Genomic DNA, 52,857 nt, shown 5'->3' with positions numbered 1-52,857 from the left:
TAAAATCTCTTTTAATCTACAAATAAGGAAAGATATCAAATCTTTTCTCAATCTTTTGTAGAAACTAATAAAAGAGAATTATTAATTTTAAACTTTCTTTAAATCATGAACATGGTTAAAAGGAAAGTTTTCTTAAAATTTAAAATCCTCCTTTAATCAACAAATAAGGAAAGATTTCAAATTTTAAACTCTCTTTAAACATGTAGATGATTTACAAATAAGGAAAGTTTTACCAAAATTAAAACCATCCTTTTAATCTACAAATAAGGAAAGAGATTAATCTCTTCTCTTAATCTTTGTAGAAAGTTATAAAAGGAAATTTTAATTTTTAAACTCTCTTTAAAATCATGATATCCACATAAGAAATAATTTTAATAAAAATCCTTTTAATATTCTAGTGGCGGCCACCCAAGCTTGGGACCCAAGCTTTGGCCGACCACCTATAACTCATCCACTTGGTCTTGGCGGCCCTAGCTTGGGTTCCAAGCTAGCTTGGCCCCCATTGGATGGGTAAGAAGGTGGGTATCACGGTGGGTATAAATCTCTATATACTAGAGGCTACGATAGGGACCGAGGAGGAATTGGTTTTGGTCTCCGATGAAATTAAGCATCCCGTGTTCGCCTTAACACACAACTTAATTTCATCAATAATAATTCATTCCACTAAAGAACTATTATTGAACTACCGCACCAATCCCAAATTACATTTTGGGCTCCTTCTTATTATGAGCATGTTAGTCTCCCTGTGTTTAAGATATCGAATGTCCACTAATTAAGTGAGTTACTGACAACTCATTTAATTAATATCTAGGTCCAAGAGTAGTACCACTCAACCTTATCGTCATGTCGGACTAAGTCCACCTGCAGGGTTTAACATGACAATCCTTATGAGCTCCTCTTGGGGACATTATCAACCTAGTATCTCTAGGACACAGTTTCCTTCTATAATCAACAACACACACTATAAGTGATACCATTTCCCAGCTTATCGGGTTTATTGATTCATCGAACTAAATCTCACCCATTGATAAATTAAAGAAATAAATATCAAACATATATGCTTGTTATTATATTAGGATTAAGAGCACACACTTCCATAATAACGGAGGTCTTTGTTTCTTTATAAAGTCAGTATAAAAGAAACGACCTCTAATGGTCCTACTCAATACACTCTAAGTGTACTAGTGTAATTATATAGTTAAGATAAACTAATATCTAATTACACTACGACCTTCCAATGGTTTGTTCCTTTCCATTATGGTCGTGAGCTACTGTTTATAATTTATAAGGTACTGATAACATGATCCTCTGTGTGTGACACCACACACCATGTTATCTACAATATAAATTAATTGAACAACTACATTTATCATAAATGTAGATATTTGACCAATGTGATTCTTATTTCTAGATAAATGTTTATACAAAAAGCTAGGCTTTTAGTATACACTCTAACAGGCGGGCCGCTCGGTCGACGCAGACAAGCAGAAGGAAGAGCTTCAGAATATGAAGGAGGCGCTTACTGCCTCCCAAGCGGCCTTCCAACAATATCAAGAGGCCGAGCCGAGTCGGGTCGCTGCCCTAAGACAGAGCTACATTCGCTCGCCCGAATTCTCGGAGAAAGTCTGCGAGCGGATGTGCAAGGCCTTCGACCTCGCAATGGCCGCCACCACCGCTTATTTGAAGTCTAAGGGTCTTCTTTCGGACTCCACGACTATCCCGGCTGGAGATCAAGTGGCACTTCTGGATGATATTCCCAAGGACCTTTACGATTATTTAGAGTAGGAGTCTACATGTAATTAGGCCGCTCGGCCAAAAGATGATCCTTTTTGTACTTAGGCCGCTCGGCCTAACGTTTTATTTTTAATGCAATGCTTTCCTTCCCTTTACTTTGTCCTTTTGCCAGCCAATGGGTGCGTTGTCCACTAGTCTATTATCACATTTCTGGTATTTGAAAGGGACTTTTACGAAGTATTTGGCGTGATTCTTCTGCTCGGCTAAATATGTAATATTCCGAATACGTAACATTCGGAACGTAGAGATGTTTAAACGATATTGATGGCGAGTTTCTTAGACACTTACAACCCTTTTGTTGGCCTCTTCCGCTCGGAGGGTTTATAGACGCCGGCTCGTCTCTCGATGTTTAACGTCGGAGCTCGACGTTCTTCCGCTCGGAGGGTTTATAGACGCCGGCTTGTCTCTCGATTTTTAACGTCGGAGGTCGACGGTCTTCCGCTCGGAGGGTTTATAAACGCCGGCTCGTCTCTCGATTTTTAACGTCGGAGCTCGACGGTCTTTCGCTCGGAGGGTTTATAGACGCCGGCTCGTCTCTCGATTTTTAACGTTGGAGCTCGACGGTCTTCCGTTCGGAGGGTTTATAGACGCCGGCTCGTCTCTCGATTTTTAACGTCGGAGCTCGACGGTCTTCCGCTCGGAGGGTTTATAGATGCCGGCTCGTCTCTCGATTTTTAACGTCGGAGCTCGACGGTCTTCCGCTCGGCCGGAGGAGTCCGCTCGGTTGGAGTTTCTTTCCTTCGGGCAGCTTGGGCTTCCTCCACATTGATGTATTCGTTGGCCCGATGCAGCATATGATCGTAGTCTCGGGGCGGCTTCCGAACGAGCGAGCGGAAGAAGTCCCCGTCCACGAGGCCTTGTGTAAATGCGTTCATCATTGTCTCTGAGGTGGCTGTTGGAATGTCCATGGCCACATGGTTGAATCGCTGGATATAAGCTCTGAGCGGCTCTCTTGGCTCTTGCTTGATAGCGAACAAGCTGACACTTGTCTTCTGATAACGCCGACTACTGGCAAAGTGGTAGAGGAAGGCCGTACGAAAGTCTTTGAAGCTTGTGATGGATCCGTCCGGCAGCCTCCGAAACCACCATTGAGCCGATCCCGAGAGGGTGGTAACAAAAACTCGACACTTCACCCCATCCATATATTGGTGAAGGGTAGCAGTGTTGTCGAATTTACCCAAATGATCATCCGGATTGGTGGTCCCATTGTATTCACCGATCGCCGGGGGCACGTAGTGCTTTGGCAGAGGGTCCTTCAAGATGGCCTCTGAGAATTGACGATTGACCCGCTCGGGTGAAGCATCCGATCGGGGGCTTTGCCTTTTCTGTTATCCCGCATTGGTACTTCATCTGACGAAGAGCCTCTATCCCGATTAGTTGCTGCAGCTTCAGGAGGAGTGCGGAAGAGAGCTCGATGGAATGGAACTGTGGCTGGGGGTGCTTCCGCTCGGCCACCAGATGCTGATGTGGCTTGCTGCTCAGGCCGCTCGGCTGGTGCCTTCTATTTTTGTTTCACTAGCTTAGCGGCCCTCAACTCGATCAGAGCGTCGAGTTCCTCCGTGGAAAGCGTCACTGTGTGCTGTCATCCAGCCTCATCCATTGTTTCCGTTCGGATGCAGGAGCGTTCCCACAGATGGCGCCAAATTGATCCTGTCCGAATCGTTGAACCAACGGACGCTGGGCACGTGGCGCTCTCCTAGTCGATGACGTAGATCTCCGTCTGGTCGCACGAACCTCCGGCGAACCTGCACAGAAGTCGGGTCGGGAAGGGGTTCCCGGCGACGACCCTCCGACGCTCAAGTCAGGTAAGCGAACAGTGAAGAAGTGGCTCCAAATATTGTAGAACGCGTACCTCCAGTGAAGGATGAGGGCCTTTATATAGGGCTGTGGAGAAACGAGTGCACACATACCGAGGTGTACACGTGTCCTTTTCCATGTCATAGTATGGGCTTGTCAGAGGAGCTTACCTGACACCATACTGCTACAGTTTGAGCACGTCTTTGATGGGACGGTGGATCCTTCTGCTGTAGGATTTTGAGTATGGCCTGAACGTAGAACATGCCTGCTGTCAGAAAAAGATGTCCCTTGTCCTTTTCCCCTTACCCCTTGCCTAACATCCGGCCGGACAGCCTTCGCCTTATGTCCGGCCGACCGGATATTTATGGTGGTTGGGAGATTCTCAGTCACGTGCTTTGTGGATACTGCTAGCAGTATGCTACCTCCTGTCTTCGGCCGAGCGTGCCCTCCGTTCGCCCCTGCGATCTTATCCAATGAGCGCCGGAACCTTGACTTTCGCCAGGGTGCCTTTAACCATCAACTAGACACCGGCCGGCCGGTCGACCCCCCCTCTCCGGCCGGCCACATGCCCTTTGACTTCCACGTGGCGTTGACTCCACAGAACGGGGGTCCCCTGTTCTTACCGCCGGATCAGCTGCCTCAGAGGTTGCCACATACTCAGCTTCCATGGTTGAGTCTGAGACGCATTTCTGCTTAACACTCCTCCATGCAATGACTCCACCTCCTAGAGTAAACACATAGCCCGACGTAGACTTACTATTGTCGCTATCTGATTGAAAGTCCGAATCCGTGTAACCCACAGGGAGCAAATCGTCTTCTTGGTAGACTAGCATATAATCTCTAGTTCTTCTCAGGTACTTCAATATATGTTTTACAGCAGTCCAATGTCCTTGTCCAGGGTTACTCTGATATCTGCTAATCATGCCCACGACAAAATAGATATCAAGTCTCGTACACAGCATTACATACATAAGACTTCCTACAGCCGAAGCATAAGGAACTGCCTTCATATCCTCCATCTCCTTTGATGTCTTCGGAGACATCTCTTTAGATAAGGCTACTCCATGCCTAAAAGGTAAGAAACCTTTCTTAGAGTTCTGCATGCTAAAATGAGCAAGAATCGTATCTATATATAAATCTTGAGATAGACACAACATTCTTTTCTTGCGATCCCTTATGACTTTGATCCCAAGAATGTGTACACATTCTCCTAAGTCCTTCATATCAAATTGTTTGGACAAATATACCCTTACGTCTGATAATACCTTGACATTTTTGCCAATTAACAAAATATCATCTACGTATAGTACAAGAAATACCACCACGTTTCCGTTACACTTCTTGTATACACAAGACTCATCCGGACACTGAATAAATCCATAAGACTGGATTATTTCGTTAAAATGGATGTTCCAAGATCTTGAAGTTTGCTTCAGTCTATAAATGGACCGATTGAGCTTGCACACTAGATGCTCTTTGCCTTTTTCAATGAATCCCTCTGGTTGCTTCATATGGATGTTTTCTTCAAGACTTCCGTTAAGGAATGCTGTCTTGACATCCATTTGCCAATCTCATAATTCATATGAGCGGCAATGGATAAGAGTATCCGGATAGATTTTAGCATAGCTACCGGCGAAAAAGTCTCCTCATAATCGATTCTCTCTTTCTGAGTATACCCTTTCGCAACAAACCTTGCTTTGAAGATTTCTACCTTCCCGTCTGTCCCTCTTTTCCTTTTATAGATTTACTTGCATCCAACGACTTTTACACCATCAGGTGGTTCTACAAGCTCCCAGACCTTATTAGAATAGATAAACTCTATTTTAGAATTCATTGTCTTTTACCAAGATACTGCATCTATATCTTGGAATGCTTCGTCATATGTCCGGAGATCAGGTTCATGTTTGCCCGAGATCAAGTCTGAAGACTCTCCCAAAAACATGAATCTCTCAGGTTACCTTACAACCCTCCCACTACGACGAGGTACTGTCAGTGGTTGTGTATCATGTGTGACACGTGTTGCAGTCTATTGTGGTACTTCATCTTGTACTGTTGGTACTAAAGTAGATGTGTCCTCTCTAAGTTCTTCTAGAACAATTTTGCTACTGGGCTTGTGGTCCATTATATAGTCTTCTTCTAAAAACTGGGCATTGGTGCTAACAATGACCTTCTGGTCTTTAGGACTATAAAATAAACCACCTTTCGTTCCTCTAGGATAATCCACAAACACGCGCACTTCCGTACGAGATTCTAGTTTATCAGCATCAGGATTTAGCACATGTGCTGGACTACCCCAAATTCGAATATGTCTTAGACTGGGCTTTCGTCCATTCCACAATTCTGTGGGAGTAGAAGATACTTATTTAGAAGGTACTAAGTTCAGAATGTGCGCTACCATTTCCAGAGCGTATCCCCAAAATGAATTTGGTAATTTTGAATAACTCATCACCGATCTAACCATCTCCATAAGAGTCCTATTCTTTCATTCTGCCACACCATTCTGTTGGGGTGTACTAGGTGCGGACAATCCCGGCCTCTGATAAGTAATTCCTAAATTCTCCTAAGAGGTATTCGCCACCACGATCAGACCGTAGTGTCTTGATACTTTTACCAAGACGTTTCTCCACATCAGCCTTGTACTCTTTGAATTTATCAAAACACTCAGACTTACGGCGCATCAGGTAAATGTATCCGTATCTTGAATAATCATCTATAAAAGAGACAAAATATTCAAAACCACCTCTTGCCTGGATAGACATAGGACCACACAAATCAAAATGAACCAGTTCTAACGCTTCTTTGGCTCTATACCCCTTGGCCTTAAAAGGTCTCTTGGTCATCCTACCTTCCAAGTAAGATTCACAGGTTGAAAATTTTTCCAACTCCAATGGACCCAAGAGTCCATCAACTATGAGTCTTTGAATCCTACTTAAGTTAATATGACCAAGCCTTAGATGCCAAAGATACGTTTAGTTCATCTTCGAAGGTTCCTTTCTCTTATTGGAATTAGAAGATGTGTTATTAATTTCCATATTTTGCTTTGTAGGAGAAATTGAATTTAAAGTATATAAATTGTCAATCAATGCACCAGAACAGATAATCATCTTATTTCTCTTTATAATGACATTGTTACTAAAGGAAACAGAATATCCATCCAAATACAGTTTAGAAACTGAAATTAAATTCTTTTTAAAACTGGGTATATAAAGACAATTTCTTAAAATCAAACTTCTATTCTTATCAAAAGATAAGTAGACGTCTCCCACTGTAAAAGCCGCCACCTTAGTAGCATTGCCCATGTAGACAGTTATCTCTCCATCAAATAGTCGTCGGGTTTCCTGGAACCCCTGCAAAGAATTGCAGACATGATCAGTGGCTCCCGTATCTACACACCAGGTGCTGGTAGATAACACCGCTAAACATGTTTCAACTACTAGAGTATGAGATATACCTTTATTGTTCTGATTCCTATGAGGACAGTCCGCCTTCCAATGTCCTGACTGCTTGCAGATGAAGCACTTGCCCTTCGGATTCTTCATTCCAGCTTTTTGTCCTTGAGGTTTATTCACTCTCTTTGCTGAAAAGACCTGTTTCTTCTTCTTCTTGTCTTTCGGCTTAGAAGTAGAACCATTTTTAGCATAGTGAATCTGAGAACTTTGACGAAATATACCTTCTGCTGCCTGTAGTTCTGTCAGAAGTTCCGCCAACGTATACTTTCTTTTGTTCATGTTATAGTTCAGGCAGAACTGCTCAAAACTTCTGGGTAGCGTTTGGAGAATTATATCGACCTGGGTTTCCCCATCGATTTCTCCTCCAAGAACTTATATTTTGTTCAAATATGCCATCATTTTGAGGATATGATCCCTTACGGGTGTTCCCTCAGACATGGTGGCTATCATTAATTTTCTCATTGCCTCTTGCCTAGCAGTCCGACTCTGGTGCCCAAAGAGTTCTTTGAGATTGTTCATTATATCATAAGCTGTTGGTAAATCTTGATGCTGATGTTGCGATACATTTGACATTGATGCCAAAATGTAACACCGCACAATCTCATCAGCTTTTACCCATTTATTATGATACTCAATCTCCTCTGGGGTAGAGTCACAGTCAGGTGCATCAGGGCAAGCGTCAGTCAGTACAAAATTATAACTTTCAGCAGTAAGAACAATGTTCAGGTTCCTTTTCCAATCTATATAGTTGTGACCAGTAAGTTTGTTCTCTTTCAGTATAATGGCCAGTGGGTTGAAAGTCATTCTAAGAATCACAAAAATCAACTTTGGTCAAGACTCTAAATTTAGAATAATATTGATTCCTCAAACAATACTATTTTAAATTAACCAACACCTCAAATCACCGTAAATTTTGCATGTCACGATAGTGTGGACGTATACAAAATCAAACATTTGTAAGAGGAGGTTTTACCCATTAATTTTATTCTTGTCAACCTAACTTTATGACAAATAAAATTAATAGTTGGTTTTCCTTCGGCCACACAAATAATAGCAGTGACTCCGATGGGGAGGATACTATTAGACGTGCCTAAGTGTATACCATTACTTGACACTAAGTCCATTAATAAGATTGTGCCCCTTCCGATGGGGAAGATCACCCGCTCTTAATTAATTTCCTATAGTCATCCTAAATGGAAGTTTGATCTAGTGATCCACAAACAAACTCATTCGATATGGAGGAAGGTGTTGGATTGAGACGCGCTAGAGGGGGGGTGAATAACGCTCGTGGCAATTTCGCTTTTCGAATTCATAAAATCGTACGAAAAACTAACAGAGTAATAAACAGCGAAAAATAAGAACAAGCACACAGACACGAAGGAATTTACTTCGTTCAAAGCCTGTGACGACTCCTACTCGAAGGCCCGTGATCCTTGATCGCTTTCCGTGGGCAACAACTATAAGTTCGAATAGAGTACAAATATTACAATTAAGTACAATTAAAAAAGACAGTTATACCGACAACCATATAGTAATATGAAGATTCAGAGCTTCGGGTCGTCGGTGTCAAGTCGCAGCACTTCCGGGTCGTCTTGTTAGCAGCTAGTTGTAAAGGGATCGCTTGGAAATTGTTGATTGAAGGTGCTGCTCGAAACCCCTTTTTAAACAGTGCTTAAGGCACCCTAAAGCTCATCCAAGGCGCCTTAAACAAGCCAAGTCGCCCGCGTGGATCAAGCCTGAACTGGTCGTGACTTATCCCTCCAAGGCGCCTTCTGTGCTCTCCAAGGCGCCTTCATCCACCAGTCCAAGGCGCCTTGAGTTCCCTTCAAGGCGCCCCAAGCTTGCTTCGTGGACAGCTCAGCTTTTGCATCCGAGGCACCTTCAAGCCCCATGGAGGCGCCTCGGACACTGTTCATCCGAGGCTAAGTTGTGCTCCTTTAGTCCTGCAAAAAGTGTTAGTCCCAAACACATACCTTACAAAACAAAGTTAGTACAAAACAATGTAGATATGAAAGTAGAATATGATGACAGTCTCCGGACTGTCCGGGTCTGACTTCGGATTTCCGACCGGAAACCCTAAGTCGACCCGACGCCTATTGTTCCCTCTACGGGGAACGCGTCCTCACCTACTCCACTCAGGAGATTTATCTGTTGCCAGTGCAATCCTCCAGATCGACTGGACTTTTGCTCGGTGCTCGATGCTTTCGGACTTTCTGCTGGACTTTCGCTTCCCGGCTGGTCTAGTCTTTCACCTGGTTCGCGACACCAGGACTTTCCACCTAGGGTTACCCCCTAGGACTTTTTGCCTGAAGCACTCGATCCACCAAGACTTTCCGCATAGGGTTACCACCCCCTATGACCTAGGGTTACCATCCCCTAGGGTTTTCACCTTGCCTAACCACAGTTAGGGCTTTTGCCTAAGTACACTTATGACTTTCTTGCAATCTCATTCAGACTGTTAGATCACCACATACCTTAACTTTGAATCCTTTGCCATTATCAAAACTCAGGTTCGATCGTCGGATGCTTCCCGCACCAACAATCTCCCCTTTTTTGATTATGACAACTGAAATTCAAAGTTAAGTAAAACAAATGCATCAATAAAAAATTTTAAGTGAGCAAGCTTAAGTATATAGATTTCAAATACAAGCACAACTTAAGCTAACACTTAAACTTTGTGAAGCTCCCCTAACACTTAAATTTTGTGAAGCTCCCCCTTAATACAGGGCTTTCTTCTTGAATCAGAATTTTACTTTTGAATTTCCCTACTCTCCCCCTTTGTCATTTATAAAAAAAAATAAGCTAGTTGAAAGCATGTTTTAAGTTTTTTTTTTAGAAAAAAACAGATTTAGGCTTTGAAAGAAGGTAAAAATACGTGTGTAACACTTAGCTTAAAATTAAATTTTACTGAAAAAAATTGTTAGCTAAGGGAGAAAGATGACTTAAAAAGGAATATTTTTCATCTAAGTTTAAAAGGCTAATGTATGGATGACTTCAAAGGATGACTTTAGCCACTTTTGAAACTTAGTTTTAAGGAAAAAATACTTAACTAAATTTTGAAAAAAAAACTTAGCTAAGTTTTAAAAAATAGTTGGCGCCAAATTATTATTTTTTTGTTTGAAAAAAAAATTGAAGTCTGTTAAATTTTGCAAGTAAAGAAATATGCTTTTTAATACTTTTAGCTAAGTATAGAATGAATCTAAGAGATAACTTAGAAAGGTATTTTAGCAAAAAATTTATAAAGGTGGCTAAGTTTGAGAAAGTTAGAAAGTTGATACATGAATCACTTCGCTAAGCCTTTTGCAAACATTGAATTTTGAAAATATAGTTTCAGTTTTAAAAGGTACTTAGCTTAAAAACTTAATTTTGAAAAAAAATAAGAATTTATTAAATTTTAGGACTAAGAGGGAGTAACTAAATATTAGGGTATTTATCCAAATTTAGTTGGTCCTTAAGTCCAAGCATGAATCAAGTTAAATATTTATTCAAATGTTTTGATCAGGTATCAGAGCCCTAAAGTACAAGCATGCTCAATCTTAAAATCTCCATTTCCTTCACCAACTGTCTAACCTTTAGCTACTTGCTGATTGCCTAGAGGGCAGCAGCTTTCACTTGGTTAGTCAAGTTTAGTCATTTGGTCCAATTAGATTTGACTAAGGCTGGAAGACTTAAACTGATTACTGTTAATAAAGTATTTAACGTCCAGACTCATAATGATGCACAGATATAAGCATGCTGGAGTCCAGGCTGTATCCTATGCATCTCACGTCATTCTATGTTTTTCAAACACAAGCAAGGTATACCTAGGTGTTTGTGAGATGCTCTGGCTTAAATCTAGGGGAACATGATTTCTAGGGTAGAGCCTAAACTAAGTCCAAATTTTGAAAATCTAGTAAAACTCGAATTTTAAAAACAATATTTTCCTAGAGTTTTTTAAAACATGAGATGAGCAAATTTAACATGCAGAAAAAGTGGAGATTTGATTTGAAAATCAATGTCTACTCTACCCAGCACATACCTATTTGTCTTCTAAGTGCACTGAACTCAAGTTCAGGTAAGGGTTTTGTAAAAATGTCAGCTAGGTTTGATTTGAATTCAACATAGTTGAGTGCAATTTCACCTTTAGCTACGTGATCCCTTACAAAGTGGTGTTTTACCTCTATGTGTTTAGTCCTAGAGTGGTAAATTGGATTTTTTGTTAGATTAATTGAGCTTATATTATCAATTAAGATTTTTATATTTTTGTATTCTAATTGATAGTCTTTTAAGGTATGCATCATCCACAAAAGTTGAGTTGCACACTCTCCTAGGGCTATGTATTCAGCTTCAGTGGTGGATAGAGCAACACAATGTTACTTTCTGCTTGACCAACTTACTAGGCACTGACCTAGGATTTGACAACTACCACTTGTACTTTTTCTGTCTAATTTGCACCCGGCATAGTCTGAGTCAGAATAGCCAAAAAGGTCAAAGGTGCTAGTTTTAGGGTACCAAAGTCCTATATTTAAGGTTCCCTTAATATACCTAAGTATTCTTTTAACATATGTTAGATATGATTCTTTTGCACAAGATTGGTATCTTGCGCACATATCAACTGCAAATATTATATCTGGTCGACTTGCAGTTATGTAGAGTAGGCTTCCTATTATACTTCTATAGTATTTTGGGTCTACTGGTTATGATCCATAAAGGGTAGTTTCGGTCAGTTCCACTTAGCCAAATGCACCAGGTCGAAGTCATATCTTCCTAGACATGCGATGACTAAGCTTCCCCAATGTACTATCATCCAATACTTCACCAGTACCGTGGGTCAAGTTAAGCCTAGCCCTTTTTATTCTAACCCTATTTATCCTGCCGGGTAGGTAAAGTTCGGTTACCCTGTCGGGTAGATTAAGTGGGTTACCCAGTTGGGTAGTTTAGTTGGGGGTGCCAACTATTTTGGATCCTTCTTCTATTTTTATTTGATTTAAGTTGAATGTTAATTTTGAATTAATTTCGAATTGAATTTTGAATTTTGAGTTTTTAATTTAATTTCCAATTTTAATTGAATTTTTAATTTTTAATTTAATTTCAAAATTTTAATACAATTTTGAATTTTTTAATTAATTTTAAATTTTTAATTGAATTTTGAATTATAAATTATTTAATTATGTTCGTTTTATTAATATCGTTTTTGCTTTTGCTCTCCCTGGATCATAGCCTCGATATGATCTATCGAGGTAGTGCATTTGATCCTTCGGGATTCAATATTGACCAAGTCCAACTTGATTAATCTACATCAAAACTAGATTACTATTGCAACCTGCACCAACATAGGCGTGAGAGCAAGCTCACTTATTACTCAGTCGGTCGACTTGAGAGTTTGGGACATAGGCGTGAGAGAAGCTCACTTATAACTCAGCTGAGCGACACGAGAGTCTGGGACATAGGCGTGAGAGCAAGCTCACTTATAACTGGGCCAGTGGGCTCGAGAGTTTAGGACATAGGCGCAAGAGCATACTCGCTTATAACTCGACTGAGTAACATAAGAATTTGGAACAAATGCGTGAGAGCATGCTCGCTTATAACTCGGCCGAGTGACATGAAAGTCTAGGACATAGGTGCAAGAACACGCTCGCTTATAACTCGGCCGAGCGACGCGAGAGTCTGGGACATAGGCGTGAAAGCAAACTCAGTTATAACTTAGCCAGTCGGCTAAAGAGTCTAAGACATAGGCGCGAGAACATGCTCGCTTACAACTCAATTGAGCGACACGAGAGTATGGGACATAGGTGTGAGAGCAAGTTCACTTATAACTCGGCCGGTTGGCTCAAGTGTCTGGGACATAGGCGCAAGAGCATGCTCGTTTACATCTCGCAATGACTACGAGGGTCTGGATTTTCATATGTCAGAATTTGTTGACTAAGAATTATTGATTGATGCTGATAAAGCTTTTAAACACTGCTAATTGAACTGCTGAACGGTCGATTGAATCTAAGATAATTTTGATAGGAGTTTTTTGGAGTTGGTCAGCGCTATCACTTTCATGGATAATTTGACCTTGCTTATTTTGACTATAATGAGAATCTAGTTGACCGTTGATTTGAAATTTACCTTTTTATGGGTTGAGCAACTATTTAGAAATACCAACTCTGTGATCATTTGGAGATATCGGCCATGTGGCCATTTGGAGATATCGATCGAGTGGCCATTTAGAAATACCGACCGAGTGTCCATTTAGAAATACCCCGTGGCCATTTTGAGATACCTACCGTGAGTCCATTTGGAGATACTGGCCGAGTGGCCATTTAGAAATACCGGTCGAGTAGCTATTTAGAAATACTAACCATGTGGCCATTTGGAGATACTGGTTGTGTGTCCATTTAGAGAGAGCCTCCTACCTGATAAGTATAGGGATATAGTCTAAATTTAAACTCTAAAATTCAAGTTTTAGACTTATTTATCGAGATGATTTGAGCGGATAATCTCAAGCTACCAAGCATGATGAATGAGTTACTTGGGACGATTGAACTGTCATTTAGAGCTTAGATGGATTGCTTAGGTTTAAATTTAATTCCGTGTTTGATGGGGACTTCCAATCATATCAAATTGTATTGTGTTTTAAAATATTTCTCTCGATTCCTCGATTCCCAAATATTCACAGAGTCAGGGAGAGACAAAGAAATTCCAGTTCACCACTCCTGCCTTATAGCGGCTATGCATTTGTCGAAGTCCTCTGGAGTCATAGTGATGTTGATTGCACCGGTTGTGTCCATATTTATGTTCTAGAATAGGCGAAGTTCCCACAAACTGCGCCAAATTTGACCATGCCCGAAAGTTGAGTAGACAAAGGGGCCAGTGAGGTGGATGGAATCTTGACAGAGGAGAGACTTCGAGCTAGGAGTTGCGGACCTGCGCATACCATAGACAAAGCCAATGAGAACGTCAGAGAAAGAACCAAGGAGGGGTACCAAGCATAGGCACTCTGATGCTCGAGTCAAAACAGTAGTCGAGCGAAATAGAGAAGAAGATCAACAGTAGAATAGTATAACAATGGAATTTGAGTGCCTTTAGATGCATTCGCGTACCTTGCCAACGGAAAGGACATCCTTTTTATTTCGCCTTTCATAACCTTCGTAATAATGAGGCGACAAAGAATACTTGATGTCAGAATATGTTGGCTGATAGAGTATGTACAACAGTCCTCCTTTAGGCAAAAGAATGTTCAATTGCGTGTATATTCTAGAATAAGGGAATATTATCTGGTGAGTAGATATTATTCTCTAACAAGTTATTACGATTCTCTAATAATGTTGTCTCCTAGAAGAGATCCGACCGACTCAGTGGTTGAGTAGATGTATGCTGAGAGACTTGCACATGAGAAGTGGAAAACTAAGCCCCGTATATTTGACCGGCTCTAGGGTCAACCAACTGTATGTTGAAAGATTTGTAAAGGAGAAGTGGGGAGCTAAGCTCATATGCTCAACTAGCTCTAGAGCCCGACCGACTATATGCTGAGAGACTTGAACAGAAGAGTGGGAAGCTGAGCCCTGTATACCGGCTAGCTCTAGGGCTCGATCGGTTGTACACTGAGAGACTTGGATAAGAGAGTGGGGAGTTGAGCCCCCGACTATAGGGTCATCCGGGTTTATGGTAAGAACCTTACATTAGAAGAGTGAGGAGCTAGGCCTCGTGAATCCGACCGGCTCTATGACTGCCTGGATTTATGCTGAAAATTCTACTTCTGAGAGGTAATTCGTTCAGATACGTATATTCGGACTTTGACTGTCAACTCAATTTGACTTTGACCACCATATCATTTTAACTATCAATCTCACATTATTTCAGGGCCACTCACAACATGTGGTATCATCTAACACCAAATGGATGCTGCTTGATTTGTTGACTGCAACAGGCCAATTGGTTGACCAAGCATTTGATCGATGAATAGTATAGGCATGATATTGTGATTTGTGATTGCTAGTATCAACATCAATGACTCAATGATTATGTGGATGCGTATTCTAGTGGTATTCATAGAATCTTTCAAGAATGATACTTTGATATATGTTTTGGGCAAACAATGATTCAAGGTATCCTGACTAATCATTTTCCTTCCAGATGCTTTCAGCGAAGAATAGCCTTAGTTCAACATTCAATGTACTTGCATAGAGCTTTGCAGGCCTTGCAATTGACTGCAAACTTTGCTTTGTACTTCGAAAGAGACAACGGCGGCCACGGAACTTCCCTGTATCCATTGAGGTAATCTTTTTGCACTCTTCTATGCTAAAGACTTTAATTTAGTCTACCTGTTCTAAATTTTAGAAAGAAAAAAAAAAGACTAGAGTACAGCTTCATGTTTATGTCAAACATAACTGTTTTTCTTCTACGATCGAAGGGTCCTTTTGACCAGAACCCACAGAGTAAATCAGCAACCAGAAACTAGTGTTTGTATACTTAATTGGTGATCCGAACGTTTGATCTGATTCGACTTAGCATAATGCTCTGCGGACATGGAGAAAGTGGTCTTAATCGCTCTTGTCGTCGCATTTATCCCTTCACGTTATGTGACATGAAGAAGACTCTCAAAATAAACTTATCTTGAATCTATCCACTGCCCAAAGCTAAATATAGGCTATAGCTCTAATTTTTTCTTCAGTTTTTTTTTTTTAAGAAAAAGAATTCAAACTCTACAAAGTCTACAGAAAGGGACGAAATGCTGAATCGATCACGTTTCAAAATATCCACTAATAATTTAAAATTTTAATGAGATCTCCATCCTCACCCACGTCTTCATTCAAAGCTTCTCCCGTGTCACTTTCGCAATCAAACGAAGTTAGTTCTCCTAATTCTTTTACTATTATTTCTTTTGCATTTTAATTTTCTGTTAATATAATCTACAATTACTGACTAATTAAGACATACTTTTGAACTTAGTCCTCGTTCACTCATTTATAGCTACTACCAGTGAGGTCGTTATCAGGTTGGACCTGATGAATTATCCATATCCAAACCGCTTTAATGATGCCATAAAACCACATCGTGATTATCCAATTGCAAAATTAGATTCGTATCTTTGGTCGGTGGTTGAACCGGTCCATTCTCCTACGGGCCTACCTTTTCCGACTGTTTAACGTTGAGATTAGTTGGCCGGCCAGGCAAAGCCAAAGGAAACATAAAGGAGTTAAATAGGAGATGGGCTAGATGGTTGGATGGAGTTTTCGACCGTGTCGGCCTAATTGCCTTCAGATGGAGTAACGGAGAAGCAGATCAACCACCGATTAGGTGAACTTATGTTGTCAATAGGAATGTAATAGGTCTGGGGTGTAAAAAATACTAAAGTTTTTAATATATCATATCAAAATATATATCAAATACTTACCATAAATAGTATGAAATTTAACCATAATTTTATTGTATACCAAATATTTCGATATAATATACTGTATAAGAAATAATTTTCAATAATTTCAATATACCATTCCTAAATAGGTCAGAGATTAAAGAAGAAGCTTTCAATGAGGAATTGCACGGATTGCCCAAGTGACCTTGCCCACCTGAAGTAATTGTTCGAGATAAATTTGTGTTTTAAGAGGTTGATCGAGCCAGTTGGATCAAGTGGGCTGAGTGTAGGTTGGCTAGGATGTGGATTGTTGATCCAAGCAAGCTCATCGCGCTAGGTTGACTAGTTGGGCTAAATCAATAGGGTGAAGACTTGATTACTGTATTTTTTTTAAAAAACAATATTTACTTTATTTTATACAGTTGTGAAGCCAAAACCTAACAAATGCACCCAAATAAGCTGTTTCCTCGATAAGACTTGATTCGTTTTAATCCACTTTGCTTTAATATCTAGACTTCCAAGTTCCCAGCCCGGCCCCACCCCCTTCCACTTAATCATTTTTTTTTAAAAAAAATGAACAGGCTAGCTTGCTCTTCATGGATTCCATTTCTAAAATATTTGGACATGGACATGGACATGGACATATCTTAATTATCACGCATTCAAAGTACACGACGGCACCAACAATTGGCCTGCCTCGCACTACCCTCAGCCTTAAGCCTCAGTGTGGAGCCAAATCGGGTGGGTGACAGCCCCCAATCCACTCCCTTGCCTTCTCTACTTCCACAATCCTACTTTTCCCATCTCATCTAATCTCATCTCATGTTGCGCGGCCAAATCGGGCACGCCAGTTCTTAATTAGATTCCAGAAAAAAAGACTCGCCCAAGGTGTTGCAGCCAGCCAGCCAGCCAGCCAGCCAGCGAAGTGTTCGGCGAAATGGCAAAGCGGGGGGGACCTGTTTTTTGTGATGTTGATCGCACTTCAGCTCCCACTGTCGATGCTAGTGGATGAACCGTCGTCAGTCTATCGGGAGGCATGTTCGCTCCACGTCGGAGCTTAACGCGAGCACCTGGCAGCACCATTGCGCCTCTGCTCGACCACGTCACCTACAGCGACGTCTTATCTACTGCTGCTCTAATTTGACGACTTGGAATTTGGCCAACCAACTTTATCTTCTTCTCCATCATCTTCTTCTTCTTCTTCCTTAAATCTTCATTACTTTACCACACAGGCATAACAACAAACACAAGAAGGACAAAGCGGGATGAGAGGAACAAAAACTTGGTACAGAAACGGGAGAAACGCTAATGAAACAAGCTAAAAGGCATCTCTTATCTTGATCTATTTCTCATTATTGCCGGCGAGGCCGACCGAAGATGGCAGAGATTAACTAACCTTTTTGCACGTATATATGGATGGATGGATGGCGCTACCTTAGTCGCTTGATTAATCCACGTCGGAGCCCTCCGGGCTCGGCTCCTGGTTCAGATCAGGGTTCTTCTGCGGCCTCGGCGGCGGCGGAGGAGGCGGCGGCGACGGCTGCGGCGGCGGCGAAGGCATCAGTCCGGTTTGGAGGGCGTCTACCCTCGCGCCGACCTCGGTCGCCTTCTTCCGAATCGAATCGGCCGAGAGAGCCGCTCCGTCTGCGCCGGCTTCACCGGCGCAATCGTCGAGGATCTGGTCGGGGAAGTTGAGGCGTGCGGAACGGCCGCGGAGGTAGAACACAGCGGTGTCGTAGGCCCGAGCGGCGGCGACCGCGGTGGAGTAAGAACCGAGCCAAATCCGCGACCGCTTGTTCGGCTCGCGAATCTCCGCCACCCACTTTCCCCACTTCCTCATCCTGACGCCTCTATAGGGCCTATCTCTGCCAGCGCCGGCGCCTGCGCTGCTCCCCGTCGATCTCCGCCCCGCCGGCGGCCGCGGAGGCTTCCTTGGTTCCTCGCCGGCGGAGGTAGAGCAGCAGCGCCCCTCCATCGCTTCCCCCTTTTCTCCCTCTCTTCCTGCGATCTCTTGACTACTTGTAGCTGGGAGCAGTTAATGGAAGAGCAAGAGGAGACGAAGCCGATAGGATTATTAGATCAGATGTAATGGAACAGAATAGATCAGAACAAAAGAACCAGCTCTTTTTATCGGCGACGAGGAGATCCGACGGTTCCGATTCGATCAATCCCACCAACGTCACCGGTTCGACTTAGTTAATTAATGTTAATTAACCAGCACTCAATCAACAATCACGATGATGAATGATGATATATGCTAAGCCAACCTGGGCACAATTAACAATAACCACTCGATTAATTAAAATTTTCAATTGGTTCGACCAGTGTATTATTATTTCCGACGGATCGCGTCCGTTGACATTGAGTTCAAGTACCTCACCCGAATTAAACAAAGAGTCAAAACCATGGCGTTAGCGGGCGGGCGGGCGGCGGCTTCGGCAACAGATAAGGCTCGGGTTCGCAGGCGTCGGCAGCTACTGCGACCGCCGCACTGCCTCAGAGACGATGGATCGGGTCGGGTCGGGTCGCGGCGAACCCGTCACCCTCACCGACACGCGCCGCAGTGGCGTTCGACACGTGACGCAGACGTAGACGTCGACGACGTCGACGTTTCCGCCTCGCATACGGAACCCCGCCCATGGCTCGCCTCGCGCGCGTCAGCCGAATTTGGACGCTTCTGGGGCGTAATTTTCCAGGATCCGACGGCTGGCGCTGCGTGAGGAAGGCAATAGAGGCGGCCGGTGAACGGCCGTGGGCTCACCACCACGACCGGTGGCTGTCCTAATCCTAATTCCTAATCGAATTTTATACAAGAACGTGACGTCGAATTATCATTTACTTTAAATTTTTAATTAACAAAGATGCCGTTGGCCATTTGGAGCTTAATCCAATTCCACTACCGACTCTGCCGCCGCCACTATTATAATAATAATAATAATAATAATAGCTGATATTATTATTACAAGTATTGCTTGGTTTGCAATTGCAAACTTGTAGCTAATATTTCAATCCAAGTAATTCGGGCGGTTTAGTACAAAAGTAGCATAATTGCGCAATTAAAATAGATATTAGATTCGACATTATCAAATTTGAAGTAATTAGATTAATGATGAATTAATGGGGGCTTAATTTGCTTTGTTTCTTTTGGATGGTGAATAATAATCGAAAATACAGTGGTCGATGGGGGACAAGATTCTCAGTCTCTGGAGCTCTCTCTTCATCAATAGTGGAATTCTATTAAATAAAAAAAAAAGTAGAATAATTTTTTTGATAAAAATCAAAAGGATACATAAATTAAAGGGCAGTGTACATATCTTATGTAATTCAAAAGTAGAATAATTTATGTAATTCATGAACACAGACAAAACTTAACTTGCCATTAATGCCACAAATTATAGGGGAGAACATAAATTTGCTCATCAATTACTTGATATATTCACAAGCATATACAAATAATTATTTGTCTAAGTGGAAGTTAGCAAAACTAATGACAACTAAATAGCTCATCATGTTAACACAAACGAACCAGGAAAATAAACACACGTACAGATAGATAATCATAAAATACTTGGTACAACTAGAAACACATGGTAAGATGCTAGTTCAAGAGGACCAGAGATTCAATCGACCGAAACAGACCCCAGTTAACAAAAATCAAAACTCAAAATTCACATCACAATCATAAGCAAACCAAGACGACCAGAAGTGTTGGTTGTTCACAATCGCAACTAAACAGTACAACTTGAAAACAAGTCTGAGCATCAAGAGACAAGGCCATCACTCAGCGACAGCGCTGCTAGCTGATCACTGGGAGCATTCCCCTGTTGCTGTTGCGCTACATTTAGCAGGACTTCCATTGCCTCTGCAACTTTTGCTTTCAGAGCTTCTGGCGATTCTAGCAAATGCAGGACTTCAGTTTGGTCCATCTCCAGCAACATTCCTGTAACTTTGGCAGCATGATCTCGCTCATATTGCTCCACAAGTGGGTAAAGATTCTCACCAAGCATCTGGACAGAAGACGAGACATTTACGTGTCATCAAGGGATTCATGGGCTAGAAATTCACATGGTAAAACCAAAAAAATAAATGCACAGAACATCTAGTTAACTAGTTTTTACATAAAGCAATGGATGATCATGTAGCTAATCCCAATAGTTGGGACAACCCTACTCGATGACAATGAAGATACAACTGCAGACTGTACTGGAACAAGTATTGAAAAACAAGACATTGTGAAACATAAAAAACACTCATCTCGAAAGAGAATAGTTGACTTTATGTAATTATAAAAAATTGCTAAAATGTCCACCATTCAAATTGTAGAAGTATTACTAATATTTTTTTGTTTAGAATTGCTACCGTACTGGTGTATTAGTTAGATCGGATAGCATATACTATTATTTGAAGATTAAAAAGCAAAGGCTAGAGATTGCTTCATGAATTCAACAAGAAGAAAAAAATCACAGATCAAGTGGTTGAGAGATTGGTTCTTGGCTTCTTTTATTTCCTGCCAATCCGATGTTGGTGTCATCTTCTTTTCTCAACCATTTTGTGCAAATAAATTGTATAATATTTTACTCCAAAAATATGAATACATATACTTTCCATGATACATCTTAAAAGTGCATAATATTCACTATGTAATAACAGGCACACAGCATGAGAATATAAAAATAATAGACAATTAACAAACACTAACTGCACGAAGTGTGTGTGTGTGTGTGTGTGTGTGTGTAGAGAGAGAGAGAGAGTACCATCCTTTGCTGCTCGAAAGTAGCATTTGCAAGTGCTGAAGCCAGTGTCCCAATGGGAATAGATTGTGACATGCCAATATCTCGGTATCCCAGACCTCCCATATCATATGGAGAGAGCATCCCTCCAACAATACCAGGCATCGGAACGTCAGACATGTTGCGACCAGGAGCATAGCGCTGGACGCGACCCCTTGGAAGCATCTGCTATTGAAATGCAACAATAATCACCATATATCACATTAGTTTGCATTACACAGGTCAGACTATACAGGAGTATCATCTAACAATGGAGAAGAAAACAGAGTTCGCAAGAGATAAATACCCACTTCAAGTAGAAACAATGAAGGGTCAAATGAGATGAAGTACATTTTGACACATCAACACAACAAAGTTTTGAAGTTTTTGAATTTTGGATTTGGTACCAATTTTATTCCCAATTCAGCAAGGTATCAACATACTGTATTCATGCCAACTTATATCCACACACAATACAGGTAGATGCCAGTATGAATTTAGTTCTACACATTGCTATTGTTGTGGACCTACTTTTGTGCGAATTAGACTCTGCACGTTCCTAAATTCAGCTTTCAATCAAATCAACCACACTCAACTCTCTTAAAATGATGATTCTCTCTCTACAATTTGCATGTAAAAAGCTGTCCAGACACTAGATGATCAGTCCACTGCCTAGCACCTAGGGGAAAAGGTATAGTAAATTAAAAATGACTAATATTAATCTATATAACAAATTATATCCTTAATTAATTTACAAATAAAAAATACTTATCATAAGGGAGCACTAAACGTGAGTTAAGTAAAGCATTTCATATTTGACATTGCAACTAAAAAAGAGTTACAAAAAAAAATTCAATCTAGATGTACTAGTGTGCAAAAATTAAATAATGAACAATTAACAATAAATGAGAAAAAAGAGAGAAGAGAAGGAAATTACACCTAGTGAAGAGAAGGAAAAAAAGATGCATCAAGTGCACAAGGGGAGGTGGACATTGTGTGCTCGGATAAGAGACTCAAGTAAAGAGGTTGTCGAATGGGCTAACAAAGAGAATTTTGATTACTCAAATATCAAATAAACTAGGCCAGCATCAGCTTGGGCCACTTTCCAAAAGAACCACCTAACAGGGATCACCTAGCTAGACGAAACAGCCCTTTGCCAAACCCACCTAAGCAACTAAACATTGAGAATTTGCATCCACGAAGGAACTTTTAGACCAAAAAGATTTCAATATAAATCTCACAAAGGTTTCATATAAATTATAAATAAAATACTAAATTTAATTCAGCTTATTAATATTGTCAATAAACTTGTGCTTACTCAATTTTGTAGAAAAGTCATGTGGCTTCTTTATTTTTCATAAATGTTAACCTAAGCAAATATTTGAGATCTTTATAAAAATGTAAGATATAGTTCACATTCAGTCAAAATTCCTATAGCCTAATAGCATGCAAATTATATATTAAAAGGTAAGGATAATAAAAGAGCATCCGAACTAGTCTTATATCTAGCATGCATGTAGTGTGTTAGACAAGATATTGTGCTTCTATTATTGTAATGATACTCTTGCCCTTACTAATCAATATAACAAGAGATTTAAATCAACAGATAATGTCCAAATACCATAGTGCAACACTAGTCCAAACTTAAGCAAGTAAAATCAAGGAAAATGGAATAGATAGAATAATGTGCATACACTTGTATGAGACCCAATATCACAGGCCTAACACAGATAGACAAACATGGAAGATACATGGTGATGCAGCAAATAATTTGGCTTCTCGCATACTGCAAGCATCTATCCTGTATATTCCTTGATCCAGTGACATGCTTAGCCAAACCTTTCTGGTGAGTGGGTTAAAACAAATTAACAAACCATGTTGCATCCAAAGCGATCTGAGAACCTTCGAATATATTACTGTGATTAGCTTGTTTAGGGCTGCTTGTTAAACAAATGAGTTCTAGTAAATCATAACTGACATGATTGATAACTTAAAATACATCATTTCAAACTATTTAAGTGGATGGGCTAATAACTAATCCCAATTTATATAATGGTCATACTGCAATCGCTCATGTGGGACTAATGAGCAAGTGCTTCATAGTTTCAACATGCACCCTTGTGCTCACGACTCAGATGTTTGTGTTCTTTTTGCGACATTGAAAGGATTTGAACTTTGAACTCCTGCTTATGTACCGCCATATTAAAGTTGATTAGCTAATAACATATTCGAAAAGTTTGGGGATTTAATTTATATAATAGACTGCCACACTTGTCTATGTTGGACTAATAGGGACAGAGAATCCAAGCTTCAACATAAACATAATAAAAAATTTTAATTCTTCTGATCTCTTTTGTTCCAATTTTGAACTAGTTGTAATTCTGACAGGACTAAAAATACCATATGCATTCATTAAAATTGAAAAGAAAATAAATGAACTACAAGAAAATATTAAATAAATACCTGTTGCTGGATCAAAGGCATTGGTTGTTGCATTTGTTGCACTGGTCCTCCACTACGTCTACCACTTGGGCGATGCCCCTGCTGACCTTGTTGGACTACAGGCATGAAGAAATTTGGCATAGGTGGCCCACCGGGCCTCATTCCAGGAATAAGCTGTTGCTGAAAGCCAAATCCTGGCTATCAATGAAATGGTGGTGAAACTTAGCAACGATGTTAAGCAATTAAAGTTTGACAAAAAAAAAAAATGTCGGTAATTAAAGGTACCAAAATCAATTCAGTATCAGCAAAGTATAAATATCACTAATTTGCGGGTTGAATTAAACCTACAATCATTAAAATCAAAATTTTGAAATAATTCAAGAATGAGGATGATAGCCTGTGCAGGAAAAGCAAACATTACATCTGCTTATTCTGCAAGGAGAATTTTCTTCCTGAACATGATTCAACCAGTAGAAAAGAGAAAAAAGGACCAATCATCAAGCATGGAAACTTTACTATTTTAAGTCTTCAAAAAAGTATTGATGTAGCTGTGCAACCCTCTCACAATTTGCACATTCAAGGTCAAGTCTGACTCTTCATTTATCCTTATGCACGTAATTGTACAATTCTGACACAATTTGCACTTTCGAGATCTGACTCTTCATTTATCAATCTTGTATCCATGTCAGACATTAATAACCTGACAAAAAAACTCCAATCGAATACCATGCATTTCTATTGCAATATGTAAAATTTTTTAAATCAAAGAACCATAATTCTAGATAAATTTAGCATTCATCTTATTCGGTCTTACTAAACTGGTTGTTTCTTTTCCTATACTCTAGGAGTTGTACCTCATTGCAAATTTCTACGAAGAAAGTCTCACCAGAAAAAAAGAAGAAAAATACCAAGCAAGCAATCAAAGGGTAAAACTAAAATGACAAAAAAAAAAAAGGCCTGACACCTGTTTTATTTTAGCAAAACAGAATATCTAAGAATGTCGGAAGACCAAATGTAACTTTACAATTAACGTAAATGCGATAAAATAAACACATACAAAAGACCATTAAAATAAGAACATCTATTATCCAGTTCCTTTCATTGAAATTCTTAAGGGAAGTTTTACAAATGGAATGTGTGAAAAACAGAAGGAAAGCTTTAACCTCAATCTAAAAACAATAAATGAATTTGGACAAGAGCAACAGTGGGATAAGATCCACATATTCTATGTCCCAGGTGTTTATTCCACATATTCTATTCCCCAGATGGGACTAACACATCTTGGTGACACATATGACTAAGAAAGAAAATTAAGTATACAGTAAATGCAACTATTCCTGACACTAAAATTAAGCAGACTTAGGTCTGTATAATTCCATAAGATGTCTGAGAAACAAAACACCGAAACATAACTATATTGATCTATAATCCAGATCCTCTCATTAAAATTTTAAAGGGCTATGATACAAATGGAATATGTGAAAAACACAAGGAAAGCATTAACCTCATTCTATAAATAATAAATAAATATGGTCAAGAGCAACAGCCGGATAAGATCCACTTATTTTACTCCAAATAAGTGGGGACTAACATAGCTTAATAATACTGATGACTAAAAAAGAAATTAAGTATAAAGTAAATGCAACTAATCTTGACACTAAAATTAAGCAGACCTAGGTCTCTGGAATTCCATAAGATTCTGAGAAAGCAAGTGCAGAAACATAACTATATTTAGTATTTGATGCATCACCTTCAGTAACTTTTCACGATGGAGTGAATGCATACATGAAATGAAACATCACATAAACAAAAAAAAGGCAATAAATTTCTGTACAAATTTGTATCCTTTTATTTCTCAGCTCTTCCATTTTTATCATAAAAATAGGTTCCAAGCCTCATGCACCGCATAAAAGAAACAAAAAACACAAAAAAAAAAAAAAAAAAAAAAAACAATGAGATAGGTACCTGAGGTGGAACAAGCGTAGGAGGCGTTTGGCCATAAAATATTTGTTGCCCCATACCCGGAGCACCAGGGGGGTAGATGGGAACACGTGGACCAACATTAGGTATCATAGTTACTGGTCGTACTTGTGAAAACTGAGCCTGGAAAATGACCGGAATTATTGAAACAATATGTACAGCAACCAACATATGTATATGTGCACCAATATTTTATATGATCTAAAAGAAGACTTAAGAAAAAACATTGGAACAATGAAAGGATAATTTGCCAGCACAGTAGTAAAGTTTTAACTATAGAAAAGGAAAAGAAATCTGATTACACTATAGTGTGAAGCTCCAAAGCTTAATTATCATTATTTTGCAAAACTTAACAAACTAACATAATTGTCTGCTCAAAACCAACAAAATAGATACAATAAAAGAAGATATTCCTGAAGCTATTCTAAACTTGGAGAAAGTACGTTGATCTTCATGATATGATCCTCCCTTATCAGTTTTGAGATCCCCCAAATATCACCAGGAGTAAAAAATAATGTTTTAAAAAATGAAATGCTATGTTAGGTGCAGCTAAATTAATTCTAGTACCTCAGTATTAAATAAAGGGTTTAAAAGGTTTGTTTTGACTGACTAAAAATTCAAATAAGCATGTAAGGGATTGTTTTAACTGACTATTAAAATCAAAATAATTCTAGCACCATTAACATTATGTAGTCTAAAGTAAAGTTTCTACTTTAGCAATCAAAGAAGCATAACTGATACCGAACTCAATCAAATTTCCACACATCACCTAAATCAATTAATTTTCAACCGTGTAACATAATGTGTCCCAAGAATATCAGGACAACATTCTGAACTCAAGAATTAAAACATGATATCTCTTGTTTGGCAAAGGGACCATAAAACAGAGTATCAAGGAAAAAAAAAATCATTCAAGAATGAGAAAGGTTGCCGACAATGTGTCATGTTTTCAGGTGATTTAAGGAAGACATTCTCCCAAATTGCCATATGTTTCCTAAACTGGAGAAAAAACACATGTTAAAGGAAAATTGATTAAAACAGAGCAAGCATGATATGACTAATGAATCAACTTCAATGTTACCCTAAGAAATGGTTCATATAGAATACCTGCAACCTAGCTTTTCTCTCTTCTTTGCGTTGTGCAACTGCAACATAAAGTGGCTTCCCACCAACCATTTTTCCATTCATCTCTGCCAGCTAAAAGAAGACACAAATATGTTCACTTTACCATTTAAGGAAAAAAAAGGCATAAAAATGAGATCTTACAGCTCGAGATGCTTCTTCAGGAGCTGAGAAAGCAACAAATCCAGAGCCTTTACTCATACCATTAGGTTCCCGCATAACCTATCACTCAAATTGGTAAATTAAACACATCCAAACAAAAATAAAATAAAAATGTCAATGTAGAGGAAAAAAACACCTTGCAGGAAGTTATTATCCCAAAGCCAGAAAATAATTCTACCAGCTTATCATCTCCAATACTATCATCTAAGTTCTTCAAATATAAATTGAGTCCATGATACTTATCAATTGTCTCCGTAGCAGTTTGCTCAATCTTTTCCCTAAGTTCTGAATCCCTTTCAGACTTTTTCAATGCCTTTCCGACATACCATTCCTTATCATCAAATTGCTGTCCATTGAGTTCTTGAACTGCTAGAGCAGCAGCATCTGGATCGTCAAAATTAACAAACCCAAAGCACTTTGATTTTCCATCCTCCTCGATCATAACAACTGCACTGGTGATTTTCCCATATTTTCCAAAAATATTTTCTAGGTCCTCCTTTGTAGTTGACTCTGAAAGATTTTTCACAAAGACATTAGTAAATTTTGTCTTGTCTGCGGAGTTTTCCCTTTCCTGCTTGCGGACGAAGGGTCCAACATAAACTGGTTTGTCATTCATAAGTGCACCATTCAGTTTACTAATTGCACTTTGAGCAGCCTCTTCTCGATCAAATTGAACAAAACCATAGCCTTTTGACTGCCCAAATGTATCTGTTACGATTTTGCATGACAGGATACTACCAAATGACGAAAAAATCTCATGTAGTGCTTTGTTGTTTATTGTTTTGTCAAGATTCTGAAAATAAAACAATGAGCAATGACTAAGGAGGCTACTATAAACCAACACAATAACGCACAACAAATAGTTCAATACCTTGATAAAAACATTTGCAGACCCACTTTTTCGGATGCTAGGGTCACGATTTGAATACATAATACGAATAGGCTTGTTGTTAATAAGTGTGAAGTTGAGCACATCCAAAGCCATTGCAGCTGTCAATCAAATGAGAGCCAGAGGAAAAAAGAAACATAAGCTCTTATCCAGAAAAACCACAATAGAAGAGCCAGATCCATTATTGGTATATCATAATAATACCACATTTAATGAATTTAAGCATTATGAAGTATAACTGGAGCAATCAACCTAACCTAAAATTGACCAAAACTATCTAAAAAAAATCTATTTGGTTCAATAAAAACCAACCAAGAGTCTATTTTACAGTTTATTTGTGATAACTTTGAAAAATTCTTATCCAGAAACAAACCTCAATAGAAGAGTCAAATTCATTATTGGCAGTGCATCATAATAGAAGCATCCAACCTAACCTAAAAATTGACCAAATACATCTAAAACCCATCTGTTTGGTTCAATGAAACCAATCCAGAGTTTTTCTTATAATTCGATGACTTTAATTAGAACTAAATTTTAAAAACCTTTATTTCTATAGAGCAAGAATTCCAAACAAAAAGGACCAAGAAGCCAAGATATAGAAATAATTCTTTCTGGTGAGCATAAAGGACAAGATGATTTGCATTTCTACAAGTTAGGTCAATAATGTGAAAAATTAACCACCACGCAATTACAATGGAGAAATAACATTGGTAACTATAATGAGAAAGAATATCATCACAAGAGCATTATTATAATTGCAGAATCAGGGTGAAGGTATTACTTAGGAAGAGTTTAGCTTTGTCATTATAGAATTCACTCAACTGGAGTCAAAAATAAAGATGAGTCACAGTGACCTTAAAAAACAATACCACTCTGAGGTACTACTACCATACTGGCAGCATATTGCCAAGCCAATAGACTCACTACCACTTATCATTGGATGGAATCTATTATCCCATAACATCTAACCCTCCAAACTGTCAGTGTTCTGAATATAATAAATTTAGAATTCAAACAGAAATTGATGAATGTTGAAGCTAGTTGGCCCCATGTCCATTGGTTCCACATAGACAAGTAGGGAGGTCCATTATATAAAGATAAATTAGATCCTCTTCTAAGAGCTTGAACTCTTGGGATTAGTGACTAGCCAATCAATTTCAACAATGAATAATATAATTAACATGGAAAATAATGGATTTGCTGAAATAGGGAGGAACTTTTAAAGTCTTAGCAATGGAAAACACATATTGTAAGTCCAGAGAATGGGGCTGATGTGGCATTATAATTTGAAAGATAATTTCATGAGAGATCCGGATTTCTTTTTAAATGCCTCAACCCCAACCATTGCACACCAAAACTTTGTGACAAACAATCAATTCCTAAGATACACAAAGAAACATGGTAAATAAATAATTTATCCCTAAAACAATTTACTAAACAATAATTAAAATTACCTAACTTGCTCTAACTAACCAAAATAAAATGTTACAACTTTTAAAACACATAAAGTTTAAAACTTGTTAATCTAGAAATGAGGGATAGATCTAAAAGCACAAGTCGATAGTGTATCCTGATGTCTAAAGCACTTTGTCAATGATTATCTTTGTTCCTCTTCAAGAAAATAGGATCGTGAAGTAATCTGGAGTATTTTTCTCATTTGAATTTTATGGAAAATAAGATCCCTACTGTATTTCATATTTCATTAAAATCAAGATAATTCATTAAGCTTGTAAACTACTAAACATCCCTATTTTAGCCTTTGAAATTAAACCAATGTAAAGCCATCACTGATATTATCCATGAAATGTTGCATTCTACCATAAATGGTAATTTCAATTGATTAACCTCATTCCAATTGAGCAACCAAACAAACAATGCGTAAATCCGAATGCATCACAGCCAGAAAAGAAGAAACTAGAAACCGGCACAAAGAGGAGGTTGAAGCTAACAATCCAAATTTCCAAGGCCAACATAACATGCAATCCAGTACCCCAAAAAGGTGGAATTTTACTTAAAATTCCTAAACTAACTAGAATAAAACGAGAAGGAATTCGCTCACCATCCGCAGGGTTGCTATAGTTAACATACGCATAGCCGAGCGACCGCCGGGTATCAGAGTCTTGGCAGAGTCGCACGGAAATAACCGGTCCGATCTGGCTAAAAAATTCAAAAATTTGCGGTTCCGTGACGCTTGGATGGAGGTCCCCCACGTAAAGCGACGACAACGGAATCTGGTTGCCTCCGCCGTTGTTGACCTCCCCGTCCGACGTCTGCTGCTCAACCGTAGACTGCGCCATATCTCGTAAAAACTATATTTTTTTTTTCTCTTCCTGCTTTGTTTCTCCCTTTCCTCTCGCTGATACAGCAAACCCTAGCAATTATAAAACAAGGACTAAGAAAACACACCTTCCTCTTTGCTGCAGAACTTTCTGACTGATAAAACGGGGATAACGATCGCGAAATCAAGAAGAATAACTGCAATTTTTTTAGGGATTTTCCGATATTTTTGGGATTTTTTTGTTGTTCGAACGGGGGAGTAACCGAGTAAGAGGAGAATGAGAGCTTAAGGATCGGGAGGGTCAAGGGTTTGGAAGGGGCAGGCCACCCAATTGGCAACCGCGCCGCGGTCGGCCTCGCGGCCACGCCCCTGGCTTTTGTAGTTCGTCGAAGGCTATTTGGGCCCCTCGCTGATTCAAGGCGTAGCCGTAGATGAAGGTGAGCTGCGCTTCGGACCGTTCGATGTCAAGATAGGGGAAAACAAGAACTAATTAAGAAATAGTTAGTCGGTCATAAATTATAACAAAGTTTTCACTGTGATATTAGTAAACTAATTAAATCATCAGTTGATAGTTTAACTTCAAATACATCAGATTTCTGAACAAGAGTGTCAATTCAAATCTCACGCTCGCGCTGGACCCCACCCATCACCTTCCTTTCGCCGGCGTTTCCTCCGTCCGAGGAGTTTCCGCCGCTGTCTCCTCGCTGTGTGATTGCTTTTCCGGAGATTCTACGCCCTTTTCACCGGCCGGTTCCGGCTGTGGCGGGTTGGCTTCCTGCAGCTGGAGGGCGTATTCGAGGTTCCAGAGCACGTCTCCCATGGAGGGCCGGTCGACCCCGTGCTCCGCCAGGCACTTCTCCGCGGCCTCCACGTACTTGCTGAGCGCGTCCTTGTTGATTGTACCGACGATGTTGGGGTCGATGACCTTCTCGATTAGCCCCTTGCGTTTCCACTGCATCGCCCATTCCGCCAGGTTCACCTGCTCCCTCGGCAGCGAGGGGTTGAGCGCCGGCCGTGCGCACAGAACTTCCAGCAGCACCACCCCGAAGGAGTACACGTCGGACTTCTCAGTCAGCTGCTGGCACCGGAAGTACTCCGGGTCGAGGTAGCCGAAGCTGCCCTTCACGGCCGTGCTCACGTGCGTCTGGTTCATTCCCGGCGCGTCCTTCGACAGCCCGAAGTCCGACACTTTCGCTACGAAGCTCTCGTCCAGGAGGATGTTAGTGGTCTTCACGTCGCGGTGGATGATCCCCTGCGCTGTACCCGTGTGGAGGTAGTGCAGCCCCCGCGCCGCCCCGATGCAGATCTCCAACCTCTGCTTCCAGGACAGAGGCGGGTTGTCGTGCCCATAAATATGGTCCCTGAGCGGTCCATTCTCCATGTACTCGTACACCAGGATCATCTCCGACCCCTCGTCGCAGTATCCAATGAGCGAGACCAGGTGTCGGTGCCGCAGCTTGGACAATATCTGGATCTCCGTTTGGAATTCGTTGATCCCCTGCTCTGACTGTGGATTCCCCCGCTTCACTGCCACCTTCGTCCCGTCCTCCAGCTCGCCGATATATACGTTCCCAAACCCTCCCACGCCGACCACCGCCTTCTGGTCGAAGTTCTTGGTCGCCGACTGCAGTTCCGCCAGAGACATGTACCGGCCGGACCCAACCCCCAGCGCGGAGGAGGTGTAGCCGCTCTTTGACCCGTAGCCTCCTTTGCTAGACGCCATGAAGGTCGAGTTGCCAGTGTGCACCGGCAGCAGCCACGAGGAGAAGCTGTTCCGCCGTTGCCAGTCCTGCGGCCGGCGGTGCCATTTCACTACCATCGCCCCCAATCCTGCAAACGCGCCGAACATCATCGCGAATCCCATCGCCACCACCACCTGCTGGTTCGACCCGTCAGCTATGTGCTTCGCTTTCGACCCGTCGACGCCGAACTCACCGTCCAGGCTTCCGACCGAGTTGTTCACCTTCATGATCTCTATCCCATTCAGCAGCGCATCGATCCGCCCTGAGTTATCGTTCGTCGGGCCGACCTGGACTGTGATCCGCTCCGCCGCCATCGTCTCGTTGAGAAGGAAATCTTTGTAGAGAGGCATCGCGAGACCGCCGGTGAGGGTGGAGAGATCGAGCCCCGATACGGCGGTGAGATCATTGATGTAGACGTTGAAGTAGAGGTCGTTGAGTGTCTTGCTAATGATATCGCAGAAGTGGAGTCGGACAAAGTAGCTGAAGGCGGGATCGACATCGAAGCTCCACGACACGTTGAAGTTGGGGCTTCCGACGCGCGCGTCGGCCATCTTGGCGGCGGTTGCGTAGACGGCGTTGGGCGCGATGAGAGGGGAGGTCCCCTCCGGGAACTTGATGATGCTGGCATCGACCGCCACGTCCTTGGCCGTGGAGTTCGACTGGATGAAGGCCGCATCCGCCTCCCACAACCGCCCGAGCGTGTCGTTCACGGAGGTGATCACTGGCCCTCCGACGTTGACGCGGTACGCCACCTCGAACCCGGAACCAGCGAGAGCCTCGGACTCACCCACCGGCGCCAGCGCGTTGACCGTAGCGGGGAGGAGCACATCTGGTGCGGAGACGACCTCGATGCCGTTGACGTAGGCGACAGAGTTGCGGTGCGGAGTGAAGTGAAGGGTGAGCTCCGGAGAGGTGGCGTTGACCAGGAACTCCTTAAGGGCCCACTTGGCCTCCTGGTCGTCAGCCGTGAAGCTATGAAGGAGAACAAAATCGTCGGTAGTGACCGAAAACACGGCGTTTTCAAGGTCGAGATCGGTATTATCGAGAGGGAAGAAGTGGAGACGGATCCAATGCCACCCCGGTCGGGTGAGCGCGAATCTGTAGGTTGCTTCGTCATGGAAAATGCGCGCCGAGAGGTAGAGTGGCGAGGGGACCGGCGCGGCGGGGTCCGAGGCTCTTACCTCGTCGGAGGCGGACAGGAAAGGGGCCGTCTGCGAGTCCGTCTGGAATTGTCGGCCATCAGGCATGGTGACGGGTGTGGTGGCGCCGCAGTCGATCAAAATATTGTCAGCGGGGGAGAACTTGCCGGCATCCGATGCCTCCACCGGAAAACAGAGGAGGAGGAAGATAACAAAGTAATCCATCACGTACGCAGTAATCTTTGGCATTGTTCGGGGCCGTTTCTTCAGCCTCGGCATGATGTTGCTGGGGAAGGCGGTTTCCCGCGGTGCCTCTCCGGTCCCGGAAGGGGGCGGCGCGGGAAGGGAGAGGGAAGGCTGAGACGGGGAGCAAAAATTGCAGCCTCTGCATCAATGTGTCTTAATTTGACGACGAGCACGAAGCCAAATCGATATACGGTGTGAATTTGACGTTTATGCTATACATGGCGGCATGAAGACCGGGTCAATTACAGATCAGAGGGTGTGATTTGGGTAGCAGCATTCGAAGATGGCCTAAATTTGGGACCTTTCGAGTTTAGCCTGTGTAAAATGTTTCTTTTCAAAAAATATATATAAATTAATTTAAGAGTCAATTAATAATTAATTAAATATTAAATTTAAAATCCACTTCAGTTGTAATAATATAACGGGAAGGTAACCGGACCCGACCAGAGCTGGAACCGGCAAACCACATCAGCACTCAGCCCTCGGCACCCTCATCTCGGCAGCAGCACAGCAGAACGCGGTAGTGGCAATAAATTAGCAGCAGGAGCAGCAGCACAACAGCAGTTCGGAGGAGGCGGTCACCGGACCCACATTTGCACATCTCTCGCTCAGGCTTGGACCAGAACGAAAAACCCAAGCAGCCCAGCGCAGAGCAGAGAGCCAGGCGGCCCTCTTCCCAAATCCCCCTTCTTTCCTCTTTCTTGTTGTCGCTCCTCCCCTCCGTTGCATACCCAGCTCGACCCTCGAGATCCGCTTACCCGCAGAGAAAATCCACTGCGATCTGGAGACGGAGAATGTGAAGGGGAAGCAGCAGTAGCGGCAGTAGTAGTGGCGGCGGATTTATGGCTGCGAATGGCCATGGCGGCGCTGGAGCTGGCGGTGGAGGCGCCAGCAGCAGGGCAGTTGGCGGAAGCCCCGCGACCTCGATTACCGCCGCGGCGGCCACGGCTATTGGGTCTGCGGAGCTGCCGCTCCGTCCTCAGGAGAGGGTACGACTATGCCTCTCTGATCTCTTACATCTCTTTCTTTGTCGAATTTTTTTGCACTGGCTTGTTCTTTACTTCTACTTCGGGAGGCCTTTTTGACGCGCCGTACCGATTTTAGATCTAGATTTGAGTAATTGCAGCGTTGGGGGTTCTTCGGGGTACACATATAGGGCATTGATATACGACATGTTGCCTGTTCTAATCTCTACCCCAACTGCTTTCTGTTGATTTTTTTTTCTTCGAGGTGAAAGGGAAAAGGAATTTAGTGTGGAGCTTTATTTCCGAGCTTTGACTTTGCAAAACTGACTTTGGATATGTTAATCGTTGACTATCGGAGACAAACTGCTGAGATCTTTGATATTTTGATCTATTGGAAGCCAAAATATTTGCGGTTTCAACTAGTAGAGATCTAGAAAATTTTGCCGAGTTCTTGTACATTTTGATTTATAAAAGCCAAAAATATTAGGCGTTTAAACTTGTAGAAATCTTCAAAGTTCTCCGCACTTAATCTTATATGATTTAGGATAGAAAATTGTCCCGGGAGTCGCTCCTTTGGTGGAAACTACTGATCTTCTGCAGATGCTCTGGTAAATGAGCTCAACGTAGCTATCATTATCTGTCTCCTATCATGATGTTTTCTCTTTAGATGCTGAGGATCATGATAACGGTATAAATATGATTTCAACTTTTCACGTATGAACCTATAGTTATAGACTTATGTCCATTCTCACATTCCTTTCTAAGCAACTTGTGCATTTACTTATTCTGTTATAAAGGCAAAAGGAGCTTCTGTACTTGGCTTTAATCATCTGACTTTAACTCTTATCCGCTGTTCAGATTGCAGCCTTAGAGTGAAATTCCATTAATGTTATTTAGCATACTTTCACAATTCTTCTCGGTCTATTTCATAATTTTTTCTTTTTTTAAACTTGATTACAGCTAAGTTTACAAATTCTCAGTGCCCCCGATAATGAAATTGAAGTATCTATCTTCTGGTTATAGAATTGCTGCCATTTGTTGCTGTGAGAAGCATATATTATATGTCTTTTAATTTTAAGTTTTTTAAATCAATAAATCTTTTGTTAGTATTTTGGTCTTGTTATACAGTAAATTTGTGTCATCTAAAATAGATGTTGATTCTCCTATATAAAGAAATGTGTGAAAAGGGAAAAAAAATTATGACATAAATACTAACTGAAGAACTTGAATGATTTATTGTGCCTCACTTTTTCCTTAGTGTTGTATATTGCTGTGAATGTGGTTCTGGATCAATTGTATTGGTATCAACTAAGTATTCATTTTTTGTACACTTGTCTCAGACTTACAAGGTGTGAATGATATATCATTGTAGTGTTAGTCTGACAAAGTATCAATTTAGGAACTGGACTGCAATTCAGAACCTCGGTCCTCAAAATGCCTTTTGACCAATTGCCTCTCCAATGCTAAAATTTGGGATCAATCAAGCTTGCAAAGGACCTGACATATCTTATGAGCCCTAGTCTCTCTCTCACCAGGCTTTTGCCAAACAGATGGCATAGTGAAGCACAAACAACAATAGAAATTCGTTTTCTTGTTCCTGACATTGTGCACTAGGAGATGCCAGCACTAATCTGCTATCAATAGCTAGGCATGGGCATGCCTATCATCCTTATAGTTTTATGTTGGCTCAATACTTAATATTTGGATACAGGAGCACCAACCAGCCTTATGATCCTTGACTCGGTTAATGTTAACAACACCAATAGAGTACGTGGTCGCATTAACCTACATTTTGAAGGCAGTTCTCACCTGATAGGGTTGACCAAAGTAACTATGAAACAGTTTGATTCTTGTGACAACTTGAGAGGTAATAGAGAAAGTCCATATAGCAATTTCCACTTTCTAAGGGCATTTTATCACTAATAATGAAACTACCTTGAATGCTACCTTTTTTTTTTGTTGAGTAACTGAACTCCTGAATCATGCTTTGACATCACATTCTACTGAATGATTTGTGGGACACCAATTGGGTTCAAACTATCTTCTCTTCATCAAATATTTTAAATTATGGCACCTCCACTTTTATTTGTCTCACATGCTTTTGAAATTGATCTATTTGAAGTTTGTTGTGCACTTGGGTTGCAAATTGAAGACCATGTTATCAAACTCGTACATTTTTCTTTGCACCAGCTGAGTAGATGGGGAGGTTGCTTTGGAGGACTGTCCTGTTTTGGGTCACAAAAGAGAGGGAAACGAATTGCTCCAGCTTCCCGAACTCCAGACGGGAATGCATCATCTAGTCGTGTAAATGGCCCTCAATCTGCTGGAATTTCTAGTGAAAATACAATTCTGAACTTGTCTATTCTTGCCCCACCATCATCTCCAGCTTCTTTCACAAACTCAACACTCCCTTCGACAGCCCAATCACCCAACTGTTTGTTGTCAATGTCAGCAATTTCACCTGGAGGACCATCTTCAACCATTTTTGCAACTGGGCCATATGCTCATGAAACCCAATTGGTCTCACCTCCTGTTTTCTCTACCTTTACAACTGAACCTTCCACTGCACCACTGACCCCTCCACCTGAACTCGCTCACCTTACAACTCCGTCATCCCCAGATGTGCCTTTTGCTCGGTTTCTGTCATCATCTCTGGACATTAGAAGTGCTGCGAAAGAGAATGGAATGCCTTATTTATCATCTAATTATGGTGTTGGAAGTGAATTCCAGGCAAATTATCCTCTTTATCCTGGAAGTCCTTCTAGTAGCCTCATATCACCTGCCTCTGGAACCCCAAGAACTGGGCTATCATCTCCTTTTCCAGAGAGGGATACTCCTAGACAGTGGGATTCTTCTGCATCTGCCCAGGACTCACCATGCTCCAGGAATGGGGCATCAAAGCTTTTTGGGCTTAATTCAGCTGCAACGCGAAATTTTATACTATGTCCAGATTCCAGTTTCTTCTATCCTGCAACATCTGCTCAGTTTCACTTGGATCAGGCACAGCAATCAGCTCCTCATAGTGGAGGAAGGCATAGTATATCCAGGGAAGCTGATGTCTACTCCAGTGGCAACAGACATAGTAAAGCTTGCAAGCAAGATGTGGAAGAGATTGAAGCATACAGAGCATCATTTGGATTCAGTGCTGATGAAATCATCACAACACAAAACTATGTCGAGATATCAAATGCAGTAGATGAATCATTTACGATATCTCCATTTGCAAATAGTAAAACTGGGATCGATCCATGTCACACTGATGAGTTTGCCGACAAAGGGAAAAGGTTATCCAATTCACTTGATCCAATGAGCACAAAGCTAGTCACTGCTCAGCTTGAGGTTGGAGTGGATGACAGTTCTGATCAGGATAACATACATGCAGGTAAAATGAATTGCTTTGAAGAGCATTATTTTTCTTATAAGAAATCCATGCTTGATTCCATTCATAAGAATGTCTTAATCCGATCTATTCTGTAATTAGCACATTATTATCATTTTCATTATTATGATTTTCTTCCTGATAATATATCACAAGCATTTGTCTGTCGTGCTATCCAGGTTCTAAACCAAACTGTGTTTGTGAAAATACCTCTCCTTCAGTTCATGGTAATATTGACTCAGTTGGTGGGGAGGAAATTAGTTCAAGGTCATCAGCTGATCTGGAACCTGGCAAGCGAGCACATCCAGGACAGTCATTCTCAGATGCAGAAATTGATTATAGGAGAGCGAGAAGTTTGAGAGAAGCCAATGCCAAGCTCACCTGGCGCAACTCACTGAATTAACTTGATCTGTTTCTATGCTAGTTAGAAGAATGATCGAATTTCTCTATGATTAAGTTTTTGAGCTAGCCTTGAAAATTTTCTTGCTGCTGATTCAGTTCATGACTACTTGTAGGTCTTAGCAGTGCGGTGCTGTGGTTACTGGCGAGTTCTTAGGACTCCTTTCCTGTAATCAGATTGTGATTATGATGAAGACCTTAGTTCCGCTAATTATCTTGTACAGTACTATCCTTTAGCCTTTGCTATTTATTAAGTGTAGGGGTTTTAGCTAATCGGTAAAGACTTGCAGCTCATAATGAGAGTCGAGGTGCTGGCATCCATTCAATTAGGAAGAGAACTGGCTTCCATTAATAGTATTATTAGTTTGCAATGTGGACTTGACTTTGATCTTGTAGTTTTTATGCCAAACAATAGCTCTCTTTCACAAGTTAAGTAACCCTTTATGATGAGCATTGATGATGCATCAACCTTAGAACGAGACCAGAGAAACTTCCATATGTTCTCCAAGATGATGAGATGAGAATGTTCGTGGAAGCAATGCGTCCACTAACCCATACGAACTCAATGGTACGTTTAGTTTTTTCTTTTTTAAGCTGAATTCTGATGAAATAAGTACGCCATCTCAGATTATTAATTTACATGAGATTATAATACTTAATCATATGAAATTATTGCTCTTATTCCACCAAATGCTTGTTCCAGGCACTTATCAAATAAGGTACGAATTAAGACGGAACTAGAAAAAAAAAAAGTATATATCATATATATATATGTGGCAATTTATCAAAACGTACATTTAGATTGATGAATGGATCAAAAGGTGCATTATATTTTAATATTTATCAAATGATACATATAATTTTCTACTGTTCTGGTTCTATTCCTCAATTATTTGTCTCTTCTCTTTCTTTTTTTGTCATGCATGTAATTTTTTTTTCTCTTTCCTCTCTATAATGCACGCATCCTCTCTTCTCTTTCCTCTCTCTTTAGAATGTATGCATGTAAGCATAATATGGGTCTGATATGATTTCATATCATGTCCACGGGGTTAGGGTTTAATGTATTTCTTTCGATAACATTTTAGCACATTCGAAGAAATAAAAATTTGTAATGGATGACACCATTGGACTCCTTGCAGTCTTAGAAATCTACAGAATCTGAAATGAGTCCAATTTGAGGTCTCTAAGTCCATCAATGGATTTTGACCAAAACTCACTAATATATATAGAGACCTCAGATTGAACTTGTTTCAGTTTCTGTGAATTTCTGATGCTACAAGGAGTTCAATAGTATCGTCCATTGCATATTTCGACTACTTTGAAAGTGTTAAAATATTATCGAAAGAATCAGCTATAACAATCCAACGTGAGCCTAATATGAACTATGGGCCTGATTTGGTTCATATTAGGCCCAACGTGAGATTTCGACCAATTTTACTCAAAATCTATTAATTGACCTAGAGAGCTCCGATTGTACCCATTTCAGGTCCTGTGGATTCCTGAGGTTGTAAGGAGTTCAAATATGTCCTCCATTATTTATTTCTTTCGACTTTTCCGGAATTGAATTTTATATCATGCTCAATGTCTAATTTCATTCGATTTTTGAGATAACATTTTAACACATCTAGAGATTTGAAATAAACAATGAATAACATATTTAAACTCTTTACAACCTAATAAAATCACAGGACTTGAAATGGATGCAATCGAAGTTCTTTAAGTCAATCAGTGGATTTTGGTCAAAATCTACTGATTAACCTAGATAGCTCCGATTGCACCGATTTCAGGTCATATGGATTTATGAGATTTCAATGAGTTCAAATATGTTATCTATTATTGATTTCAACTTATCTGGAGGTATTAAAATATTATTAAAAGAGTCGGCTGATATCTCACATATATTGGGCTGATATAAAATCCCACCTCTGGAGAAGCCGAAATAAACAATAGATGGCATATTTGGACTCCTTGCAACCTCAGGAATCCACAGGACCTGAAATGGGTACAATCGGAGCTCTCTAGGTTGATTAATGGATTTCGATCGAAATCAACCCAAATCCCATGTTGGATCTGATATGAGTTCATTAATCGACTTAGAGAACTCTGATTATATTCATCCCAAGTCTTGTGGATTCCTCGGGTTGCAAAGAGTCCAAATATGTCCTCCATTATTTATTTCGGCTTCTCCGGAGGTGGAATTTTATACCAGGCCCAATGTCGAATTTCAACCGATTTTTCAAATAATATTTTAACACATCTGGAAAAGTTGAAATAAACAATGGATAACATATTTAAACTCTTTACAACCTAATAAATTCACAGGACCTGGAATGGATGTAATCGGATTTCTTTAGGTCAATTAGTGGATTTTGGTCAAAATCCACTAATTGACCTAGAGAGCTCTGATGGTACCGATTTCAGATCCTGTAGATTTCTGAGATTTCAATGAGTTCAAATATATTATCTATTATTTATTTCAACTTATCTGGATGTATTAAAATATTATTGAAAGAGTCAGCTGATATCTCACATACATTGGGATGATATAAAATCCCACCTCCAGAGAAGCCGAAATAAACAATGGAGGATATATTTGGACTCCTTACAATCTCAAGAATCCACAGGACCTGAAATAGGTGCAATCGGAGCTCTCTAGGTCGATTAATGGATTTCGACCAAAATCAGCCAAAATTCCACGTTGAGCCTGATATGATTTCGGCTGATTTCGGTCGAAATCCATTAATCGACCTAGAGAGCTCCGATTATACCCATTTCAAGTCCTATGGATTCTTGAGATTGTAAGGAGTCCAAATATGCCCTCCATTGTTTATTTCAGCTTCTCCGACGGTGGAATTTTATATCAGGCCCAACATGTGTGATATATTAGCCGATCCTTTCAATAATATTTAATACATCCACAGAAGTCGAAATAAATAATAGATAACATATTTGAACTCATTGCAACCTCAGAAAACGACAGGACCTAAAATGGGTGCAATCGGAGCTCTCTAGGTCAATCAGTGGATTTTGATTGAAATTCACTAATTGACCTAGAGAATTTTGATTGCATTCATTTCAGGTCCTATGAATTTCTTAGGTTGTAAGGAGTTCAAATATGCTATCAATTATTTATTTCGGTTTCTCCGGATGTGTAAAAATATTATTTGAAAAATCGACTGAAATTTGATACTGGGTCTGATATAAAATTCCATCTCCAGAGAAGCCGAAATAAATAATGGAGGATATATTTGGACTTCTTGCCACCTCGGGAATCTACAAGATCTGAAATGAGTGCAATCGAAGCTCTCTAGGTCAATTAATAGATTTCGAACGAAATTGACCGAAATCTCACGTTGGACCTGATATGAACTTATATCAGGCCCAATGTGAGCCTGATATGAATCATATCGGGCCCATAGTTCATCTCAGGCCCACGTTGGACTGTTTTAGCTGATTCTTTGATAATATTTTAACACCTTCGAAGTAACCAAAATATGCAATGGACGGTACCGTTAGACCCCTTGCAACCTCAAAAATCCACATAAACTGAAACGAGTCCAATATGAGATCTCTATGTCCATCAGTGAGTTTTGGTCAAAATCTACTGATGGACTTAGAAATCTCAAATTGGACTCATTTCAAATCCTGTGGATTTATGAGGCTACAAGGAGTTCAATGGTGTCATCCATCACAGATTTTGATTTCTCCAAATATACTAAAATATTATCGAAAGAAATACATTAAATCCGAACCTCATGGGTCTGATATGGAATCATAGATGGTCCATATTATGCTCACATGCATGTATCCTAAAGAGAGAGGAAAGAGAGGAGAGGGGAGGAAAGAGAAGAGAGGATGCTTGCATTTTAAAAAGGAAAGAGAAAAAAATTACATGCATGAGAAAAAAGAAAAAGAAGAGACAAATGATTGAAGGGTAAAACAGAAAGAAAGAAAGAGTGGAAAATTAAGTACATTATGTGATAAATATCAAAATATAGTATATATTTTTTTTAGTCCGTTCATAAATTTGAGTGTGTCTTTTGATAAATTACCACATATATTTTGAGGTTGGATTGTTTTAGGATTTGTTTGAAATGGGGAAGAGAGAGAAGGGACGTAGAGGGAGAAGAATGGAAAAAATATAGGAGGAAAATCATGTGAAGATCTAGCTTGGTAAAAAGACTAGTTTTTTTAAATACCCTGTAGTGGAACGAAGTGTATTAAAAAAAAATAATAAAAATCATGAATCTTTCATAGCTTTAAAAAAATCACTTCATCTACGAGGCTGTCGAAGAAAAAGACTGGCCTGCAAAAGTAATCCCGCAGTCAGGAACCACCATCCGACAGACTCATTGGGGCTAAAGCCCCCTTAGCCTCATGTAATTCAGCCACTGAGTGCAACGACACCGTTCCAATAAAGGATATTTAAAATAAATAAAAACTAGTAAGTGTATAAGAATCAACGGATGTAAAGATACTAAGTTAAAATTTAATTAAATTTGAGAACTTGATAACTAAAATAAAATTTAAATAGATCGAGAAAGTGATCTGATATATAATAGAAAGTCAAGCTGAATTTGAGAAATCTAACAACTGGCTGAATTTTAGTTGAGACTGTGGGCCTAACAACTAGTAAGAAATCTTGATAGGATATCAAGAAAGTCTATAATTGATAAGTAAATATAAGCAACGATCCAGTAAGAACATGTTCCTTATTGATGGAATAGTAGACATCAATCCGACCTATAATTTCAACAAAACTCACAATCACGATTGGATAGTCCGAAAACTGTCAAATATTACTACTCTTCTTGTTGTGCAAACCTTGTGATGCAGGAAATCAGAAGACTTGAAAAAGAGTGTCCAAGTGTCTGAGGGTCCGAGCACCCAGAGTTGGTCTAGACACCTAGGATGGGGCCGAACAGGGCGACCAACGGAGCTTAGATGGTGCATGATGATTAGTCAAGATACGCCACAGTTCGAACACTCGGACGGGTCCACACCTAGAGAAGGATAAGGTTTCGGAAATAAAGTTTCACCGAGGTGCAGCCATGTCAGTACTCCAGACGTCGAGGGTGGTCCAAGCGTCCAGAAGAGGATAAGTCAACAAATCCTGAGGCGTCCAGGGGAGTGTCCAAGTGCTCGGATAGGGCCTATAAAAAGGACTTCGACTAGAGCCTTAGAAGATAATCCGATCCAACTTTCATTCTTGCTATAACACGGAAAGACTATTCCGAAAACTAGCAACTAAGTTTCTTTCCTTTTATTGCCGGTATTCTTTTATTATTCCTACATTATACTTAACTGTTTATAATCTTGTCGATATTATAGTGATTGTCCCACAAAAACACTCAACGAATACTGACCTTAGAATAGGAATCGTTGAAGATTCCGAATTAAATAAAATTACTTGTGTTAACGCTTATTTTTTATTACTTTTTTTCACTACGTATTTGTGAGAAAATAATCCCTCCACGTCATTAGTTTTTTTATTTTTATTATGTTTTAATTATCTAGATAATTGGTTATTACTCGGTCTATCTATTTTTATGGATCTCGTGGTTCGTACTCTTATCATTTATGATGCTATATAAAGGGTCGTAGAGGCATGTAGAAGGCATCTTATTGTAAGGTTTCCTTTCATAAGTGAAGTTCCAATTTGTCCTATTCTTCTTGTTTCTTCTTGTGTGTTGTGTGCTTTGGGTGTGATATCCTATTTATTGATTCTAGGCCAACATTTGGTATCAGAGCCTTGTCAGTATAGAACACCCAAGAATCTACGATTCCACAAAAATGTCTGGCATCCCACAAGTTGCTGTGAAGGAGAACGGCGGAGTGTCATTTCCCTATCCGATGCTAAGCCCTCACAATTATACTGTGTGGGCAATAAAGACAGAGGCGATCCTTGATGCTCAGGGAGTCTGGGAGGCGGTGGAGCCAATGGAAGGAGCCCAGGTGGATGCAAAGAAGGATAAAAAGGCACGTGCATACATCTTGCAGTGTGTCCCCGAAGACATACTTCTCCAGATCACAAAAAAGAAGACGGCGAAGGAAGTCTGGGACAGCCTCAAGACGAGGTACCTTGGAAGTGATCGAGTGAAGAAGGCACGCATACAAACGTTGAAGAGCGAGTTTGACGCCCTCCGGATGACGGAGACCGACACGATTGATGAGTTTGCTGGCAAACTCAGTGCTATGAGCAACAAGTTCTCCGCCCTTGGTGCCACGGTTGAAGATTCATCTTTGGTAAAGAAGTTACTCGATTCTGTCCCTGATAAATTCATCCCTATTGTTGCCGGTATTGAGCAGTTTCACGATCTTGAGACGATACCATTTGAGGAGACTATTGGGCGACTGAAGGCATACGAGGAACGAACATTACGATTACACGACAACACCAATGACACTGAAGGAGAGCTCCTACTTACTCATGCTGAATGGCAAATGCGACAGAAGGGGAGCAACGTGGACACTTCGTCAGGAGGAAAGGGGCGTGGATCCAGCAGCCCTAATCGTGGCAAATGGCGCAGTCATGGTCGTGGTACGCCGAGCCAAGACAGTGCAGGAGGCACTAGCGGCAACGGCAGAGGCACTCGTGACAAGAGACATATAAAGTGTTTCAATTGTGAGAAAATGAGGCATTATGCGTCCGAATGCTACAACAAGCGGCGTGATGATGAGGCTCACCTCACTTGCGCCACCGATGAAGAACCAACACTGATGATGACTGTGTCCCACGAGGAGTCTGACGCTAGGCATGAGCGGCAGGATACCATTCTGCTCAGTGAAGAGAGGTTGCTACCGAAGATGTACCGAGACATTAAGAAAGAAGATAAAGACGTCTGGTACCTTGACAACGGTGTCAGCAACCACATGACTGGTTTCAAGAACTAGATGAAACCATCACCGGGAGGTGAGGTTTGGCGATGGATCAACCATTGAGATCATGGGCAAGGGGACGGTTGTGTTCGTATGCAAGAACGGCGACCAGAGGGCTCTCCACGAGGTATACTACATTCCGAAACTTTGTAGTTGATCCTGTCCGAACCAAGAGTCAACGGAAGCTGGGGGTGTGGCGCTTCTTGCTGGATCCTCGAGTGCTCCGGCGAACCTGCAACAAAAACCAAGCCGGGGGGGGTGTCCCGGCGACGGCCCTCCGACGCTCAAGTTAGGCGAGGGAATAGTGGAAGAAGGTGGCTGCAGAATGAAGACTCTCCTCTTGCCGCCCGGCTTGGAGACTAATACTACGTTAGCCAGCCAGCTCGGGAACTGCACCTCGCGTATGTGGCCGGCCTCCAGAAGTTTCTCTACTTCCGCCCGGATGATGGCATTCTGCTCGGCACTGAAATCTCTTTTTCTCTGCTTTATCGGTCGAGCGTCCGATCGGACATGCAACTCATGCTGCGCTATGCTCGGCGAGATTCCGGGCAACTCATGTGTCGACCAGACGAAGACATCATGATTTCGTTGGAGGCATTGGATCAGCTCTGCCTTCTGCTCCTCCTCCAGATCAGAGGCGATAAAAGTCGTGGCCTCCGATCGGGTTGGATGGATCTGAACCTCCTCCTTTTCATCATAAATTAAAGCAGGAGGTTTCTCGGTTATGGCGTGTACCTCGATCCGGGGCGCCTTCCGAGCGGAACAAGCTTCTGCTCGGATCATCTCTATATAGCACCGTCGAGCTGCTAGCTGATCTCCCCGTACTTCTCCCACTTTGTCCTCCACGGGGAACTTGATCTTCTGATGGAAGGTTGAGACGACTGCTCGGAATTCGCTGAGCACCGGTCGTTCCAAAATGACGTTGCAGGACGAAGGAGAGTCGACCACCACGAAGTTTATTGTCCTAGGCCTCCTGAGCGGCTCTTCTCCCAGCGAGGTAGCCAGTCGGATCTGTCCGACCGGCTGCACTTCGTTACCCGTAAACCCGTAGAGCGGTGTTGTCATGGGCAGCAGCTCGGCTTGATCAATTTGCAGCTGATCGAACGCCTTCTTGAATATAATGTTGACCGAGCTCCCTGTGTCAACAAATATGCGGTGAATAGTGTAATTTGCTATTACCGCTTTAACGAGCAGAGCGTCGTCGTGGGGCACTTCAACTCCTTCTAAGTCCCCAGGCCCGAAAGTGATTTCCGGTCCACTTGCCCGCTCTTGGCTGCAACCGACTGCGTGGATCTGGAGCTGCCGGACACCCGCCTTTCTGGCTCGGTTGGAGTCTCGCCGGTCGGCCCACCAGCAATAACATTGATCTCGCCCCGAGAAGTATTGCTCCTATTTTCCTCTTCCCGAGTGGACGGTCGGGACCGTTCTCTGGACGCTCGACGACTCTCCTGTCTTGGAGAGCGGTGCCGATCGGGCGTCTGTTGATGTCGTCTCTCGGTGCGGGTCCGGTCGGCTTCATGGGTCCTTTGTCTCCTGTCGATGGAAGGAGACCGTCGTTCAGCATTCCTGGGAACGGGATTAGCCACGAAGGGAAGACTTCGACAATCCCTCGTGTTGTGCGTATCCGTCCGGTGGAAGGAGCAGAACATAGGGGTCCATTTCTTCTTGGGCTTGCTCCGAGCGACAGCTACTTCTTGCACTTGGGACCTCATACGAGGGGAGCGGATTGCTTCAGCCCTTGGTCCTTTCGGCGGTTGATGAGCGGCGAAGGGTCTCCGCTCGGCAGGAGGAGCCCGTTCGGTTGGTATTTCTTTTTTCCTGGCCGCTTGCGCTTCCTCCACGTTGATGTATTCATTGGCTCGGTATAGCATATGATCATAATCTCGGGGCGGTTTCCGAATGAGTGATCGGAAAAAATCCTCATCCACTATACCTTGTGTGAAGGCATTCATCATGGTCTCCGAGGTGCCTGTTGGAATGTCCATGGCCACAGTGTTGAATCGCTGAATGTAGGCTCGGAGAGATTCGCGGGCTTCCTGTTTGATGGCGAACAAGCTGACACTTGTCTTCTGATAACACCGACTGCTGGCGAAGTGGTGGAGGAATGCCGTTCGGAAGTCCTTGAAGCTTGTGATGTATCCGTCCGGCAGCCTCTGAAACCACCGTTGAGCCGATCCAGAAAGAGTGGTAAGAAAGACTCGGCACTTTACGCCATCTGTATATTGATGGAGCAGAGCTGTGTTATCAAACTTACCCAGATGATCATCCGGGTCCGTTGTTCCGTTGTACTCGCCGATCGTCGGAGGCACGTAGTGCATGGGTAGAGGGTCTTGTAGAATAGCCTCCGAGAATTGGTGATTGATCCGCTCGGGAGATGAGTCCGCCCGGGGAGCTTTCCCTTTTCTGTCATCTCGCCTTGGCATTTCGTCTGAAGAAGATCCTCTATCTCTTCGAGCTGGTACGGCTTCAGGGGTGCGAAATAAGGCCCGATGGAATGCAACGGTGGCTTGAGGTGCTTCTGCTCGGCCACCCGACGCAGATGTTGCTTGTTGCTCCGGTCGCTCGGCGGCTGCTTTCTGTTTTTGCTCCACAAGTTTGGCGGCCCTTATCTCAACCAGAGCTTCGAGTTCTTCCGTCGAAAGCGCCACCGTGTGTTGTCGTCCAGCCTCATCCATTGTTTCCAGTCGGATGCAGGAGCGTTCCCACAGACGGCGCCAAATTGATCCTGTCCGAACCAGGAGTCAACGGAAGCTGGGGGTGTGGCGCTTCTTGCTGGATCCTCGAGTGCTCCGGCGAACCTACAACAAAAACCAAGCCGGGGGGGGAGGGTGTCCCGCGACGGCCCTCCGACGCTCAAGTTAGGCGAGGGAATAGTGGAAGAAGGTGGCTGCAGAATGAAGACTCTCCTACCTCCGGTGAAGAAATGGAGACCTTATATAGACCTCTCGAAGGAGCCTGGGCGCGCCAATCAAAGCAATTAACTGCTTTCGACCATGCCCAGGTATGGGTCTGTCAGAAGGACCATGCCCAGGTATGGGTCTGTCAGAAAGACATCCATAGGGTCATACCGCTACTATGTCAACCTCTCCATGATGTGACGGCGAGATCCTCCCTCGTGCAAACTTGTGTACGGCCTAATCATCAGACACGCCTCAGCTGACATCCCATATCCCGAGCCGAACGAATAGGTCGCTCGGCTAATCTTTGCATCCTCACCCTTATCCTGGACGAGCGGACCACCCGCTCGGCCCTCGGTCCCAGCCGGGCGGACACCCGCTCGGCCATTCAGTCTTCCCGCCTTGGCGTCGGAAACCCAAGCTCATGGCTGGGTTATCTTTGGTTCCGCTCGGACCTACTCAGCTGCTCGGCGCGGCCATTAACCGCTTAGTCAGCCCTCCATCTGTCCTCAAGCTGAGACCCTTCAGGAAGTGGATCCCCCATTCTTACCGCCGGATCAGTAGTAATATCATAAGTCTTGGTCAATTGACAGAAGCTGAGAATGAAGTGCATATGAAAGGAGATACCATGAAGGTGATTGATAAGAGCGAGAAGCTCTTGATGCTGATAAAGCGAACACAAAATCGCTTGTACAAGATAACCTTAAAGATATTCAAGCAAGCCTGTCTCCTAGCAAGACAAGAAGACCCAACCTGGCTAGGACACATCCAAAGCAGCGAACCGGCAGTGCGCAAGGCACTGTCCATGTGCAAGTCTGCAAGAGGCAGACTTGGCATACATCCGAGTCGGGCATGCGCACAAGGCATGCCAAGCAGAGCGGCAGTGCAGGGCTACCCAAGCCCAAGTCTTATAGGAGGAAGACTTGGCAAACCAACAAGTGTGGCATGGGCGCAAGCCATACCAAGCAGAGGATTGGCAGTGCGCTGGGCACGTTCCAAGCCCAAGTGTGCAGGAGGCAAACTTGGCAGTGAAGCGGCCGTGGCAGGTATGCAACATATGCCAAGCAGCAAAGGTGGATAGATGGACTTGTCCGTTATGCGAGCAGATGGACTTGCTCGTGTTGCTGAAGGAGCAGACAGACGGGACTTGTTTGTGGCAACGAATGTGCGAGCAGACGGACTTGCCCGTGGCGCCAAGAGAACTAACAGACGAGATTTGTTCATGGTGCCGAAGAGATCGAGTTGTGGGCCGAGCACTTGGTGTGCAAATAGACTTCGGCGCAGGGCCAAAGAAGCGGAGTCAGGGATAACGCGAACAGATGGACTTGTTCATGGTGCACACAGATGGACTGCCCGTGGTGCCAAAGGTGGACAAATTGTGGTTAAGTTCGTTAATACCGGAGAACAAAGATGGACTGCCCGTGGTACCATGCGACAACTACTCGGCTCCGTGACTTAGAATCATGTCAGGATTAGGGGGAGTAATGTGAGAAAATAATCCCTCCACGTCATTAGTTTTTTATTTTTATTATGTTTTACTTATCTAGATAATTGGTTATTACTCGGTCTACCTATTTTTATGGATCTCATCTAGATCCTATTTTTATGGATCTCGTGGTTCGTACTCTTATTATTTATGATGCTATATAAAGGATCGTAGAGGCATGTAGAAGGCATCTTATTGTAAGGTTTCCTTTCATAAGTGAAGTTCTAATTTGTCCTATTCTTTTTGTTTCTTCTTGTGTGATGTGTGCTTTAGGTGTGCTATCATATTTATCGATTCTAGGCCAACAGTATTATCGTGACTTGAAAAGAAGCAATGAATGCTATTTATCCCTCTCCCCCTCCCTTGCGTACATGACTCTTTTCAGGCCGTGTTCCTTGTGAAGACAATAGAACTGGTGATTGTAAACTACATGAACACTGTACAAGATTCTACTTTCAGGGCGTACTATTTTTAAGTAAGTGACGATTTTTAAGATATTTTTTATATTAGATATTCAACCTACGTTGATCAATTTTGTCTTACTTACCGAACATATGAATAAATTAAAAAATACTCATAATCATTTGATTACTCTAATATTCTTAAGTTAACTGTTTATTAAAAAAATTAATTTATCTAAACTAGGATTTGATTCTAAGATCTTCAACCGTTAAGAAGCTTTTTGTCGCTGTACGAAGAGATGCAATATGGGGTACTTGAGCTTTATGTATGTCACAATACTATAATAAAGTGAAATCCGAACTCGAGGGTAATGTTTAAAATTATAAACATCTTCACTGCACATCCAATTAGGTCAAATTTAACGAGTTTAACTTTTTAAACATATTTAATATATTATCAACCTAATTTAGATAATTTAAATAAATTAAATGAATATAGGAATTTAAATTTTTAGTAAAATAAATTTTAAATGGGATGCATAATAAAAAAGTAATTGAACCAGATGATATTCTGATAGAGGTACGTATTAGATTTTGAGACAATCGCCTCATGATTTTATTATTTATTTGATAAATATAGATTCACGATTTGAGTGCATATTATATTTTTGAAAAGTTTTAAACTCATTTACTGAATATCCGCAATACAATTCATAGTATGAGAGAATTTGTTATTAGATCACTTGTAATTAACTCTACATATGTAATTATGAACGTATTAAAATTTCCCTAATTGTCGAATTGGTGTATTCAGACATTATCAATTCTGTAAGACTAACACGGGTTATACTCCTTGATTCGGCCAAGCAACTGTTTTTCACTAATTGGAGATATTGGAATGTCAAGAATGAAACGTAAATGCTGGTTATGGTAACCAGTTTATTGGAGTGACTTACTGTAACACTTCATATGATTCTCTACATATATGGATATATCTATGAAGTTCTTACTACAGTTCAAGTGCAAGTTTTCTTCAACTTAAGATATACAAGTTATCTTGGTCATGAAAACTTATACTTTGACATCTTAAGTAAACATCTCTTGAAGGTGTGGACCCGAAATGATTGGGTAGAAATCAAAGTGTCTGAAGGTGTTTAAATAACTCATAGAGGATTCACCGCTCTTTGTGAGGAACATATACCATATGACCACTTATTGGGACTATTACTCAAAGTTTTTGACCAAAACATCACATATTAAGAGTATAAGACTTTTGTACACATGTACGAGTAATTTAAATTTGCAGAACAATGAAGTATTACTTGGGCTAGGTGTGATGTAGTCAACCTAGTGGGGACAAATACATAGATCATGTCCTGAACCAAGTCGGTATAAGACGAATGAAAGGAGCGAGGCACGACTCACTTTAGCTGCTGAAGGATTCAGAATTAGTTTTGAGATCAGTTGTGAATCATAATGTACTACTAGATGTTACTCATGATCGTTCCATAATTAAATAGTTAATTATAGACAGTCAAGATAAACTGAAAACCTATTGGGTCACACGCATTACTAGTCTCTAAAAAACGTAAAACAAGTTAGAGAATAAAATTTTCAGATCAACAGATAAATGTTTGGTTGAACCATACATAAGACAAATATGAAAATATTTATCGAAATGAAAGCGTGAAGAGATCGCATCTTTTATAAAAGAGTTAGATTATTTGGTTTAGTCATAAACCAATTTAGTTTAGTCATGAAGCAATTTGGTTTAGTTATGAATCAACTTGATTTAGTTGTAAATCAAACTAAAAGGTTAATGGACTAATTTTTATTCAAGGCATAATGGGTTGGATTTAGAATTTAATCCAACTCATTAAAGAGAATTATATATAAATATGATTTAGAGATAATTAATACACAATTCATTATTAGCTTGATTAAGTTTTGGAAACCTAAACCCAATATCTTTCTCTCCCTCTCCCTATCTCTTGTCGTCGACAACAACACGAGGGTTACCTCTTGTTGCCGTGAGCCACCCAAAGGAAGAAGATCTTCTTTTTGCTTCTTACTCTTCCTTGATCCTTCTCCTTCGCTCGTGGTTAGCACCTTCCGAAGGCAAAGCTTATTTTTTTGGAGTTGTCTTGAAGAGCTCAACGTAGATACGAATAGAGGCGAGGTTCGATAACTTCACAAAAGGTTGATGTTCTTCTCGTATGGTACACCTAGAATAATTATTATTCGATTTCGTTTTGTTTTATGATTTTGTCTGCGCAATTGTATCTTGCATGCGTGTGGTGTGTGTGATGTAATAAATTAGTTTATTTATCGTTAAGTCTTCCACTGTGTATGTTTACGCAATATATTTTTAACACACATTGCATAGGGCATATCTCAATAGTATGGAAGTGCATAAGGAAACAAGGTTGAATTTAAAAAATTATTTAACATGATATTGAAAATAAAAATATATATGATTAATAGAGAATAAGTACTCTAGTTCCCTTATATAAGAACAAGGGAGACATGTAAAATTATGTAAACTATAAAAGTATTAAACTAATGATCGAAACTTTGAAAAAAAAAATAATAGAAAAAAATTAAGGAGACCATAGTGATCGAAAATCAATTTGGGTTTATGCTTGAAAGGTCGACAATAGAAGTTATACATCTTTTAGACAATTAATTGAAAAATATCAGTAGCAAAAACAAGATCTACACATGATATTCATCAACATAAAAAAAACTTATGATAGAGTCACAATCGAAATTATATGAAGAAATCTAGAAAAGAAAGATACTAATATAATATTTAACTAATTAAAGATATATACGAGGATATAACGACTAGAGTAAAGTCCTCAGGCAGAGGAACTTAAATATTTCTAATAAAGATAAGGTTAATTCAAGAATTAACTCTAAATCTCTATTTTTTTAAATTAATTATGAACAAACTCATTGCATACATTAAAAACACAGTCCTATTGTGCATATTATTTGCAGATGATATTGTTTTAGTAGATAGAACACGTGAAGAAGTAAATGCTAAATTAGAATCTTAACAAAAACACTAGAAGGAAAAAATTTTAAATTTAGTAAAATAAAATCAAAATATATATACAGAGATGAGGATATTAAGATAAATATGTAAACATACGTAAATGAACAAAATAAAAAATGAGAGCATTAGAGAAAAAATTAGAATTGCAACTATTAAGGGAAAACTCCGAGAGACACGTTTAAAATGGTACGAACATGTACTTAAACGACCAATAAATGATCTAGTTAGATGATATGAAACTATGACAACCACACATATT

The 52,857-nt window shown here is 41.1% G+C and overlaps 4 protein-coding genes across 7 annotated transcripts; 2 read left to right on the top strand and 2 right to left on the bottom strand.

Annotated features, from left to right (window-relative positions):
* Positions 1 to 16,993: 16,993 nt before the first annotated feature.
* Positions 16,994 to 18,479, bottom strand: LOC121967744 (ethylene-responsive transcription factor RAP2-9-like). Of its 2 annotated transcripts, none has more exons than XR_006107837.1 (2): positions 17,759 to 18,478; positions 16,994 to 17,581 (listed from the first exon to the last, which is right to left on the bottom strand). XR_006107837.1 is itself a non-coding variant. In XM_042518159.1 (2 exons), the coding sequence occupies exon 1, from the start codon at positions 18,335 to 18,337 to the stop codon at positions 17,810 to 17,812; it is 528 nt and encodes a 175-aa protein (XP_042374093.1). In that variant the 5' UTR covers positions 18,338 to 18,479; the 3' UTR covers positions 16,994 to 17,581; positions 17,797 to 17,809. The 2 variants fall into 2 exon arrangements, 1 of the variants encoding a protein (XP_042374093.1); XM_042518159.1 differs by having other exon boundaries at positions 17,797 to 18,479.
* A 1,411-nt stretch (positions 18,480 to 19,890) lies between these two features.
* On the bottom strand, positions 19,891 to 33,135 carry LOC121967742 (polyadenylate-binding protein 2-like). Of its 2 annotated transcripts, XM_042518155.1 has the most exons (9): positions 29,786 to 30,379; positions 27,709 to 27,827; positions 26,974 to 27,630; positions 26,820 to 26,897; positions 26,661 to 26,750; positions 25,539 to 25,676; positions 23,595 to 23,771; positions 21,117 to 21,317; positions 19,891 to 20,369 (listed from the first exon to the last, which is right to left on the bottom strand). In XM_042518155.1, exons 1-9 carry the CDS (start codon positions 30,021 to 30,023, stop codon positions 20,124 to 20,126), a joined length of 1,944 nt encoding a protein of 647 aa, XP_042374089.1. In that variant the 5' UTR covers positions 30,024 to 30,379; the 3' UTR covers positions 19,891 to 20,123. The 2 variants fall into 2 exon arrangements, with proteins under 2 accessions (XP_042374089.1, XP_042374088.1); XM_042518154.1 differs by lacking the exons at positions 27,709 to 27,827; positions 29,786 to 30,379 and adding an exon at positions 30,777 to 33,135 and having other exon boundaries at positions 21,117 to 21,320; positions 26,974 to 27,492.
* Positions 33,136 to 33,616: 481 nt separating this feature from the next.
* Positions 33,617 to 38,147, top strand: LOC121967743 (uncharacterized protein At1g76660-like). Of its 2 annotated transcripts, XM_042518158.1 has the most exons (4): positions 33,617 to 34,120; positions 36,287 to 37,478; positions 37,655 to 37,898; positions 37,991 to 38,147. In XM_042518158.1, exons 1-3 carry the CDS (start codon positions 33,974 to 33,976, stop codon positions 37,876 to 37,878), a joined length of 1,563 nt encoding a protein of 520 aa, XP_042374092.1. In that variant the 5' UTR covers positions 33,617 to 33,973; the 3' UTR covers positions 37,879 to 37,898; positions 37,991 to 38,147. The 2 variants fall into 2 exon arrangements, with proteins under 2 accessions (XP_042374092.1, XP_042374090.1); XM_042518156.1 differs by having other exon boundaries at positions 37,655 to 38,147.
* A 5,520-nt stretch (positions 38,148 to 43,667) lies between these two features.
* On the top strand, positions 43,668 to 44,768 carry LOC122055232. Its single transcript, XM_042616601.1, has one exon. The coding sequence runs from the start codon at positions 43,668 to 43,670 to the stop codon at positions 44,766 to 44,768; it is 1,101 nt and encodes a 366-aa protein (XP_042472535.1).
* The last annotated feature ends 8,089 nt before the right edge of the window (positions 44,769 to 52,857 follow it).

This window comes from Zingiber officinale, chromosome 3B (genome assembly GCF_018446385.1).
Source record: "Zingiber officinale cultivar Zhangliang chromosome 3B, Zo_v1.1, whole genome shotgun sequence".
Classification (NCBI taxonomy): domain Eukaryota; kingdom Viridiplantae; phylum Streptophyta; class Magnoliopsida; order Zingiberales; family Zingiberaceae; genus Zingiber; species Zingiber officinale.
Note: the sequence above shows the minus strand (reverse complement) of the source record. Positions and strands in the feature narration are given on the sequence as shown.

Bases quoted from the DNA above. Each gene is read 5' to 3' on its own strand.
- LOC121967744 (XM_042518159.1), bottom strand. From the start codon at position 18,337: ATGGAGGGGCGCTGCTGCTCTACCTCCGCCGGCGAGGAACCAAGGAAG.
- LOC121967742 (XM_042518154.1), bottom strand. From the start codon at position 33,134: ATGCCAAAGATTACTGCGTACGTGATGGATTACTTTGTTATCTTCCTC. The intron at 26,898-26,973 runs GTGTTTTTTTCC...TTTGAGTGATAG, and splicing joins GGATAATAACTTCCTGCAAG to GTTATGCGGGAACCTAATGG. The intron at 20,370-21,116 runs GTACTCTCTCTC...TCTTCTGTCCAG, and splicing joins CTTTCGAGCAGCAAAGGATG to ATGCTTGGTGAGAATCTTTA.
- LOC121967743 (XM_042518158.1), top strand. From the start codon at position 33,974: ATGGCTGCGAATGGCCATGGCGGCGCTGGAGCTGGCGGTGGAGGCGCC. The intron at 34,121-36,286 runs GTACGACTATGC...TCTTTGCACCAG, and splicing joins CGCTCCGTCCTCAGGAGAGG to CTGAGTAGATGGGGAGGTTG. The intron at 37,479-37,654 runs GTAAAATGAATT...CGTGCTATCCAG, and splicing joins TCAGGATAACATACATGCAG to GTTCTAAACCAAACTGTGTT.
- LOC122055232 (XM_042616601.1), top strand. From the start codon at position 43,668: ATGTCTGGCATCCCACAAGTTGCTGTGAAGGAGAACGGCGGAGTGTCA.